At 32.7% G+C, this 72,089-nt stretch overlaps 1 protein-coding gene across 1 annotated transcript; it reads right to left on the bottom strand.

Moving 5' to 3' along the window:
- Window positions 1-35,892: 35,892 nt before the first annotated feature.
- CYLC2 (cylicin 2) lies at window positions 35,893-45,277 on the bottom strand. Its single transcript, XM_032479154.1, is given in 7 exon segments — window positions 35,893-36,058; window positions 36,061-36,459; window positions 36,532-36,787; window positions 36,947-37,111; window positions 38,583-38,704; window positions 40,306-40,346; window positions 45,261-45,277. Coding segments are annotated over 7 exon segments (1,071 nt in total). The 3' UTR covers window positions 35,893-35,987.
- Between the last annotated feature and the right edge of the window lie 26,812 nt (window positions 45,278-72,089).

Below are 72,089 nucleotides of genomic sequence, written 5' to 3'. Positions count from 1 at the left end.
GACATATTATAAGTGATATATTAAGGCTATTTATCAGCTGTAACCCCAAAGTTTATTAAAATCTGTGAAAATAAAAGCTTTCATTTATTTCTACAACTAAATGTATGTATTTAGTTATTTCCTTATTTTGCCACTTTAAAAATAAAATTTATTTGTAAGCAAATCAGTTTTGTGATTTATAGTTAAATAGTATTAGTAAAATTTGGTAAGTAATAATTTGAATCTTTATTCTCAGCCCTGCTTTACTAATCATGAAACAGAATTACCTGTCCTTTATGTCAAAAACCCACGTGCACTCTGACTTCTCTGGATGCAGCTATGCTAATCAAACAATGATGGTGCAAGTAATTTGGAATTAATGGCATTCAAAATAGTTTACACTAGTTTTACTTAGAAGTATATTTCCTTATATATTTCATTTTGTTTTGCAGTCATGTTTAATAGAGAAATGCTCAAACCACAGCATGTTATTTGTGGAGATGTTTTTGTTGATGAAGCAATAAAACTCTCAACTATTAAGCAGCAGCATTTATATATAAAATCTAAAGTTATAAATTAAAATAAAAATAATGCTTTGAAGCAAAGTATACTGTATTATAATGCCAATAAAAGCAGATGTTCAGAATTTAACATAGAAACAGAAATAATTTTGTGAGGTTCTTTTAAAGTATAACTTTTACTTGCTATGACTAAGAAAATTTTAAAAATAAGATTAAAATGGGACTTCGGATAACAAGTAAACCTAGATAAATGTCTGATAATTTGTTAGACTGAAGAAAAATATGAATATGCACTTTGAAATATTCCATCCAGTACTGAACAAAATAAATTTTGATGTCTTAAATTCCTTTGTTTACATATATTTAGAATTTAGGGTTTTTGACTTTTGGTAGGAATGAGAGGTGTTTTGGTTATGATGTATTAATTATTTAAGGATAAAGTAAGACCATATGGTTTAAAATTGTAGATAGTAAAGTACCATGTCTCAGTCCTTTAAACTTTTCTCCACCACTCCACCATAGTGGATACAGGAAGTTAAGGTGATATTAGAGTTTAAATTGATAGGCAATTATTTTTAAATTATTTTTAAAATTAATTTTATTTATTTAATTTATTGAAATGATAGCATGTTCACATAGTTCAAAACAGGCTATCATTTGAAACTTAAAGTTCTTCTAGTCTTAAAGACTTCTTGTGAAAGTCTTTCTTTATAGGTCAGGTATACCCACACCTCCCCCAAGATATTTCTTCTTTTTGTATACCAAATGAAATTCTCCTATTCTATTATATTCTGGGGATTATTTTGGACTTAGAAATCTTGGGTTGATTTCTGATATTTCTAAATGTCTATTAATCTCTTCTTTACTTATTGGATACACTAGCATATTATGGATGAAAACAAATTTTGCTACTTTGTTCATTAGTCAGAGTGTAAAAAAATAATATAAATAACTGTATTACCTTTTAATATATATATTATTCTCTTTAGAGTTTAATAATTACTGCTTTTGGATAAATTGATACAAATATTTTTATATTTACATACTTAAAGACCTGGCTGTGGTTACCTACATTATGATCTATTACCTAGCCTTTAAATCCCTGTCTGACTGTTAGCAGAGACGTTTTAAAATGTAACAGGTATATAACATAGTAATAGGAAAGTATACAGTTGATTTTATTGTAATCATTTATCCATAACCACATAAAAACATAGCTTAATTTTAAATACCTAGAAGCTGGATAAACATTTTTTTAAAGTCCTTATTATTCATAGAATAGAAAATCAGTTTTCTGTGATAGTCTCTCGTCCAATTCTCAGTGTTTCATCTTCTTTTCACTGCTTCCTGTGTATTTATCTTGAAATGTTATCTTGAAGAGGTTCTCAACTATGGAATTTTCAGGTGGAAGTGTGCACTGCCTATGTGATTGCTTCACTGTTATGAATATTTCTTTAGCTCTGCATTTCTCTATTTGAAAGACACGCATTTGAGAACAAACCTTTATGCTTATTAAAGTTTTTAGCTTCTACATATTAGTTAACAAGATAAAGTTTTATCCCATTTTGCTGCTAGTGAAAATATCACTATTTCAAGATAAGGGTCATTTATAGAATCTGTTAATATGCAAATGCCATATATCTTGTTTCAGAGGAAACATTAGGAACCACTTCCAAGAGAGTCTCAGAAACCCAAAGATACTGTGCAGTTTGTAACTGGCAGGGCATGAGAACTTAGCAGACTCAATCTTCTGGTTAAACATGATGATAGCTGCCTTGCCAAGTATACCCATGTCCATAACCAAAATACAGTAATCAGAGCTTTCTCTGATGCTATTAGAGTCCAAAATTTAATTGTATATAATATGGGGTTGGGTTATTTCTTGGTTGGTGACAATTTGTAGTCTTTGTTGTCACAAGAAGTTCAAAAGTATAAATTCTGGAACATAACTGAGAACTAGAACACTAAACTGAGAAATTCTGGAATGATGGGATGGTTATTTTGTGACTTCTCACCCAAGGAGAAGCAAAGTGTTTTTTAGCTCTCACTCTAGAGAACAGGACTGGGATAGAACCTGATCAAATTCTAACTTTGCTACAGAATTTTATTCTAGTATTCCATTGTGTCCATAAATATATGTGACAAATAAAATAGAAAAGCTGGCACTGGTGCTATAAACAACAGGTGAGAGAAAATTCTATTTTAAAGTTTAGGCTCACAAGTTGGAGGGTATGTGAATGGGGCAGCCACTATGAAAAACAGAATGAGGGATCCTCAAAAATTAAAAAAAAAAAAAAAAAAGAATTACCATGTTACCTAGAAATTCCTCTTCTGGCTATATATCCAAAAGAATTAAAAGCAGGGTCTCGAAAAGATATTTGTACACCAATGTTTATAGCAGCACTATTCACAATAGTCAAGAGGTGAAAGCAACTGAAGTGTTTCTCAGTGGATGACTAAATGAACAAAATGTAGTATTTACATATATGCAGTATCATTCAGACTCAAAAAGGAAGGACATTTTGACATGCCAAAACATGTATGAAACTTGAAGACATTATACTAAACGAAATAGTAAGCCAGTCACAAAAAGACAAATACTGTATGATTCCATTTATATGAGGTCTCAGTAGTAGTCAAGTTCATAGGGGAAAAAAAAAAGTAGAATGGTGGCTTCCAGGGGTCGTGGAGAAAGGAAAATGGGGAGTTGTTGTTTAAAGCATATAGACTTTGTTTTTCAAGATGAAAAAGTTCTGGAGATTAGTTGTGCAACAATGTGAATATACTTAACATTACTGAATATTACTGAAATATATTTTAAAATGGTTAGGATGATAAATATTATGTTATGTGTATTTTACCACAACTAAAAAAGTATAGACTCACTTCTACTAATCATATTTTGACAATAATAAACAAAGAAGCATATCCTTGAATTAAAAATATGTGCTGTATTTTCTGCAACAATATTTGAGTGGTAGCTTCAAATAAGTGTAAAAATACTTACTCATTCCCAATATGTAGGTAGAATTGTAGGATGTAAAGTCTGCAATGACAAGAAAAGCAGAAAGTCATTCCTCTGAAGTATGAAAACAATTTTCTGAACCAAACTCCTGACTCTAGATCATACTAGTCTCTCTTTCTCTATAACCATTCTGAGATTGCAATACCCAATATGTAATATAATAGTTAGCATTTAGAGGAAAAAAACTAAGTAGATCTCTACTTTTATAGCACACCGACGTAAGTAACAATTACACTGAATATTTTAATCTCAAACTAGGAACAAACATTTCTAGATGTTTTTGTATATTTAAATATTTCTTATAAAAAGAAGAGGGAGTGAGAAGTCAAAAGTTCAGTAGATCAGAACACCTAGAAAATAAATCCTCCTCTAAGCTAATAAATAAAAAAAAAGGAAAGGACAAACAATTGGAAAAAACATTTACACACAGTATATCAAAACTTCGAAATTTTAATACACTTAGGATGGAAAAATGAATAAGAAAACACTCTTCAATGAGGAAAATTAAAAACATAGATTATTTACAGAAGAAGTAGAAATTGTCAGTAATCAAATTATGAACAGTTCTTCTGCAGTACATTCTTTGCAAGCAAATGAAAATAGCAATGATTTTTTTTGCTTATCAAATATGCAGACATTTTAAAACAAATGATATTAAATGCTAATATTGTATGAGGAGAAAAATATTCTCCTACATTGTTGGAAAGATTTTAAGCTGTATTGAGAGCTTCAAAATCACTACATTACTTGATGGCGTATTTTTTATATTACATGGAATCTGTGTAAGGAAAAAAATCAGAATAGTGAGAATATATTTATATATAATAACATTTAACATATAATTTATAATTTCAAAACTTACCAAATAACTTAAAAGTGGAATAGTTACTTTCTACACCAGTGAAATGAAATTTCACATGTCTTAGTGCATAAGGTTTTTGAAGATCATTTTATTTAAGAAAAAAGTTATAATTATAAGAGTGTATATGTTAAAAACTGTATATAAATATAGAAAAATATTTTAATTTTTATAAAATGCTTTAATGATTTTAATATATGGTCAAATTATATATATATTAATTTTTTTCTCCTTTTGATACCTTTTGTATGTTTCAAATATATAATATTGTATACACAATAATTATCATAAAAATATTTTAAACATTATGAAGCAACTGTAGAACCCAGAATTAGAATATGCATTATATGCTGAAAAGTCTAAGTAAGCTTTTGTATTCTCATTGTATATAATACATGAATTCCAAAAAAATGTTGCATTTTCTATTTTGTCTAATGTTGACTGCTGTTTCCCAGGCCCCCAGAAGTCCTTGTTGGTACATTTAGTTTTCATGAAACTTTTTTTTTTCCTCATCTTTCAAGATGAGGAATTGAAAACTTAATAATTGATTTGAGAAAAGTAGAAAGGAATTAGGAGAATACTCTGCTTGGAGTTATAAGCAGTGCAATCAGCTGTCACTTATAAATATTTATGGTGCAGGGCCCCAGGTAGACCATGAATCAAGGAGATCAGATAGGCCTTGAAGAAGAAAGAGATACAGATTGTTGTTGTTGTTGTTGTTGAAAATTGGGTATTAAGCTAGATTCTAGGATTCCTGTCTCTAATTGAGACTGACCTAAAAACTGAAGACTGATACTTCAACTTGACATCAGTAGAAACTGATAAAGCATTCCAAGTTCTTTCATTTATCTGTCTCCTATATATTTCCATATAGGGACTTGTTCTCTTCCTCCAGTTTGCTATAGGATGTGTTATGCTTTCCTGTAATTACTGGTTTACATTTCTTTATCCTCCACTAGACTGTAGCCCTCTGTAAAACAGAATCAATATCTTTTAGTGTCTTCTGATTCTATCACTTAAGACAGTACTTAGGTCAAAATAGATGCCCAGTCAGTGTGTATTTCTTAATTTCCTTTTTCTCCTCCTCTTTGCCCTCATTCTCCTCCTAGTATTGCTGAGGAATTCTATGTGCTACCCCTTGTAATAGGCACTTACTGTAAAGTATCTTGTATAATCCTCATATTGAACCTATAAGGTAGTTACTGTCCCCCTCATCCCAGATTTGCAGAGAAGAAAACAAAAGATCAGCCTGGGTGAGAAACTTGCACAAACCCACACTTAGAAGCAGAACTATGAGTAGGGATTCAAATCTTGCTAAAGTGAACTGTGAAGGAATGGAGTGGATAAAATTTAGGGAGGTGGGTAAATGATGCATTGCAGTATTTTGAAGAATATTTTGACAAATTATCTAAATTGGTGGTTTTTATCTAAATTTACCTTGAAGATATTTTGGCATCTTATATAAACTAGGAGTCATTATTTAAATTTTGGCGAAATTTGGGATAAATTCTGGTAAACTCATCAGAAGGTAAAATGTCTCTACCAATATGGTTTACAATTTAAATGAAAAATGAGCAGACTCCCTCAGGGAATAACTCCAACTTTTTTTTTCTTTTGATGCTTTAGATTATTTTATAATTCACTTGAAACAATTTAGATGAAAATAACATGCAAATGATGCTACTGCATCTGATTTTCAAACAAAATTAATACTCAGATTTACTTAAAATTTTAAAACATTTTCTTTTGTGGCATCCAATAAATAAAAGAGCATCAAATCTTTTCTTTCCTCCAAATAATATGATTGGCTTCATTGATCTTAAACTCTAGAAACTAAAATTCACAGGGCATTGTTAAAATGCCGTAGCTTGTAATTTGATTCCATCAAAAAGTGCTTTCAAAGCTTTTTTTTTTTTTTTTTTTTTCCATAAATCAAAAACTGTGCTCTGAGGCACATTTGTAACTTTGGATCAACCTGCACAGCTCAGCAAACATACTATCTAATGAATTCCATTAAGAGTTCAAATCTGCATTAGAAATGAACTAAATGGAAAATGTAGCTCTTGAATAAACAGGATTAGAGAGTGCTCCTTCTCTTTTCACGTCTTTACAAAGCTTACTCAGAGTTACCTGGGTAAAATGCCTTCTGGCGTAAGGGTCAGTCCAGCTGTGCTCTACATTTATCCTACAGCACAAATTCGAAAAATGGTAACAGGTTTCTAAAAAGGAAAGCTAACTCAGAATTCAGAGACCTATGCGTGGCTTTTTGCTTATGGGACAAATGAGAAATAGAAGGTCTAAAATTATACCTGCTTTGACTGTAATTTTATCTTCCCATATTAGATCTGAATATAGCTCTCAAATGATATTGCATTTGTTAATCTAATAAGTAAAACCACTATCTTAGAATATTTTGCCTTGTCTTTGTTGTATGTTTATATGTAGCTTGTTCACATTTTCTAACAATTTTAGATTTACAAAATTACTACAAATATAGCACAGAATTCCTGTATAGTTCATACCTACTTTCCCCTATCATTAACACCTTACCTTAGAATTGGTCACAGTTAATGAAGTGATATTGATACATTATTATTAAGTACAGTTCATACTTTTTTCAGAGTTCCTGAGTTTTTCCTCAATGTCCTTTCTTGGTGTGAGAATTCCATTCAGGTCATCGCATTATGTTTGGTAGTCTTCTTAGGATCCTCATGGCTGTGACAGTTTCTCAGACATTCCTTGTTTTTAATGACCTTGATGGTTTTTTAGGAGGTTTGACCAGGTGTTTTGTAGACAAAACACTGTATAGATGGTCCTTGACTTAAAATGATTCAACTTATAATTTTTCAACTTTACAGTGGTGTGAAATGATATGAATTCAGGAGAATGTATACTTCAAATTTTGCTTTATACCTTTCCCAGGCTAGAATTTTGTGGTACTATATTTTCTCTTGATGCCGGGCAGCAGCATTAAGCTACAGCTCGCAGTCAACAGTGAGCTACGGCTACTTGACCACAAGGATAAACAAATGATACACTTATAAGCATTTTGTACCCATACAACAATTCTGTTTTTCACTTTTAGTACAGTGTTCAATAAATTATATGCAATATTCAACATTATATTATAAAACAGGCTTTGCATTAGGTGATTTTAAGGTTTTTTTGTTTTTGTTTTTAATCTTATACCTTTATTGGTCCACTCTCAATACTACCTTCTAGTGAAATGATGTGTAATAGTCTCCAGTAAATATACTAATATAGAGCCACAGTTTAATAGAATATGATCTGCCAAGTGATGGGGGGTTGGCGGATTGGAGACAGGGAGGAGAGACACAGTCCTAAAATGCTATATTTCATTTATTTGTAAAGGGAACAACATCACTGAGTTGAAATCAGTGAAGGTACCAGTAAAACTGACTTTCCTGAAAGCGTATATAAAGAAGAGCTTTCTAGCCAATAAGGAAATGAATAAAAACAAAGAATCAAATTTTAAGTAGGTAACATGATAGATACTGAGAAACAAAATTATTGAACATCAGAACTAAATGCAGATAAGTATCCTAATAGGATTCAAAATATTTATGTGTATTAGGTAATCCATATGAACTAATATAATAATAATTGCTATACAAAAATAAAAGAGAATAAATAAAAACTGCATCAAAACTTAGCCATTCCAAGCTTAACCAAAAACTTAATATAGGAGAAATTTTGGGATGGGAGTATACTATTGTGACAATTTTAAAATTTTACCCGAAAGAAGGCAATATGAAAAAATCCTTAATATGAGGAGTTAGAGGAGGAAAGATTCAAGTGTGAATGTATGGCTTTATTTAAGTGTAATGAACAAAGTAATGGAGTGACTGTATGGCTTCCAAATTAGAAGAAAATAATAAATAAAAATTATGATCCCTGTGAGCAAATATCTTATATTTTAAAAATGTAAAAACAAAATCTAGGAATTGTGCAAGAAAGAGGAAGTATACAAAGATGAGAGAGAGGAAGGAGAACAGAAGAAACAGTAAAAGGAAAACTTGGTAGAGGAAGAAGAGGGAAAGTGGAGGAGAAATATAAAAATACAGTCAGAAAAAAATGTGTTAGGACAATAAGTTTACAGGTGTTAAAACTATTCTTTTGAAATTTTATACTTATTTCAGAACTAAGGAAGACAGCAAATATAACCAATTATATGTTCTATACTATTGGAATATGTAAACCCGACAGCTACTTAGCAGTATTAGATGTACACTCATTCCTGGATACCAACATCCATGGATGCTCAAGTACCTTACAGAAAGTAGTACACTTGGCCTTCTATATGCAGATCCCCATCCGCAGATTCAACCAACCATGGATTGGTGCCTTGGGATCCATCCCCATGGAACCTTCTAATCTGGAGAGCTGGTTGTACAATGAATTCTGAAAAAAAAACAGCTAAATGCAAACAAAAGTACTTTGTGTTTCACATGTCAGTCTTAATTAAAATTCTAGACAATGAAGTAAAACTTCAGAATGACAGTAAGAATAAGAGAAGAATTACTACTTAACCAGTATAAAATTTAAGTTGACTATGTGGTGATTATACTATAATATTGGTACTAAAAATTCTGAAATGTATCTTAAATGTGGGAAATTCAAACAGTTACAAAGTAAAATATAATGATACTGTTTTTATTTTTAAGTAGTATTGAAATATACCATAACTTACCATACAATTTATTTATTTTAGTGAACAATTAAATCAATTTTCATACATTCATAAGTTGTGTAGCCATCACAACCGTTACAGTATTTTCATAACCCCTAAAAGGAACCCTATACACATTAGCAATCAATCCCCATTTTCCCCACTCCATTCCTGGTCCTAGGCAATTACTAATCTACTTTCTGTATGTATGGATTTACTTATACTGGACATTTACTTAAAAGTGATATCATACATATCCTTTGTGACGTGTTTGTTAACACTTAGCATAATGTTTTCAAGATTCATCCATGTTGTACAATGTATCAGCATTTCATTACTTTTTACTGTCAAATAATAATCCATTGTATGTGTACTATATTTTGTTTATCCATTCGTTGATTGATGGATATTTGAGTTGTTTTCACTTTTTGGCAATTATGAATGGTACTACTATGAACATACAGCTACTTTTTTTTTTTTGATATGGCTGTATATTTTCATTTCTCTTGGAGTAGAATTACAGGTTTATATAGTGAGTCTATGTTTACTTATTTGCAGAACTGCCAAGCAGTTTTTTTTTTTTTTAAGTGACTGTACCATTTCACATACCTACCCAACAATGCACAATTTTTGCCGTAGTGTTGTCAGTACTGGTTATCTGTCATTTATTTTAGCCATAATAGTGGGGAGGAAATGACATCTCATTGTTGTTTTGAATTGCATTTCTCTAGTAGCTATTGATGTTGGGCATCTTTTCATATGCTTGTTGGCCTCTTGTCTATCATTTTTGTAGAAATATCAATTCAGATTTTTGTCTGTTTTTAATTAGTTATGTTAAAGAGTAGTCAATCTTCTTTATATAGTCTTAAGGCAAATTCTTTATCATATATGTTATGCAAATATCCTTCTTCCTTTTTGAGAGGTTTTTTTTTTTTTTCATGATGGCATTCTTTGAAGCACAAAGGTGTTTTTGTTTCTTTTTTTTTTTAATAAGTCCAGTTTATCTATTTTTTGTTGTCATTGCTCCTGCTTTTGGTGTCATATCTAAGAAATCATTCCCTAACCCATGGTCACAAAGATCAACTCTTTGTTTTTGCCTAAGAATTTTACAGTTTTAGCTGTTATACTAAGCCAGTGATTCATTTTTTGTTTTATTTTTGTATATGTTATGAATATCCAGCTCCTTATAGATATCTTGCATATGGAAAGGAGCTATTTGTGGAGGAAGTGGGAACTGCTTAGTATGGACCTTCTGCGAACTAGAATCAGTAGAATGGAGTCTTCCATGTTCCCTGGCTGCCAAACTTAATTAGGGCTAATTTTTTCCACTTTAGGAAGCTGGAGTTGATTAGGGATAACACTCGACTCAAGCCCATGAAAGTAACTGTGCTGCATCACAGAGCTCTCAGGAAATGCTCTACTCTTCAGCGGCTTTCCCACCAGATCCTTACTAGGTATTAGCAGTTGGGACTAGGAGAATAGCACCATTGCACTACTGCCACCACGCACTTGATAGGCCATCTGCAGTAAGGAGCTCTGGAAAATAGGATCTACTGGTGTTCCCAGCCTAATCCATCCAGAATAGTTCCTCGACCCAGGGAGCTGGGGAAGATAAGAACCGCCCTTGGGTTACCAAGTCTAGTGGAATAGTTCTTGCATAAGGCAGACTGTGGGTGGATGGTAAGAGCCTCTAGCTCAAGTGACAACGCTGCCGCTATTAAGCTTTTTAGATTTTTGGTAAATTTTGTCACTTTTGTCAAGTTATTGCAAGTTTTTTGATAAATCTCCAGAGACTTTCAATAATATTCACTGCATTTGAACAGCTTAGTAGATATCTTACCAGGGAGAGAGGTTTCCTCAAGTTTCTCATACTATTATTCTGGAAGTTTCGTGTCTCCAATCCAAAATCAAAAGATTTTCAATTATTTGAAAAACATCGATATAAGTAGATAAATTGGCACACATATGCACAACAGTGAACTATGAACTGACTAGTTTTGGAAGAAATATTTGTGCAACACTGGAAGACCTACTTTTTTTATTCTAATATTAATATACTCTGAGGGAAAGAGTGGCAAATTTCCAAAATTTTGGAGCAGAATATAACTGCTAAGAATTTGGTACACTAAGATATTCTTTTTTTTTTTTCTTTTTTCTTTTTTTTAACATTTTTTATTGATTTATAATCATTTTACAATGTTGTGTCAAATTCCAGTGTTCAGCACAATTTGTCAGTTATTCATGGACATATACACACTCATTGTCACATTTTTTTCTCTGTGAGTTATCATAACATTTTGTGTATATTTCCCTGTGCTATACAGTGTAGTCTATTCTACAATTTGGAAATCCCAGTCTATCCCTTCCCACCCTCCACCCCCCTGGTAACCACAAGTCTGTATTCTCTGTCTGTGAGTCTATTTCTGGCCTGTATTTACGCTTTGTTTTTGTTTGTTTGTTTGTTTTTGTTTTTGTTTTTTAGATTCCACATATGAGCAATCTCATATGGTATTTTTCTTTCTCTTTCTGGCTTACTTCACTTAGAATGACATTCTCCAGGAGCATCCATGTTGCTGCAAATGGCATTATGTTGTCGGTTTTTATGGCTGAGTAGTATTCCATTGTAGAAATATACCACTTCTTCTTTATCCAGTCACCTGTTGATGGACATTTAGGCTGTTTCCATGTTTTGGCTATTGTAAATAGTGCTGCTATGAACATTGGAGTGCAGGTGTCATCCTGAAGTAGATTTCCTTCCGGATACAAGCCCAAGAGTGGGATTCCTGGGTCATATGGTAAGTCTATTCCTAGTCTTTTGAGGAATCTCCACACTGTTTTCCATAGTGGCTGCACCAAACTGCATTCCCACCAGCAGTGTAGGAGGGTTCCCCTTTCTCCACAGCCTCTCCAGCATTTGTCATTTGTGGATTTTTGAATGACGGCCATTCTGACTGGTGTGAGGTGATACCTCATTGTAGTTTTGATTTGCATTTCTCTGATACTTAGTGATATTGAGCATTGTTTCATGTGCCTATTGGTCATTCATATGTCTTCCTTGGAGAATTGCTTGTTTAGGTCTTCTGCCCATTTTTGGATTGGGTTGTTTATTTTTTTCTTATTGAGTCGTATGAGCTGCTTATATATTCTGGAGATCAAGCCTTTGTCGGTTTCACTTGCAAAAATTTTCTCCCATTCCGTAGGTTTTCTTCTTGTTTTACTTCTGGTTTCCTTTGCTGTGCAGAAGCTTGTAAGTTTCATTAGGTCCCATTTGTTTATTCTTGCTTTTATTTCTTCTAGGAGAAAATTTTTGAAATGTATGTCAGATAATGTTTTGCCTATGTTTTCCTCTAGGAGGTTTATTGTATCTTGTCTTATGTTTAAGTCTTTAATCCATTTTGAGTTGATTTTTGTATATGGTGTAAGGGAGTGTTCTAGCTTCATTGTTTTACATGCTGCTGTCCAGTTTTCCCAACACCATTTGCTGAAGAGACTGTCTTTATTCCAATGTATATTCTTGCCTCCTTTGTCGAAGATGAGTTGACCAAAAGTTTGTGGGTTCATTTCTGGGCTCTCTATTCTGTTCCATTGGTCTATATGTCTGTTTTGGTACCAATACCATGCTGTCTTGATGACTGTAGCTCTATAGTATTGTCTGAAGTCTGGGAGAGTTATTCCTCCAGCCTCTTTCTTTCTCTTCAGTAATGCTTTGGCAATTCTAGGTCTTTGATGGTTCCATATGAATTTTATTATGATTTTTTCTAGTTCTGTGAAATATGTCTAAAGATCAGAATGTGCCTTTTGAAATGTGAGATCTCTAGCACATCAACACTTCCCAAAGTGATGGATGCATCTCCAATTCTTATGAATTTGAAAATACAAGTAGCAGATGATGCCTGAAGTTCTGGCATTATCACAACTTTAATATGAATGAATAACAAATACCTACTGCTACTATTAGCAGATAAATTGGATATATCTTATAACATGAAATGATTCTAAAGACAAGAAAAGAGCCAAAAATATACCTCATAAAAAATTAAAGGAGAAGCAACAAAGGTGATCATTATGAGAAATAACATTGTGATGTTTACTACTTCCCTCTAACAAAAGAGTTAACACAGCTATTTTAAGTTGACTTGTTTAAACACAAGAAATAGTTCGCATTTTGCAAGGGATCATTTTATTTATAGTGATGGCTAGAACCCAGCTATTAATTTTGCCTAGATTATTGTAAAAACTGGTATAAGTTGTAAGAAACAAATGCAATATGATCTTAATATGGAAGTCCCGTGAAACTTTATAGGAGTGAGTGTCTGTGCATGTTTGTATTTGTAAGTATAATTATAAAAGTGTTTTTGAATAATGGAACACAACTGTAACTATAGTAAGTGTAAAATTAAGTAAAACGCTTAAAGCTGTAGTGGAATGAAGTCCAATTAGTGCCAAAGAGAAATATGAAAAAGCCAAGTATACCAAATGTTACAAAGATAAGGATAAAGGAAATTATGTGAGCATAAAATGCCACGGGAGTTCACCCTGATAAAATATTTTATCCTTGAGGGAGAATTTTGCATTCAGTAAACAAATAGTGGTCCACCATAATTTAATTGTAATTGATAATTGAAGAGTTTATTGAAAGATATGAGATATGGGTGCAAGAACTTGAGAGGTATAGAAAGCCATATTTTTTCAGCCTACAAAAATGAAAGCCATTAAGTAATTTAATCATGTGAATTACAATTAGGTTTGTATTAAAGTACCACTTCATTTCTGCCCACTACTGGGGAGAATAGCATAGAAAGAGACTAGAGTATAAGTGGGAAAATACAGGCTGTTTTGACAGTCCAAATGTAGTATGTGTTGGTGCATAGACTAGAGTGGTGACAGGAAGTCTATAAAGAAGTCAATAAATATGAGAGAGATTTGAGAGCAGATTGGGGATGTGAGTTTGAAGAAGAAATGAATAATAATATTCATATTGCTGCCTTACACAATTAATTGGAGAGTGGTTGTAATTTCTGATAGAGGATATTGAATAAAAGAACCAAGTATGGAAAGGAACATAGCACATTTATCTTAGTATATTTTTAATCTGGGTACTTATAAGGGCAACAAATTAAGGAAATTGAGGAACTAGAATTTTCACATCTGGACTTCAAGAGAGAAAGCTCAAAGCCCAAAGCATAATAATGATGACAGTTCAAACCATGAGAGTGGACAGAATCTCCTTATAGGAGTAGAAAGGGCGGGTGGGGTGGGAAGAGAGGGAAAAAATGTGGGGGATAAAAAAGGACCAGAAATGCTTCAACTTTTAAAGATCAGCTGAAGGAAAAGGAGATGGCAATGTAAATGCAAAGGAACAAGCTGCATAGCGCACATAAATTACAATGTTTTATAGCATTTAAGGATGGAGTGCTTTTAGGTTATGATCCTCTATATTGGTAATCTGATCAAGTAATACAGGAACTGAAAAACTTTTAGTGGTTTAGTGACTTGGGAATTACTAATACCTTGGATCAGCTATTTCATTGCAGTATCCAATTTATATTCCATTCACATTGTTAGCAATCCCCTATTAAAGTATCACTGAAAAAGACTGGAGGCTAGCAGTGTAAAAGTCAACACTTTCTATGTTTATCATGACTTGTTTGGCTTCTAAATACTTGGAATAAAATCAAAACCAAAGCAGATATCAAGTTACAGTTGTTGACTTTGACAGAGTCAAATTAGCATTAGACCAAAACCGGAATGGAAAAGAAGAAAGAGTTAGATACACAGTTGGACTTCTTTTATAATGGAGAGATTGTATGATGTCCCATGTATTTCATTCTTCCAGTCCTAGTATCTTCATAGGAAAAGGGATAACTAAGCAAAGCAGAAACTTTGAGAAGTCTGTTGATAAAATTATGTAAGTTTTATTTTTGCAGTTCACAGAACTGAACCATAGATGGCATAAGGAAAACAAAACAAATTAAGTAAGCATGTATTGACTTGGAACTATGGACTGTAAAGGTGTCCACATTAAAGTTTATACCAAAAATATTCCAAAGTGTCATCTTTCTTATTACTCTTATTTATGTGTTCTGTGAGTTCTAGGCACTGTAATTACAGGAAAATTACATAAAGTTTAAGTGTTAGACAATTTTTTTCACTCCACAGCTGATAGGGTTATTTATATAAAATATTGCATGATAATCTGCTGAACAAATATCAGAAATAATAAATGTTTCAATTAAGTGTTTTGTTGTAAAACAAACGCACAAATATCATAGGAAGTTTCTTTTGAACTAGAGTTATAGTAAGGAGAATGATGTGGAATAAAATATCTCATTCAGAGCTGTGAGAAAAAGTTAAAAAAATACTTAAAGAAAAACAACTATGCAGGAGCTATGCTTTTTAAGACTATAAACACTACAATCAAGAGACTTGCCATGTGCGTGGGCTCAGGAGGTTATATATTTTAAATCTACTAAATCTCTCTAAATTAAATTCAATACATGCATTTCCATTATAGAACCAGATGAAATTTACATACTACTTAACAAAATGATTTTGTAGTACTTCTGAAATAACATACTTGCAAATACTCAGGAAGATTTCAAATAGAAAGATGATAAAGGAATTTGCCCTTTAGATGTCAAGTGTATTTATTATAAAGCCACAATATTCAGATTATATAACATAAGGTTAAAGTAGGTTACAGACAAATGTGAAAATGATAATTTTTCCTGTGGATGCTTTACTTCTAAAATAATTTTTACAAGTGTGATTATTTTAAGTATCGGCCTAAAATGAAATATGAATTTTTTAAAAGCTATATAGTGAATTAGACAAATGCGAATATCTGTAGAAAAATTAAGTATTTATTTATTCACACTGAACTCAGATGTGCAAAGAAAATATTACTCTTTATTCTATTAGTTGTTTTAATCTGCCATTATATTTCTTTGTATAGTCAAAGTGTACTAAATGGGAGTTAATGTAGTCTGATAATATTGAAATAATCTAAAATGTTAATATTTACTAATTTCATTAACTTACAAAAATTAAAATCACTTTATAAAATTAACTACTTTATAAATTCTTAATTTTGGAATAACTGTAGGTATATAGAATGGCTGAAAGATAGTGCCAACTGTTCTGTTATACTTCCTATCCAGTTTTTTTCCTATTAAAATAGTTTTACATTGTGTTGACACTTCAAAACTAATAAACCAACATTGGTATAATACTATTAACTCATCCACTCTGTATTTATATTTCACTGATTTTTCTATTGATGGACTTTTTTTATTCCAGAATGCCACACTGAACTTAGTTGTTAAGTCTTCTCTGTTTGTTTCCACTGGTCTGTGACAGTTTCTCAGTCATTTCTTATTTTTTATGTCATTGAAAGTTTTGAGGACTACAGGTCAGTATTTTGTAGGTTTCTCAATTTGGGCTTGTCTGATGTTTTTAATGATTAGACTTGGTTGATGAGTCTTAGAAAAGAGTATCATAGAGGTAAAGTACCTTTTTCTTCATTTATATTTCTCATTATATAATTAGGGTTATTTGATATCCACATGATATCATTAGTAGTTTCCCTCACTTTCAGTCTGCCTGTTTGTCTAGCTCTGAAGTGGGTCTCTTGTAGACAGCATATATATGTATCTTGTTTTTGTATCCATTCAGCCAGTCTATGTCTTAGGGTTGGAACATTTAATCCATTTACATTTAAGGTAATTATTGACATATATGTTCTTATTGCCATTTTGTTAATTGTTTTCGGTTTGTTTCGTAGGTCTTCTTTTTTTTTTCCCTCTTATTTTTGTTCTCTTTTCTTATGGTTTGATGACCAGAGAAGTTTCTTTAACATTTGTTGTAAAGCTGGTTTGGTGGTGCTGAATTCTTTTAGATTTTGTTTATCTGTGAAGTGTTTTGATTTCTCCACCAAATCTGAACAAGAGCCTTGCTGGATAGAGTAGTCTTCATTGTAATTTTTTCCTTTCATCACTTTAAATATATCATGCCACTCCCTTCTGGCCTGTAGAGTTTCTGAAAAATTGGCTGATAACCTTATGGGAGTTCCCTTGTATGTTATTTGTTGCCTTTTTTTTTTTTTTCCTGATTTTAATACCTTCTCCTTATCCTTAATTTTTGTCAATTTGATTATGCCTCGGTGTGTTCCTCTTTGAATTAATCCTGTGTGGAATTCTCTGTGCTTCCTGGACTTGGTTGATTGTTTCCTTTCCCAAGTTAGGGAAGTTTTTGGGTATTATTTCTTTGGACATTTTCTCACGTCTTTTCTCTCTCTTCTCCTCTTTCTGGGAACCCTATAATGCAAATATTAGTGCACTTCATGTTGTCCCAGAATTCTCTTAAGCTATCCTCATTTCTTTTCATTCTTTTTTCCTTTTTTCTGTTCTGCAGTAGTGATTTCCACTATTGTGTCTTTTATCTCACTGTTCTGTTCTTCTGCCTCATTTAGCTTTAGGCTATTCATACCCCTCTCCAAAGAGAGGCAGAGCCTACCCTTATTGAACTGATAGTGATAGTCTAGAGGAAACTTAGCTGGGTACTCTCTAAGGCAGACTGACTCCTGAGAAGTAGGGGGAAAAGGGTGATTAACTACAGTAACAAATTTTTAATGAAAATATGAAGTCAATAAAAGAATATGATTATGTTAATAAAGTTAGAGAAGAGAGACAGAATGATTGAGTGTATTTTTAGGGTAGTTTAGGAACATATATGAAGACAAGTTAATGAGATAAAGAGTGCTATGATAGCACATATTTCCTGACATGTAATAGGTTTTTAACAAATTTTAGGGTTTTTTAAGTATATGCCAATATGAAAATCTATGTTTTTATATTTAGCCAAACATACAAAAATAACTTATACACATTCTGTGCAGTTTCCTACACCTTGTGTGACCCTATTGTGGCCTATCTTGGCTAAAAATATTAGTGACTCAGCGTCAGTGTAAATAAAATATATTTCTGAACAAACAAACAAAAAAAAGAATTTCAGCAGTGATAAAAGCCTGCCAAAATCACTGAAAACTAACTTCAACTCACAAGTGAAACACAATTCAGACATGTTTGCTATATCTGTCTCTGCATCTGTTTTTTCTGCCTTGTCTAATGACATCTATCAAATGAACATCATCTGTCAAATGGTATGTTGTGGAGTCCTCAGTAAGAGTTCCAGCAATGCAGTAGGAACTGCAGTCTAATCTAGATACCTTTACCCTTTCTTTAGACAATATACTGTGAAAATAGTATAAAAGCAAAAATAAGTGTCTAGTTGGAATATATTATATTGACCATTCCTGAACAAATAATGGCATTTACATATCACTTGAAAATATGCAAATCTCAGACTAAAATAAACATAAAATTGCTACATTATAGACTGTTACATAAATCTACAGTCTTATTGCTGCTGGGCCATAAGAAATGTACTATACTGTCCCAAGCAATTGAGAAAGAGGAAAAAGGTGTGACTCCTAATCTGTTGTGGGGGAGGGAGGAATACCTTACAGTGGTTTTGCGCTTCTGGCTCCCTATTTCCCCATGTCCATTGAGAAAAAGAAAAAATGGTCCAAGTTAGTATAAGTCAGATATTACTTGAGGAAAAGTTGAAATTGCTTTCATTTAGGATCAAAGACTTAAACATAAGACAAGATATAATAAACCTCCTAGAGGAAAATATACGCAAAACATTATCTGACATACATCTCAAAAATGTTCTCCTAGAACAGTCTACTCAAGCAATAGAAATAAAAGCAAGAATAAACAAATGGGACCTAATGAAACTTACAAGCTTCTGCACAGCAAAGGAAACCATAAGTAAAACAAAAAGACAACCTATGGAATGGGAGAAAATTTTTGCAAATGAAACCGACAAAGGCTTGATATCCAGAATATATAAGCAGCTCATACGACTTAATAAGAAAAAAACAAACAACCCAATCCAAAAATGGGCAGAAGACCTAAACAAGCAATTCTCCAAGGAAGACATATGAATGACCAATAGGCATATGAAAAAATGCTCAATATCACTAATTATCAGAGAAATGCAAATCAAAACTACAATGAGGTATCACCTCACACCAGTCAGAATGGCCGTCATTCAAAAATCCAAATGACAAATGCTGGAGAGAGTGTGGAGAAGAGGGAACCCTCCTACACTGCTGGTGGGAATGCAGTTTGGTGCAGCCACTGTGGAAAACAGTATGGAGAGTCCTCAAAAGACTAGGAATAGACTTACCATATGACCCAGGAATCCCGCTCCTGGGCATATATCCAGAAGGAACCCTACTTCAAAATGACACCTGCACCCCATTATTCATAGCAGCACTATTTACAATAGCCAAGACATGGAAACAGCCTAAATGTCCATCAGCAGGTGATTGAATAAAGATGTGGTATATTTATACAATGGAATACTACTCAGCCATAAAAACCGACAACATAACTCGATTTGCAGCAACATGGTTGCCCCTGGAGAATGTCATTCTAAGTGAAGTAAGCCAGAAAGAGAAAGAAAAATACCATATGAGATTGCTCATATGTGGAATCTAAAACAAAAACCACACACACAAACAAAGCATAAATACAAAACAGAAATAGACTCACAGACTAGAATACAACCTTGTGGTTGCCAAGGGGGTGGGGGGTGGGAAGGGATAGACAGGATTTAGATAAACAAGATTATACTGTATATCACAGGGAAATATACACAAGATCTTATGGTAGCTCACAGAGAAAAAAATGTGATAATGAATATATATATGTTCATGTATAACTGAAAAATTGTGCTTTACACTGGAATTTGACACAACATTGTAAAATGATTATAAATCAATAAAAAGTGTTTAAAAAAAAGAAATTGCATTCATTTATATTGGGAAACTAAGAATCAGTACAGATGAAGGGAGGTATGGGGAGAGGGGTAAAATAGGGGTAGGAAAGTTAGAGGTTCAAACTACTACATATAAAATAATTAGGCTGCCAGGATATATTATACAGCACAGAGAATATAGCTGATATTTTATGATGGAGTCACAATCTTTAAAAATTGTGAATCACTATGTTGTATACCTGAAACTCAAATAATATTATAAATCAACTATACCTCAATTTTAAAAAAAGGAAAAAAGAATCAGTACAGAGAGATCTTGTGATGTAGAAGTTAAGAGCAGAGGCTCTGGAAGTGGAGAGGCATAGTTCAAATCCTGACTATTCTATTTGTAATCTGTGTTAAAGTGTATAATCACCTCTGGGCCTGAGGTTCCTTATCTATATGTTAATGTTATCTGTTTCAGAGTAGTTTTTATGTTGTATAAAAAGTGTTTATTACCTATTTAATGCTATCTAAGTATTTGCTATTATTTTTAGTATAGTTCATTGTTATTCTTCCTTTCTCTAGCAAAGATGGAATAGGAATCTCACATATTTGGGTTGAGTTCTTATTTCTGGTAAATTAACACAGTAGTTGGACAGCTTTGTGCCTATTGATCACCACTGATTTCCACTTCTTCAGTAGATCCCCTTTACTTTGTCACTCTTCACAAAATTATTGCCTAAGGCTGTATGCAGTTTTGATTTTTATTGAGCATCAGGAGATATTTTATTGAAGAGATTTATATGCCATTATTATAAAATAGAGAGTTCATTCACATTCTTAAAAGATCTTTCAGTAATTCTAACCATCAGCACTTCTGGTGTGCCAGTTACATGATCTTTTTTCCCTCCAAGAGCCCCATCTTCCCTTTCCTTAGATCCTCTTGCATTTCTCTTTTAATTATGAAAATTAATTTTGTTCTTTTTGTGTCAATGCTTTTACTTCCAGACCATGCCCTATGTCATATATTTTAGGAGCTAATTAGCAGTTCAGTGTGATTTTCTGAGTTAATAATAGAAGGTAATTATTTTAGAGTAACAGGTAATTAAAATTTATTGAACATGTATTTTATTTCAGGCACATTTTAGCTTTAAACAAATGAAAATAAGAAAAAATAAAATATTTTTATTTTTTAAATGATGTTGCAAGAATACACATCTAGAAAGTGGAAGATCCAGAATCTGGACACATGTTCTGTGTATCACACTATGTTGAAATGCCCCTTTGTAATTTTTATATATATGTAACTTTATTTCTTCTCCAATTATACCTCTTTGTGCTTTCTAATTATTCAAATAAGTGCAAATCTTACCTTCAAAACTATGTTAATTCAAATTAACACAATAACAATTTGTATTGAAATCATTCAAGAGAAACAAATGTAATCAGTGGCTGTGGAGTGCCTTGTACCCCTCTGTGTTGCTCTTGTTTAATTTTAAATGTTGAAATATGTAAGTAGCTGGGGAGAAAAGGAGCTCCAGTTACCTTAGAATAATTGGTATGGAGTGGTTCTTTTCTGAGGAATTCATTAGAGGCACAATATGCTACATAACTTGAAGGGACCAGTGCAAATGAAAATTCAGAGCCCTGGCTGGGGGCAAGAAATCAATTTCCTTTCCCCAGAGCCCACCACCCTACTAAGCAGGCTCCTCAGGGATTATGACTCCCATGCTGGGGTGTACTCAGTATCTGGATGGGGAGTTTGTGAGAGGCCCTTCCTTATCAAGTTCCCCTCGAAGGAACCATATATAGAGCTGCCTAGCTGAGTCAGGGATGGCCACCACTTTGCCCAGCCCCAAATGCTTCAGGGCCTTCCCTTTAATCTGACCTTATCCATTCCCTGCATTGTTTGATAGGACTTGTCAACAAAACACAAATTCAAAGGTAAGAATTTCAAAATGAGGGCTGCAGAAGATTAAACCCCAAGTTCAGGACACTTTTGAGTGTGAGGCTCAATGCAATTTGACTGGTCAGTGAAGCCAGCTCTGATGAGAGCAAGTGATGGAGTTTAAACCCTATTCCTTTGGACAAATTATGTGACTGTCTGTACTTACCCTGATTTCTACTTATGAAAGTAAGGAGAGCTCAATATTTCTCTAATATATGCCCACTTGGGGCCTTAGGTTCATATTATAGAAGATGGACTGGAAACTTGCTGTGAAGCTAACTGCCTAAAAAGGGACTTTGGGGGATATAAAAGTTTGACAGGAACAATGAAAGAGAATGATATTTTTGGTCAAGTAAACAGTATGGTAAAAACACCAAAGAATGGAAGTATGAAATATATTTTGGAAATAAAGAAGCATTGAAATATACTGTTGAGTTAAAGAAGAAAGGTGGAATAATAATGGGAATGAGACTGAAAAATAAGTTAGGACCAGATTGTGATTTTACGTTAAGCTGAAAGAATATTTGAAACTCAAACATGATCCACTAAAGGGAAATTATATTGACTGATATTGATTGGCTGGTATGGATTTTAGTTTTATTGACAAGATTTTTTTTTTTTTAATTTTGTGCCTATCTTAACCTATTAATAACATTGTGGCTGAATCAGTCCATGTGGTTCTTATTATGATTGCAGGACACCCTTCATCAATACCATCAGGCAACTTTGAAAAAATAAAGGTTTACTTGCAGGATACAATTTATATAGCACAGCTGGAGCCACACAGCAAGGTAGCCGTGAGGGTAGGGAGAGTCGGGGAGAACCAGAGTGAGAGTAAGCTAGAGAGTGCACTGACCTGGGTTCTGCTTTTATTGGGCTTGAAGGTAGAAGCCTAGGGTTTTGTGGACCCATTCTTTTTTTGCTAAATTTAAAACAAAAGTGGGAATTTAAAGTATGAGAAAAGAAAAAACAAGTGGCTCAAATGGTCAGTTATGGAAATCAATCAAGATTTCAAAAACAAAGGAGCTTCAGTGTAAGGAAGTGGCCTGTCTCTATCTAGACCAGTTGGTGATGTGTTTATTCTAGATAGCCCTCTTTGGAGTGGATGCCTGTTGAAGTCATGTCTTGGCTATCAAAGCTTAAGTTAGGTACTTTCATTAAAAAAAGATGAAAATAAAAAACAAAACTGTCAGGGTTTTATACTGATAATGATTTTGAGTTAACTCCGAAGGGCTTCATGTCACAAAGTTCATTTGTCAGAGAAATATGTGTTAGAGGGGGAATCTATAAATTAGGAAGCTGAATACTAGTATTTTTAAGGGGGATCTTTAGAGCATCCAGGGAGAAATAAGCCTTATGAAGGTGGAATTTTGGAGAATAATAGCCTAACGTAAGTGTAAATTTTCAAACCTATACAAAAACCAACCCAAATTACAAAAGTAGGAAAATGTAAGATGAAAAATGTCAGTCTTGAAATTAGGAAATAAAGTCAAACACATAACTGCAAACTTTGAGGACATTCTGAAATTCCTGACAAAGGAATTGTATGGTAAAGGAGAGAAGGATCCCTCTATATCCCGATATTGAGGAGCAGAGACTGAAGGCAAAGTCAAAGAAAATCAGTAGGAAAAAAAAATAGATTTTAACTGACTGATTTAATAATTTGACAAGGAGAAGCCACAGACAGCTGTGTGAGTTAGGTCAGCACACTCAGGGAAATAGACACACATAGTATGGAGAGTAGATTTTTTTTAATTGATATTTTCACCATTGTGTTTAATGTGATCATTCAAAATTAGAGCTGGCAAGCAACTTCTGTGACAGGAAGATCAACTGAATGGGGCATTGCACTCTCCAGTGTGGTAGAATTTTCATTACATCTTCACAGTAGTCCTGAAATATAATCAGACCAGAGCCACGTAAGATGCTGAAGTTTTTCTCCAGATGCTACAATTTCTGCCAAAAAAATAAGTACAAATTCCCCCACTGAAGCTGTGAGTTCTAATCCTGCCAGCTTAGGACTCTGAATGATTAAAACTATACGATAAACTAGTCTCATATATCCCCTTTCATGGACCAAATTGTGTCTCCCAAAATTCATATGTTGACATCCTAATCCCCAGTACCTCAGAATGTTATTTGGAGATAGGGGACATTAAATAGGTGATTATGGTTAAATGATATCATTAAGGTGGCCCCAATCGCACATGACTGATGTTTCTAGAAGAAGAGGAACAGACACACAGAAGAAAGATCATGTGAAGAAAGAGGGAGAAGGACATATACAAGGCAAAGAGAGGTGGCATAGAAAAATTGACTCTGCAGACACCTTGTTCTTAGACTTCTAGCTTCCAGCACTGTGAGAAAATTCATGATGTCTAGGCTACCCATTCTGTGGTACTTTATGATGGAAGTACTAGAAAACAAATACACCCATCCTGCATAAATTCTAAGAAAGATTTATTAACTACATCTAGAAAAAGTCAAAGGGTATCCAACTGATACACAGTTATGCCAGGTTTTTTTAATATGTTTTGAATATGCTTACTTACATTCAAATATGTATAAATAGAGGGAAATACCATAAAAGAGAAGTTTCTGAAGAGAGAAGCAGAACATACAGTTGATGGCCTTTTTTTTTTTCAGATGAATGTATTTATTAAATTAGAGGCAACAAGTAAAATCTCGTTCTTTGAAAATTAAAGAGCCTTTATGAAATAAATATATTTCAGATGATTCCAAACCTTCAGCAATCTTTAGATATGTTTTATGTCTAATAAGAATACTTTAACTGTATTCAAATGAACTTTGAAATTTTCTAACTCTAATATTAGTTTGAATTTTAGGAGGATTCAGTATTAATAGGGTATATATTAATAGTCTATTTTTAAACTTGTTGTACAACTGCTGTCCAACTTAAATTCCATTTTAAAATTTCCTTCTCTGTCTTCTTTACTATGTTCCAATTAATTATTCATGTATTCTCCATATATAACATTAAAACAAGAATACTGGTGCAAATGATTAGCAATGCTGATAACAATAAATGTGGCAAGAAAAAAACTTACATACTAAACATAACTGTCTTAAAATTAGATGTCCATTACACATAAAGGGTAATTTTTCCAGGTTTTATCATGCCCTTCTTTCTATCTTACCCTTGCCACTCATAATAACTTTCTTTAGCACCAACTGCCAGTTTCCCTCCCTCTACCTCAAAAAAAGAAATTTTTGCTGTTTACCTCTTATGTAGAGAAATTTACTTTTTCTAATGTTAACATCTTCTAATGGGGTTATTTTAGAACGCCTCATCTTTCATGCTCTGTTATCTCATTATTCCCTTTTAAGGTACTTTACCTAAGACAGAGATAATTTCTCTTCAAGAGGAATTTTCTTTTCCTGCTAAGTCAACTGAAGCAATTAGCATGCACCTTTTTTTCCTTGGTCACATTTTATAAGCAATGATTAATGAGAAGCTAAGACAGCCATATGAAATTAATAGGGAACTGACAGAAATAGCAAAAGAATTTAAACCAAGAAAAATATCCTATACTACATTATAATGTCCTTAGAAGTAGTAAATAGCAGAAAGTGTAATAGAAATGTGATAACTGACTTGCACACACACAAATTCTAAGATAACATATTGCCCCAAAGATCAATTGAATAACCTCTTTTTCAGAAATGCTTTCATATTTTCCTTGAGCTATCACTTCTCAAAGAGGCCGATTATGGGTAAAAAAAAAATTCATAGCCACCAAAACTTTCATGTATGTTTTGAGCGTTTATAAACTTTAGGTTAATACCTCCTTTCCTGGAGGCAAACGTTTTTGTATACTTCATGAAATAACTGTAGAAAACTTTACTGTGTAAATCCACAGAGTAATGGTTTTGGGTTTTTGCCACCTCTTGTGAAACTAATCCCTACTTAGACCAGTGTTCATAATGCTTTATTCTCTTAGCCATCCTTTATTACCATACTTTTCAAAATCAGTTAGCATTGCATGGACCCTATTTTTTGTCACTTACGTGGTTTCATCAAGTTTCAAGTACCATTACAGAATGACAGTCACCTTTTCTACAGAAATAACTTAAATTCCCTTAACCTGAGGTATCAAAGTTCAATAATACGTGACTTTTCATCAAACTTTTGTGACAGTGTCAGACGTAAAAAATTTTTTGAGAAAAAGAATACAACTATTTCACATCTTGTAGTACTTGGAATACCTACATTATCAAAGTTACTAGAACCTTAAAACTAAAGAAAAATAACCCAAGCAACTTGAAACTTTATAAAAGCAGAAATGCACGTTCCCCTTATAATGCAAAAATGAAAAACCCAGTTTTTAGTTGCACATAGGGGTGTGAATGTGTGTGTATGGATAGTTTTGACGTTAACTCTCAATCCTTCAGTGCGTGTATACCAAGGAAGCCCTAATGTAGGAGGGGTTAGATAACATTCTTGATCATTAGCAGATCGTCTTATTGCTATCCTTTCATCTTATGTGATACTCTGTGACAAACACATCACTGATCTGTATTGTTTTCTGGTTCACTAAGAGCCGACCTATTTTTGACAGTCTTAGAGGCAATATTAACAAGGTTCCACTATCCAAGGCTGTAATTCCCCAAAGATTTGTCATTGTATTTTACACGGCATGATATAACAAGTGAATACCAACACTGCTGTTTTTCAGGCTTACACTTTGTTTTCCTAATTATTGTTGCATAGATCTGTTCAATAACTCCAGGAGGTTAAATTATCTTATGATGGCTTTAAATGGCTTTGGAAATTTTTGAAGACTTGTAAATACTTTCTACTTTTGTGTCACTTCCATATCCCTCCAACAGATACAGTTTATTGTCTCTAGCCTGTAATCTCAATGCATAGCTTTAGCTAATGTTCTTCATAAAAGAATATCACATAAAACATAAGATTTTTACAATGAGTTTTGCAGATATGTTTGATTTTTGGTCAGATAATAAATACCAATTTAAGTTCTGACTGGAGTATGTTACTCTTCTAACCGTCCTTTTCTAGTTATTCTTTTTGTTTTATATGTAGTCAAAAACAAAGTCCTCCCAAATTCAGTGAGTAAGGATTGAAAATATCTGTTTGACTGAATTGTTTATTTAGTAAATGACATAGTTAACATTTGTGTTGTAAATAATGGTAGAAAATACAGGCTTTGAGTATGACAGATTTTCAAAGTTAACTCTCTTTAAATCTAGCAAAATAATCTTCAGATAAAATTCAGTATCATCATCCACAAAATTGAGTAATAATAATTATTATTATGATTTAGTTGATGGATAATTATGAAGATCAAGTATTTGTATAAAATATTTTGAATAGTGGTTGATTCTAAGAAGTAAATAAATAATTGCTATTGTCACTGTCTTTTGTTTTATTGTTGCTAGTGTTATTTCTCTGTTCTTATCAGATTATCCCTTGATTTTAGCCATTGTAGAATTTAAAATTTTTACCTAATTTCTTCCACCAAATTAAATTACAGATAACCTTAATGTTAGAATTGTAAAATTGTAAAACTTTAAGTTAGGGAATGATATAAGTGAGTAATGATATAATTTCAGGTCTAAGGTAGTATATTGAAATTAACAATATACTTGTTCTGTTAATTTCCTCTCCTTTCCTATACTACATCTTTATAAATGTCTCAACAGACTATTTTATTATTGACGGCTGAAAGCACGGTGCAGTACCATACCCTGCATACACATACACACACACACACACACACACACACACACACACACACACTCCATTATGATTTATTAACCCTGTAGAACCAAATTCTGTCTCCCAGGAACTTAGTACTGAGGTTGAGAGACTCAAGATAGTCTATGTTGGTTACTTGTACAGGGAAATTATTCGAAATTAGAAAAGTTGTGTCATTTCAGTATACTCTCAGAAACAGACCAAACTCGTCTACTCCAAAGAAAAAAGTGAAAAAAAGGATAAGCTCAGAGACAAGTGGAAATGAAAGCCTGTATAGCTCTAGAATGAAGCATACCCTCAGTAACCAACATTATATTTCTTGATTCAGAGACTCATAGATTCCTGCTACATTTCTTTCCTTGGGTTCTGAGAGATCACTCTAAATCTTTCCAATAATTATTATTTTTTTTGACATAAACTAACTTGAATATATGTTCTATAAGCTGCTTATTTATTTAGTGTGAGATATAACATTTATATTAGCATATAGATATAATGTATCTGGGGTTTTTTTTTATTAGTTTTGGAATATTTATTTACATCAAACTACACTTGTTGATTGCAGGGAAAAACAATGTGCTACTAGGTTTCAGATGTGTTTCTCTTGTTTTCTGGAAATTCAAGGTCCTAATTTTGCTAGATAAAGCAAACTATACGAAGTTATCATCCTGTCTTTGCCAACCCGTAACTATTGTTATAAAATATAGAAAAAATACAATGGGGATTGGAGAGAGAGAGAGAGTGATATACTAGTTTTGTATCTTCTTACAGTGTTGTAATTATTTAATAGACTTTCTGTGTATTATGGCTCCCATTGTACTCTAAATCTGCCTATCTTAAATTTTATTTTATTTTACTGTTATACATTTTTAGAAGCATAATATTAAAATCTACAGTTTTTTATTCAAATCAAGCATATAGTTTTCTAGATTGAGATTTTAAGACTATCATTTAAATGTCTTACATTATTACTATTTCTCATTGTAAATGATTGGATTTACTACAGGAAATTTAGTTTATTTTTTTTTTTAATAACATAAAATTTGACTTCTAAAGTTCTTTCTGTTGTCTTCAAATGCACAACCTTCATAATGGGAAGACAATCACTTAATGCATTAAAAAACATTTATTTGATGAAGAGTAAAACCATCTGATTAGAGAATGTTAAAATTCATAATAATTTTATGAATAAAATATATTTCCCTATTTATGACTAAAATGGGGCAATCTTAGGGTTGTTGTAATTTAATTTTAACTGGTAATGATTTCCTTATGTTCTGCTTTAAAATGAGCTAAATTTCATTATTTGTTTTTTGAATGCATGTAACTGGATTCAGATAGTACATAAAGATAGTGATGAACAACATGCTGGCATTTACAGTTTATCAAAGATAAAATCTTGGGTATCAGTCTTCTAAAATATCAGAAGAGCAGCAGAGTATTTGGTATTTGAAATGTTTCTTTGTCAGAAATACTGTGTTTACTACATGTTTTTTTACTATTCCCAGTGGTTGACATGGGAATTATGAAAGATGATAAGAAATCACTTATCTGTCATAATTTTATATCCATGGCATTTTAAAATATGCATATTACTATGGGTTAAAATACTTCACAAAGTATAGGATTAACTTTGGTCTATATAATTTGCCATTTACTAAAAATATTTGTTTTCAATTTACTAATTAATGTTTAAACTATACAATTGAACTTGTTGGGGTATTAAAATTTATTTCAATGCCTTCATGCTACTGAGAAAATTGAAACCCAGTTATGGTTAAATTACCTGTCTAGACAAACCTTAGACTTAAACCCCACTCTCCTAATTACCAGTTAACTAAACTAAAGCCCCTCTAATTTAGACTAGGGTGTTTTAATAATGTATGAACAGGGTTTTATGTGGATTTATAAGTATATACCATTTGACGTCTAACCTCATTCATTGAACTCTCCTTTTATGGATATTAGTGTGACTGTTTAAAAAAGTAACAATGTCAAAGTAAAATATATAAAAACAATTTGTCAGTTATCAGTATTCTGTATTGAAAAAAATTTTTTTAAAGGAATCACAAGTGCTTCTTGATGACATATATAAAAACGGGTAAACATATGAGGTATTCTGGAAAATATCCTGTTAGCTAAACTGATTCCTTAATAATATCATGGGTAGATAAGTAAAAGAATCATAACCTGTTTATCAAGCCTAAGCCATTTTTTTCCAATGCTTTTTGGAATTAATGCTATTTGGGTGTGAGATGGAATTCTTCCATCCTGCTTTGAGTTCCTTGCTTTATATTCTCCTTCCTGTCCCTCTTTCATGACGTCATAATAGTTGAGTAAAATTTTTATTTTCAATTCCCATCATATTCCTGCAAATACAATTCATGAAAAGTACTAAGCAGAGTGCAATACTTACTGAGGAGACATACCAAAGGCTGTGGGGAATGAGAAGAGTGGCAGGAGATATTCCTTTGAGACTGATGGAGGCAAGCAATTACACATTGAGCAATTGCCTTTCTTACGAAACTCTGTATTAAGAGCTTTACATATATAATGTAATGTTACGTAATTTTAATGTAACTCTACATGTTTGCAGATAATGAAATGAGACTATGACAAAAGGGAGGCTGAGGAGTTGAAGAATAATTCCCCCAAACACCAGAACAATTAAGATACGAAACCATGGTCTAAATAGTAGTGTCATATGAGGATTCATGTTCAGACTCAAGTCCTGGTTTTACCACTAGCTGTGCAAATCATGTTACTTAACCTAAGATTCAGTTAAACGAAGATAACAGCTAGAATTGTTCTAAAGATTGGTGACAATACAAAAATGTGTTTAGCAAATAGTGATCAATAAATATTAGTTGATTTTGCTGCTGTTATTCAATTTTAAATGTTGTAGATTAAGCATTTTTGTTGTGACTTGAAATATGATTACAATATTGAAAAACTTTGGATTTTCCATTAGTTTTAAAAGTATTTTCTTGATTATACAGTGATATGATATCTAATTTTTCACTTAGTAGATGACTTCTAACTTTTCTTTCTCTTTTCAGTGGTTGCTGCCTGCTTTTTATATTAACAATACTCAATATTGCATGGAAATATAATTGAATAAGTAGATACCAAGTAGCGATATTATTTTAAATATATATAATAGTATTTTTTAATTTGAAAATTTTTATTTATTATTATTGAAGTTTCTGATATAGGATTTAGACCACAGATTCCTTAAATTTTTAATACTGTTCAGTTAATAGAGCAAATAAATGGGCTTTTCAACCAGCTATATTATCATATATCATATATCATATCACAGTTTCAAAATGTGAAATGACTTTTTCATATATAATGATAGACTTCTTAATGACTCACATTAAGTTCAACATTGAATATATGTAGAAGAAATATTTTGTTATTTTATCAACTGTAGTATTTTTGCAATTTAATACTTACTGCATAGTATAATAATATGAAATATAGAGATATTAAACTAAGGACTAACAATTCAAGTTTAAGTAATTTCTGTTTTTCTCTGCATGACCTAAGTCCTGCCAGAAAGCACAAATAAAATTTAATTAGTATTTGGGTAGATAAAAGGGAATTCATGCATATATTTTCTTTTAGGAAATATGATTATATACAATTCAAAATGGCAAAAAGTATGACTCAGTCTTTTTTCATTAGTGGAAGATAAATTCTGACAATAGCCTGGTAATAAAACCCAGATTCAGTAATATCCCTACTACTTCTAATTTCTCTAGAATATACAGAGGATAATTATAGGGAAAACGGTGTGAATATATCCTACTATAAATAGTTTCATAAATTAATTATAATCATAATGAAATATATGTAAAATTTTTCATGTAAATAAGTTCACTTTTTTTTATTAAAGTATATTCAGATTACAATGTGTCAATTTCTGGTGTAAAGCATAATGTTTCAGTCATATATATATATACATATATTCCTTCTCATATTCTTTTGCATTGTAAATTACTTCAAGATATTGAATATAGTTACCTGTGCTATACAGTATAATCTTGTTGTTTATCTGTTTTATACATGGTAAGTAGTATCTGCAAATCTCAAGCTCCCAATTTATCCCTTACAGCCGGTGATGTAAATAAGTTCATTTTTGTCTTTTTCTTCAGGTTCCACATATAAGAAGCTCACTATTTTAAATTTATTTTTGTACTGCCAGTAATAAGAAGTGTTCCTAAATCTACAAAACTGAACTAATGATCACTTAAAGATATTTTAACTCCTTACAAAAGTAAATGCATAGTCTACAAAGATTGGATAGAGGGACGTTTTGATCAGATTTGAATGCGCGGCAAACAAGTATCACATATGAACTAAGTGATAGTCTTTCATATACCATCCCTACATTAAACATTACTAAAATTCAGCAGAATTAAAATTTATTACATGCCATAAACCTTAAATAATAAAACCTCAAAAAGTCTTCATTGCCAAGGTTCTGCTGTACTTTCAGTAGGACCTTTATACATTTATTTATCTGTGTATCTTTGCTTCTTTGTTTTCCCATGCTTATGTTCTCAATTATTTCTATGCTGTTTAGTGACTTCTTTTCTTAAAACATTTTCTAAATGATAGATCAATGTAGAAATGTGGTTGATTTTTATCACTGAGGATAAGCTCATAGCCAGTGTCAGTGGAAGAAAAATTTACATTTCCAAACCATTAAACATACTTTGTTTTTAAATTAAGGGCTTTATCATAGATACCCATGAGTGGGAAATATTTTATAGGTATGTGCAAAAATTCACAAAAATACTAAAGAAAGGGTTAAGATATTTGATGACACACACACACATACACACACATATACACATATACATGTATACATACACATACACACTCATATTTATGTTATATATATTATACATATATCCTGAAATATTACTCATAAATCTGTAATTAAATTAAGGTCATCTTTTCCTCTAAAAATGGATTGTATTTTTCAAACTATGTGACCTGGTAACCATTCAATTTATCTAAGCTTCAAAGCACACTCTAATTGTTGAAAGTAATTTCAGTACATGTCCAGTTATTACACACTTGTTAACTCTGTTGTTAAAAATCTTGCTTTTGTTCCTACTTTTTTCTTCTTTGTTATCAATAAGTAGAAAGAAATATATGATCTTCCAAAGGGTAACATTTAATTTAGGCAAGACATTTTGTCATTTATTGATAGTTTATTCTAATTTATATAAACAGAAGCTGTTATCAGATGCACATTTGTTTATAACTTTTTACTTCCTGAAAAAATGGAATTTTAAAGATATTACTATGATTGTCTTTATAACTAATACAACTTTTTCCTTGACTCTATTTTGTTTAATATTTATATAGCTATTCCATCATTTAAATTTTGATGGGCATATATTTTTATATATTTTAATCTCATACTTTAAATAAAATTAAATTTAGTTTAGTTGTTTATTAAAATTAAGAAGAAAGTTTTGTTTTTATCCAATCTGAAAATCTCTGACTTTAAATTTTAAAATTAAATTGAAAGTTAAGGCATTAAAAGGTCTACAAGTAATAAATCTCAGAAAGGGTGTGGAGAAAAATGAACTCTCCTGCATTGTTAATGGGAATATAAATTGGTGCGGCCATTATGGAGAACAGTATGGAAGGTCCTTAAAAAACTAAAAGTAGAGTTGCTGTATTATCCAGCAATCCCTCTCTGGGCATATATCCAGAGAAAACTTTACAATAGCCAAGATACGCAAGCAACCTAACCTAAATGTCCATCAACAGATGATTGGATAAAGAAGTTGTAGCAAAACAAAACGACAACCTATGGAATGGAAGAAAATATTTGTAAAAGATGAAACTGACAAAGACTTGATTTCCGGAATATATAAACAGCTCATATGACTTAATAAGAAAAAAACAAACAACCCAATCCAAAAATGGGCAGAAGACCTAAACAAGCAATTCTCCAAGGAAGACATACGAATGACCAATAGGCACATGAAAACATGCTCAATATCACTAATTATCAGAGAAATGCAAATCAAAACTACAATGAGGTATCACCTCATGCCAGTCAGAATGGCCATCATTCAAAAATCCACAAATGACAAATGCTGGAGAGAGTGTGGAGAAGAGGGAACCCTCCTGTACTGTTTGTGGGAATACATTTTGGTACAGCCATTGTGGAAAACAGTATGAAGATCCTCAAAACACTGAAAATAGACTTACCATATGACCTAGAAATCCCACTTCTGGGTATATATCCAGAGGGAACCCTACTTCACAATGACACCTACACCCCAATGTTCATAGCAGCACTATTTACAATAGCCAAGACATGGGAAAAAACTGAATGTTCATCAACAAATGACTGGATAAAGAAGATGTGCCGTGTATATATACAGTGGAATACTACTTATCCATAAAAAATGAAACAATGCCATTTGCAGCAGCATGGTTGGACCTAGAGATTATCATACTAAGTGAAATAAGTCAGATAGAGAAAGACAAATATGATATATTACTTATATGTGGAATCTTAAAAAAATGATACAAATCTTATTTGCAAACCAAAAATAGACTCATGGACATAGAAAACAAACTATGTTTACCAAATGGAAAAGGGTTGAGGAGGGATACATCAGGAGTTTGGAATTAACAGATAATCATTACTATATATAAAATAAACAAACAATAAGGACCTACTGTATAGCACAGTCAGCTATATTCAATTTCTTGCAATAGAATAAAATAAAGAAGAATATGAAAAAATATATATGTATATTTGTATGTATAACTGAATTGCTTTGCTGTACACCTGAAACTAACACTGTAAATCAGCTACACTTCAATAAAAAAATTTTTTTTTAAATGAAAATAAAAAATAAAAAGCAGGCAAAACAATTATACTTCACTTTTAATAGCTGGCTCTTTAGAGCATCTGGTATAGGAGATCCTTCCTATAATATCAAAATAAAGTTTTATTTTGGATCCAGAGTTTATACTGGGAAGGATAAAGAGGGAAGAAAGTCATTTAGCAAGTTCTGCCACAATGCTGAGTTTATCTGAGAGAATGTTTTAAATCAGAAAAGATTTAATTGGCACTAATTGGTAAGTCTAAGATTTTGCATTTTGTTTTATATTGCTTTTTATTTTTTGTTACATTAATAGGATTCATGGGTCACAAGAGACTTTAATATAGTTTTAAAGGTATAAATTTAATTGTTTTCACATCTAAATAATATGGAGATAATTTTACTCTGCTAGACTCTGTTAAATTCTGGTTAATTTGGTTTTCTATACGTACATAATCAGGAATCACTTTAATATGTCTCATTTAAATTTACTCACATTTATAAATTGGACAATTTTGATTTTCATCCTTCCTTAAATGGAGAGAAGTTAGCCACTATTTTCTGTTAAAACAAACAAAAAACTCTTGATAAGTGATTATTTACATTGTATATCATAAGCCAGTCTTTTCTCCCTCACCATAAATAATTCTACTTCCCTTAACCTTTTCATTGACACTTTAACAATCTTCATTCATGTGTTATTCCCACCAGCTTCTTAAATATTTATTATAATGAAAAAGTCCAAACTTGATAGAAGTCTAGTAAAAACCTAATCAGCAGATTACAGAGATTTTATAAAAATGGTAAATTTCAATTCAAACCTTTAAATTTGTTCAATTATTTTTTAATCTTATCCGACTTAAAAGAAAATAAAACTAACTTACCAAGTATATTTATCTTGGCTTGGAAGCAGAACATTCTATATTCATCACCCTGGCTGTGGCTGTTTATACTTCAGAGATGATGATACAGGCTCACAAAAAAGTAGTAATGTTTTCTTTTTCCTTCTTTTTTTTTGAGAAGTGCTACCTTTAATTTATATTTATAGTTATTTGAAAGTAGACTCTATGAAATTTGTTTGACTTCTCGTGACTTCTCTAGTTCTTTATTTAAAACTATGAGTGTGACTTCAGATTGTTTAATACGGATTCAGCATCTGCATCCTTGGAGTTTTTTGATGCCTTTGTTGATTTTTTTTCCTTCTTTGTAGCCACAGATTCACCATCATTTAACTTCTACATCCTTATTTGAATATTCTTTTTGAATCTTTCTAGGGATATTTCATTGAATTCTTCATATCCCCAAATTTAGTATAAGTATCCTTCAAGTCCTTTAATGAGTTATCTCTTAATTTTTAACATCTTTCTTATATTTTTAATGAAGCTTTTCTGAGTCCACCTTTGTATTCTTCTTTCCCCCGTTTAAAAAATTTCATTAATTTTTTGAATCCCCCTTTTCACTCATAGATCCAGTTTCAGAGTACTAAAATTGTTTTTCAAATATGCTTTTGAATTATTATCCGAGGCCTACTTGCCCTTCTTGGCTTCCTTCTTAGCATCCTTCTTGGCATCCTTCTTGGCATCCTTCTTGGCATCTTCTTGGCATCCTTCTTTGATTCAGCAGATTCTGTTTCAGTGTCTTTTTTGGCATCTTTCTTGGCTTCTTTCTTGGCATCTTTCTTGGCATCTTTCTTGGAAGCATCCTTTGGTCCACTGTCTGCCTCACTGGGCTTCTTTTCATCTTTCTTATCTTTTTTATTCTCCTTCTTCTTTGAATCTTTCTTGTCCTTTGACTCATCACCTTTCTCATCAGGTTTCTTCGAATCCTTTTTCCCTTCCTTATCTTTTTTGCCATCTTTCTTTTCACCTTCTGATTCCGAAGCTGACTCTTTGCCCTTCTTTGCACCTTTCTTATCTTTCTTGGAATCTTTCTTTGCATCTCCTTTTTCACCTTCTGATTCTGTAGCTGACTCTTTGCCCTTCTTTGCACCTTTCTTATCTTTCTTTGCATCTCCTTTTTCACCTTCTGATTCTGTAGCTGACTCTTTGCCCTTCTTTGCACCTTTCTTACCTTTCTTGGAATCTTTCTTTGCATCTCCTTTTTCACCTTCTGATTCTGTAGCTGACTCTTTGCCCTTCTTTGCACCTTTCTTATCTTTCTTGGAATCTTTCTTTGCTTCTCCTTTTTCACTTTCTGATTCTGTAGCTGACTCTTTACCCTTCTTTGAACCTTTCTTGTCTTTTTTAGAATCTTTCTTTGCACCTGCTTTTTCATCTTCAGATTCTGTAGCTGACTCCTTGCCCTTCTTTGGATCTTTTTTCTTTGTCTTTGCATCTGCTTTCTTGTCTTTAGCTCCTGGTTCTTTCTTTGGACCTTTCTGATCTTTTTTTGCCTCCAGTGAAAATACAGATTCTGTTTCTGAATCAGATTTTTCCTTCTTGTCTTCTTTACTTTTCTTAATTATTGTTGGAGATAAAGGTTTCGCTACCTCTGTTGCTTTAGCATCCTCCCCAGGGCGACGAATTGATTTCTGTTGAGGCTGCCTTCTGGCAGCTAAATAAACAGATGGTCTCTCAGAAATTTTCATTAAAGAACGGTGCATCCATAATGGTCGTCTATGACCTTCCTTTAATTTCTCTTCATCATATTTCTGAAATATTGGTTAGATAATGGTGAATAACTTGTAAGTGTACACAGCCATCATTACCAGATACCAAATAAATGTTAACTTCAACCATGAAAAGATTTTAGATTTTTATAAATAGTGGCTAAATGGTAGATTTCATAGTTTGTTCTGCTTTTTCAATTTTGCTCCTTTTTGTTGCAATAAAGGATAGTCATGCCTCATTTTAGGCCTAAGTTCAATTTAGAGGATCTTCATAGTTCCTTCAAGATTTTATGTTCATAGTTCCCTCAAGATTTTATGTTAAAATTCTTAGAGACCTCCACTGACTAATGATGTATCAGAACCTCTCTTCACAAAAATGTGTTTTGTTTGTTTGTTTGTTTTTTGACTCTGTGCTCTTGAGAATTCTTGGACTATCTTACCCACCCTCGATTTCTATGCTAAATCAGAAACTAATTATTCTCTAGTATCTGATAGTTTCATGTTCAGGCATATCCTGCTCTCTCTTGTCACTTTCAAGGTCTCTGGAATTTAGTATGTGCTACCTGTGGTTAAAAGCAAAAGCCTGAAACGTCTCCTGTTTGGTAAGATATACTTTGAGTATCAGATGGGAAACTGCAATAATGAAAGCTGTAACATTCAGTGCACTTTAGTGTGAGCAGAATAGTACATTGTTTTCAAGTCCTAATCAAATATTTATAAAAACTTAATAGCAAAAATAGCAATGTTGGGGAAAATGTTAACAATGGAAAAATAAAGGGAAAAAAGAACAAATGAAGGAAAGGAAGAAAGGAAGAAAGGAAGGAAGGAAGGAAGAAAATGGATGAGAAGACAGAAGAAATCTAGATCACTACTGATTAGATTCATTCCTAAAATAAACAAGAGTTGATGGTACGTTATTTTGTGAAAACCTTTCTTGGAACATTTTCATATTCTGTGATGATTCCAGAAAGATTGGAAAATATTAGTTTTCTAATATTCTGAAGCCTAGATTCTGTATTACAGGAAATGAAAAAGCATAAAACTTCATCAGTGTATAATGTAACTCCATGATTTTAATGAAGGGGTTTCTCCAGCTGGGGAATATTTTCTGAATATTTATACTAACTGTAGCATTAGGATCTCTAGATTTCTGTGCTTCTGGGATATACATTTTCTATAATTCTTTGCTGAACAAATAGTTAATATGAGATAAAGGGACAATTTTTATATAGTGAAATGCAAGTAAAATATATCTACTTTTTCCATGTAGTAGAATTTGAATAACCTTTAACTGTGCTGTCCAATATGAATTGAATTATAAAATTTAATTCCTCAGTTGCAGTAGCCTCATTTCAAGTGTTCAGTAGCCACACTGGAATTGAAATTCAAAGATATAAAATATTTTCATCATCACGGAAATCCCATTGGTCAATTCTGATCTGTGACATATCTAACTACACATGATTTCACAAGATTTTTATGGGTAAAAGTATGTGATCTTTTCAATACTCACAGGAACTGTATTGTCACGTAGTTGGGAAGGTTTTGATCTCCTTTTTGTTCCTGGCCGTGGTGGCTTGGGAAATAGCAGGGTAAAGTGCTGCTGATTCCATGATTTTTTGCTTAATTCACTGACTAAGATAAAACATTAAACATACACTTAAGAGTAAATATAATTTCATCAGCTCTAAAATGGCAGTAACGTAATTTTATGTAAAGGAACAAATGATTCAATTATGGTGTCATTTATTTAGTAATGTTTGAAATATTTTACTATTAATATGAAAAAATAAAAATTAATTTAAAAAACTTGACTAGTTTCACAGTTAATTATATAGTCATTGTAAAACTAACATAGTCTGTAATGTAAATGGAAAGAAACAGTTTTACTGTTTCCTTTTAATCTTTCTATCTCTGCCAGCCTAGATTTTTGCTTAATATTCTTGGTTAGAATACAATTCTATTGAGAATAGAAAGTATGGCATCTACTTCTATAGCTTCCAAAGTGCTTAGCACAATGCTTCTTTAAAATATTCAGTAAATACATAATTAAATCTAAATGCTAATGTTTAAGATCCCCTTACTTAGTAATCATTTTCTAAGCCACAGGAGTAAATGTTATACACTCAAAAACTGCATTGTCATAGGTGGCATACTTTAATGAAGAAGATTGATAAGTAAAGAGTATCTACAGAATTTTGACTTAGAGGGTAGAGTCACCTGGAAACTATAATATAAATTTTTAAAAACTTTTAGTTTACCAGTCAGTGAGACCAGTGAGAAAGTTGTCCTCACTCAATATTTTTTGCCTTTTTCAGTTTTATTATTATGTAGAATTATTACAGTTCGACTGCACATACACATAATATTGCATGTGAATACATATATACAGTATACTGCACATTTTGTTTTAGTTTTCATATATGTACTAATTATTGCTTCTAAGAACAGATTAGATCTTTAGCTTTTAAACTTACATAGTTATCAAAGAAATAAGCCAACTACAAAATAAGAATCAACAGAATGCTGTAATCCAACCATAAAGGACAGTCAAATGTGCTTATACATATTCAAGAAATCAAAATAATAATTAGTTCATTTGTGTCCTTATTGTTATTGTTTTTTAGATTCATCATACAAATGATGTCATGGCATTTTTCTTTCTGAATTTAAATATGTACAAAAATGCTGTATGTATACAAGAGAAAATAAAATTGGCCTATGATTCTCTAAAGATAGAATCAGGGTCAGTGAAAAAATTTGCAGAATGAAAGGCATATTTAAGTTCAGTATATGAAGGAAAACGAATTACCTGACGTATGAAGTCCTTCAACATTAGATGGATGGGCCTTGATGAAGTAATGAATTTTTTTTGCCAGTTATAAGCCCAATACAGACTATCAGGAATGTAGTAGAAGACATTTCTGACACAGGTGAGAAGTTATTTATCCATTTTTTTTACACTGCCTTTCAACTCTAAGATGATCCGATTGTATGATTTCTAACATGTAAGTATGTCCACCTTTATGTTGCGGAACATACTCGCTTAATCTTTGGATTTGAAAACAAAATATCTTTGGAAGGTTTTCCCTGAGCCCATGAGAAATGTGTCTAGGAAAATTAAAAGCTGATTTTTAATAATATTTCATGATAACTATTGTTTTATGACTTTGGAGATACTAATCACTTATCCCTAAAATTAATCATACATGTTAAAAATTTGAGCTCTTTCTTACCTGGAATGTAATTATCATATGTCCCAAAGTTTATTTTTTGGCTATTAAAATAAGAGGGGAAAGTTTTAATTATACAAAATCACTCTACTTAATGATCATTATTGTACATAACCACTTGCTCCTACCAACTAGAGAAATATTTTACATTCTTGGATCTCTATTATTATGTAAGATTACTTCATCCCAGAAAAACAGAGATAAGCAAATATGTGTGTTTAGCACAAACTTTAACAGAACTAAAGGAAGGTGAATAAAAACATTTCAAAAACCTCACCAACTTGCCATATCTGAAATATAGACATTTATAGGTTTTTAAAATGTGAAATCATAATTGAATTTTTCCCCACCTCATACTCCAACTTCTCTTAAAACTGAACTATATAAGACATTGTATGAATTACAAGACATCATTTTAAAAACACTATGCTTAGGTAAAATCAGATCCTCAAAATACTCTCAGAACTTAACCAAATCCAAATCATTCAGTGGTATACATGTGTGTCTATGAATATGTGTGTGTGTTTGTCAGTGTACCACAAATATTGAAGTGGATTTTGACTTTTTCCTTTTCTAGGAAAACATGAGGAAAAAAACTATGTTGTAGAGTATTTTCTATCTGTAAGCTTCCATTTGTTTTAGTACTATATGTTTCTTCTTGCAAAAAGGAGTTTTATATCTAATTTTTATTTATTTGTAGTAGAGGCAAATATTAAGATCTTTCAGAGAAATATTATTATACATCATTCCATTATATTACAGAAATAAAGTCGTGATAATGAGTGAGATTTGAGCTTACACAAAGTACGCACAACAACACACAGTCACAGTGTTTTATTTATTTTGATATTGTATAAATATTGTATATATATATATTTTTTATTGAACTATCGTCAGTTTGCAATGTTGTATCAGCTTCTGGTGTACAGCATAATGCTTCAGTCATACATGAACATACCTATATTTGTTTTCATATCATTTTCCATAAATATTAAGAATATAGTATAGTAAAAAAGTATCTTGGTACTTAAAGCTCTAGTTCTCAGCAAAAAACCTGGCACATTTTTACCACTCTACAAAAATTTGAATGAATTAATTGAATAAAATTTAGGATATGTTGACTAATAAGTTATCTGGTCTAGTGATTTCTTAACTGAGGATGTGCATTAAAATTACTTGCCTTTCTATACCTAAATCTCTAGGTTTGGATCTAGTCAAGATATATTTATATACTATTGAAGAAATTTTTATTTTCAGTCATCATTATGAACTTCTCTGTTTTAAATGCTCTGAAAGAGAAAGTATTTCATAAAACAACATTATTAAATTTGAGCTATTGAAAGTGGTACATAGGCATGGCCCATTAATTTTTTGTGCAGCCTCTAGGACATATTCTTTGATCATCAAGCAGTTGAATTAAAAGTCAATAACAAAATTAAGAGTTGACCCTTGATAAACACAGGTCTGAACTTCATGGGTCCACTTACACATGGAATTTTTTCAGTGAATGCATACTATAGTAACACAAGACCCATAGTTGGTTGAATCCCTGGATGCAGTACCATGGATTTGGAGGGACGGCTGTTAAGTTCTACATAGATTTTTGATGTGTAGGGGTTGGCACCCCAGCTCCCATGTTATTCAAGGATCAACAGTATAGAGAAAATACACAGATATTTGAAAAATAAACATTTTCTTAATAACCAGTGCTCAAACAGAAATCACAATGTACACTTATAAAAAAAGAAGCACCCAGACAATATCTTATGTTAAAAATTGTAGAATACTGCAGACATTTCATAGAGGGAACTTTATAGCTTTAATGCCTTATATTAGAAAAAAGTTTAAAATCGATGTTGTAAATTTCTGCTTTATAATTAGGACAATATCAAACTAAAGTCAAAGTTAAAGGGAGAAAATAATAAAGCTTAAAGCCAAAATCAATGAAAGAGAAACAAAATTAGAGCAAGTATAAAAATCCAAAAATTGGTTTTTTTGAAAAGGTTATTAAAATTAACACCTAGGAAGACTGATGAAGAAAAAAAGAGAGAGAAAATACAAATTACTGATATCAGGACTGATGACTGTTTTCCAACTATGTAGATTTTAAAGGATAATGAGGAATATCTCTAACAATTTTATTGTAATGAATTCAGCAACTTAAGTGAAACAGATGAGCTCCTTGTAAAACTCAGTTTATTTACCAAAATTGACACATGATGAAATAATAAAAATGTGAATAATTATTAAATAAAATTAATTCACTATCAAAAACCTTCCCAGAAAGAAAAGCACAGGCCTAGACAGTTTTATTGATAAATTAAAAATTTAAGGAAAAATATTAAGTCTACACAAGATTTTCACCAGAGGAAGGGAGAAGGTATTTCAACTCATTTTTGAGACCAATATAAATAACAGTTACCAAAACATCTCAAAGACATTACCAGAAATAAATATTATTGACTGACATGCATTAACACAGACAAAAATTTCTTAACAATTTATTAATTATTCTTGCTGAACAACATATTAAAGGGCTAATACTTCATACTTCATCACCATTGAATTTTACTTTCTGGAATGTAAGGTTGGTTAAGCATATATGAATTAACCAATGCAGTCACTCCAAATAACATATAAGAAAATTCATCTGATCATCTCAAGATATGCAGAAGAAGTTTTGAAAAAGAGTAACATTCATTCAAAATTAAAAACTCTGAAAACTAGGAAAGAAGATATCTTCTTCAAATGGATAAAATAAGTCCAGACAATTCTTACTGTTAAAAATAAACTTAATAATAGATTATTGATTGTTTTTCCTCTGTAAACTATAAACAAAGCATAGATGCTCACTTTATTCAGTTTTGTAATCCATACATGGGGCCTGAATCATTCTTGTATATGCTAGAGGGGTCTCTGTGTAAAGGCAAAGGTCAAAAGCTTCATGGTCATTGTCTTGCTGAGGAATGGCTGTATGTGTGGTATCCTGAGATTTCCTGTCTTTTGCTAACATTTTCTAGAGCAGTGTTTCTCAACCAGGGTGTATTTTGAAAATCCTCCCCCAAGGGACATTTTGCAATGTCTGAGATATTTTTGGTATCATAATTGTGAGCGTGGGTTTGTGTGTGTGTGTGTATGTGTATGAATATGTGCACATACATATGCTGATATTGACATCTAGTGGGTAGGGAATCAGAGATACTGCTAAATATCTTAAAATGCACAGGACCTCCATTTGCCCCCTGCCCCTCCACCCAGTCCTTGACCCCAATAAAGAGTTATTCACCTCCCCTCTAAAATGTCAGTAGTGCCAAGGTCAATAAATTCAATTCTGTATCAAAATGAATCTCTATGCCAAAGTAGAAAGAGAGAATTTATTAATGCAATGCAAATGAGAGAAGGATAAAGTACACAGTGGATTTGAGATCTGGAAGCTAGTGCTGTAAGTTTTAAAAGCTAAAATTTTTAGATACCCTATCTGATGCCAAATCTTTATGAAAACCTCTTCCACTTTCTTCAGATGTCTTAGACCTATTTTGTATTAGAAATGGAAGGATTGAATTAACTGACACAATCTGAGTTGGAGGCAAAGGCAAGAAGAGATGAAACTCTTGAATTGTGCTGTTGAGTTTGGATGAATAAAGGTATTAAAAAGGAATAATTGGGGGGTACTGAGCTCAAAGATGAGAATTTTCTTTATCAATCACAAAAGTTGGTAGTCATGGCACAAAAATGTAAGTCTATTATTAAGTTCCTATGATTGTTAGAAGAGTTCAGAGGCTAACAATAAGGCCATTTGATTATGAATTCAGCGACATTTTTCTTCTATACTAGCACAGGAGTTTGGGGACTACATTAGAAAACAACATAAAGAAATAATCATAAAACCAAAAATAAAATTTGTAACCGTTGTGGTGAAGTTCTTTGATAGCTATGCAATTTTCATGATAATAATAATGACATCAATACTTTATTTTGCTTAAACATTTTAAAGTAATTACAGTAGAATGTAATTCTATCATGGTGTATGCACAAATAGCATTGTTGTGGAATAGTCAGCAAGTCACTCAGCCTCTAAATAATTGTGACAAATGCAAACCATTCACTATAGATTGTCCTTTACAATAATGATTGTATTATGATGATGCAGACACCAGTGCCTATGGAAAGCCTATTTTATTTTCAAGATTTGTTTCATCTTTACTTCAACAGTAATGTCCAAAAAACCCCCAGTGACACTTTCCTTTATATTTCAGAGTTACATGCCTTTGCCTTTGTTCCACATCTTTACAGTAAAAAGGTTGACATAATTGAAAAGTTTTATTTTCCTACCTCACTTTAACAAAGGATAAATTAAGCATAAGAACACTCCTATTATCAAACTTCCCATGTCTGGATAATCTGCTTTTCATTGCAAAGTACTTCTGCATACTTAATATTTCTCAAGGGGTATACAATTAGCATTTAGTTGTTTTTCTTTGTGTTGTGCTGTGCCACTTACTACCAAAGAAAGGTTTAGCATCTTTGACTCATGCCGTCTAAAAGTCAGCAGTACTCCTTACTCACTGTGACCAAAAAAAAAAAAAAAAAAAAAAGTTCCCATAAATTTCCAAATGGCCTGTAAGGAAATGATATTGCCCTGAATGCCAACCATGAATTCTTTTATTCTGTATGTTCCAAAATACAATATGATAAAAATGAAGTAAGAATCACACTGAAAAAGAATTACCCATAACAATGTATATATTTAACTCAAGTGAATGAACTAGTTAAGTGTTGAATCAAAACAATCTATGATGTTGCATGAGAATATATGTGTCTGCTATACACGTATTCTCGTTTGTCAGTGGCATAATAATAATGTAACCAACATCTCTTTACACTAAAGAGAATAAATGTAAAGCTAACTAGAGCATTTCCGTTATTTTGAAACTAAAAATTTGACTTAGAGGACTTACAATCTTGGTACAGACATTTCCCCCACCTACGATTTGCCAGGACTTAAGCAGTGTAAGTTCAAATCAGTGTTGTTAAGAGGTGACATCATAAAGAGGCCAAGAGCATTGGGAGTTAAAGGGGAAAAACAAGATGAGCCACTCTTACTTGTGTTTTATGATCTCTAATATTCAGTCTAAGATTGGTGTTTACTTCCATACATTATTACTAAATACAACTGGTATTTTGAAAATACAACCAATTGATTTTACATCTTAATAAAATAGTTGTTTCAATTTTTGCATAGTTTTAATTTATTGAATGATATGACAAAAGGATGATTAAACATTTATCTGTTAGAGTGATTGTAATCCCAACTTTCCTGACATTCATGTGTCTTTTGTTAAATTCTTTGCATAGCTTTACATTTCCTTTTCCCATCTTAACCCATGAGTTGCTCATAGATACAAGCTTTTAAATAAGGCTAGGTGCTTATTAAAATTATCTACATACTGATAGAGCTGAGTTAGATAACTTTAATCCGCCCCAACGACTCCAGCCCACTGATAGATGAATAAAAATACTGTATAGTGTAGTAGTTGAACATATTCCCATTATTTAGCTTCTTTTAGGGAATTTCAATTAATTTTTTTTCCTTAAGGAAAAGGTTTTTTTAAGTTCAGCCATCCAGATAAACTACAAAAATTGCAATGATTTTTCTCAATGAAAGTTTTTCTCTCATGTCTGAGACCATGGTAAATTCTAGAGCATTTGGGGTGGGGGAATTCCATAAGGTGATTTAGGAATTCAGATTTCTCTGATTTATTGCTATACTATCCACTAATTAACATTATTAATGCTGATATTTTCCCACAAAGTGGTGATTTAGTAAGCAAAGCATGATTTGTAAATCCACAGTAAGTGGTTTACAGGTTATAAAATAATTTGTTTACATTAATTCATTTATTTCTTATAGTAAAAAGGTAAGAGCAGTTGGTCTTTGATATTTAATGTCATTGCCTAAGAATCTGCAATGTGTTGACAATTTAAAAATATACTATATAATTTTTCCAATAAAATCAATGTATGTATATAACTAAAATAGGTTCTTCAAGCTTCTGATGGTTTCAGTGGTTCACATATTTATGTGTGTATATCTGTACATATGTGTGTATATATATATGATTTGTCTATCTATCAACTTATCTGTCCATCTGTGTATCATCAACTTATTTATTTCCCTCTGTTTCATGAGAGACTTAAGACACATAACAAGGGCATGTAAATATAAAAATGAAATTATTTTGTATAGTATAATAGTTTGTATAATTATTATAAAAATTAACCATGTAATTGTGTAAATATATAATTTTTATTATTTTTTTAAATGTAAGTAAAATCATAAGTGATTTAATGATAATCATGATGATCATAAAATGAACAAACCTTTTAACAACTATTTTTGTTACAAATAGATCATTACTAGTAGCCTGTTATCTATTCAGTTTGTTATTTATGCCTTCCCTGGTGACCACTCTTCTGTCTTATAACAGTATAAATTTTGTTTAGTTTTGAAATCTATATGGATAGTATCATACAACATATTTTATTATATGTGGCTTGTTTCAGTATACATTTTTATGTTCATCTATACTGTTGCATATATTTTCAGCTTGTTCCTAATTTATCTCTATGTAATTATTTGTAGTATTATAAGCATTATATGTATATGTGATAGTTTACTTACGTATTCCACAATTCAATTTATTTTACTTTCAATTTTTAACAAATAGAAATTATTTGTTCTGAACAATTTTGCATATGTATTTTGGTAGACATGATCATACATTCAGGTTGGCATATAATATTTATTAAGGTACTTGGCCATAGGGTTTAATGATACTACTCAACCTTAGATAACACCAAATAGTTTTCCAAAATGCTTATATCACTGTCAGTGTTTGAGAGTTCCTGTTCACGTACATCCTCACCATAATTAACATTATGAGTAATTTTAATTTTAGCTAGTTTGAAGGTATGTGATTATTATTGCTGTTACTTAATATTTCATTTCCTGATTATAAATGGTTGGAACACTGGTGAAAAGGATGACCTAGAGAGGAAAAAAAGAAAAAAGACATGTAACATACCAAAGAGCAAAAATAAGAATTACAGCAAATTTTTCATCAAAATTATGTAAGCCATAGATGTATTAAAAGTAAAAAAGAGAAATATATAATGTGAAAATACTAATTATAAGAAAACTGGAATGACTGTATTTACATTGGGGCACAAAGTAGGTGACAGAGCAAGAAATATAACCAGGGATAGAGAGAAACATTACAAAAACATAAAGGAGTCAACTTGTCGGGAAGACATAATATTCCTAAATGTTTTTGTGCCTAAAACCAGAATTTACACCAAGCAAAAGTTGATAGAGCTGAAAGGACAAATAGATCTGAAATTACAGATGGATGCTTTATCACTCTTTGCTTAGTAACCAATGGGGTAAGAAGACAGAAAACACTAAGAACATAGAAACTCTTCAAACTGTCAACCAAATTGTCCCTATTTACATTTAAAATATTCAGTTCAACTATGGGAGAATATGTATTCTTTTCAAGCTTTCAAATAAATATATAGCAAAATGTTGATTAACTTGAATCAGTGTAGGAAACATCTAACCATTTTTGCCCTCAAATTTTTATCCATAAATACAGACAAAATTAATTATCTCTAGGAACTTTAGATGTGAAAAACAGTGGCTTAGTGTGCCCCATTGAACTTGGATATTAACATAAATTAGCTCTTCATTCTATTTGGGTATCAAAATGCATCTTTTAATTTGGGAATATTTATTATGTCTCAAAATCACCTGGAGGACTTGTTAAATACTGATTGTTTGGACCTAACTCTAGAGTGTCTGATTTAATAGTTCTCTGATAGGTCTTGTGAATTTAATTTCTAACAAGTTCCCCGGTAAAAATAATGCTTCTGGCCAAGGAACTACACTTTGAAACTATTGCTTAAGGCATATTGTTATGATTTGATAAGTTTAAAAATACTTATTTAATCTTGTCATAAGAGATAGTTGGAGGAAAAGGAGTCATAATTGCTATATGTAACATTTATCAGTAATGACAAATTACATTGTCCTTTTAAAATTTTTTAAAAATCTATACAATTTTTAAAGGTTACACTCCATTTACAGTTACTACAAAATATTGGCTATATTCCCCATGCTGTATAATAATACATACCTACAGCTTGTCTTATACACAATGGTTTGTACCTTCCACTCCCCCATCCCATATTGCCCCTCATTGGTGATCACTAGTTTGTTCTCTATATCTGTGAGTCTATTTCTTTTTTGTTATATTCACTAGTTTGATGTATTTTTTAGATTCCACATATAGATGATATCATACAGTATTTATCTTTCTCTAGCTTACTTATTCTACTCAACATAATGCCCTCCCAGTCTTTTTTTGTGTATAGAAAATAGATAAATGTCCTTCTCCTGCATTAAAATAAAGTCCTACATTCAAAATTCACTCATATGTTGGAATGCTATTTCATAAGGAATAATCTGTAAGAATTAAAATACAGACAAGAATTTTTAGTTCATCCATAATATAGTTATACTATATTTTATGTTTCCATTGTAACCAAGAGAATGCAAATGCTATTGGATAAACAGTTTATCACAATGACATTTATTCGTAAATCATTTTTTAGCTTGAAAAATTATCTAAACTTCATTATTAAAAGTTTGCTTTTCTTCTTTTGTGCTTAGCTGCAATTTTAATTAGCTGCAATATCTTTTTTCCTTTACAACTTTTTTTTTTTTATTACTTAAATGACAGTAATTAAACTTTCAGTGAAAGGAACATTCAGAACACATAGAAGAATACGATGCATGTGGAAATTTTGGCTTTTATGCTATGCCAAGTGCAGGGGAACTATGAAATATGTGAGAATGATAGAACATAATACATTGCCTTGAGGATAATTGATTTTAGCTAGTGATTGCAAAATCTTTTTTTTCCAACTGCTCCATGTAACTCTGGTATTAATATATGTCTATTTTATTTGTTTGCAGATTATTCTCCAAATGTGAGTATCTGTCAAATCCAAGTATCTTTTTTACTACCAATGTCAAAACATTGTTATTTCTGAATATGGCATTCTAGAGAAACTACCTTTGGCTAGATCATTTATTATATAATTACAGGTGCCCAGTTTACTTATTCACTCATACAGTAAACACTTACTGCATTTCTATTCCTCATCAGGAATTGTACTATCTAGGATTTGCAAACACAAGAATTATGTTATAAATTTCCTTGAATATATTCATATAGAGAAACATAGAAGCAAGTAATTTCAAGACAATTTAAGGAAAATATTATGAAGATTAAAGTAAAAATGAAAATTATGAAAGATTTATCTTACTTTTTTTCTGTTAATTAAGTAGTTTCCATTGTTATCCCTGTTTTCATCTTAGTTCCCAAGGGCAACATCTGATCAAGCTGCAGATCAAGGAGTTGTACCTAGGCAGTTTGGCTCCAAACTTAGTTCTTTTAACCACTGCACATGTAGCTCATAATCTTTCTATTTGCATAAACAAGTCTGAAGGGTTATATGATCACAGAGAAACAACACTGACAAAGAATTCAGAGAGTAACATTTTATAGAAAGTTGATACTTAATCTCCTTTTTGAGGGGTGAGATGTAAATGCATATCAATAAACCATAGAAATATAAAAAATCAAGGTGTAAGGGAGAAAGAAAAGTAGTTTACTATGAAACAACTGAAAGAAAAAAAAGTGTTGGAAGATGACGTTGAGATTTAGATAAAAGTAAGTTTAGTATAATATCTGTATGCAAAGAAAAGATGTTTAGATGATGTAGAGGAGGAAGCAAGTGCACAGTTTAGACAAAACAGTGACGTGGAAAGAGTGTTGGCATGGAAGTCAGGACTTAGGTATAAATTTCCACGTAGTGTCTCTATCACGCTACATAAGGTCCAAATCTCATTTTCAGGATTCCTAACTGTAAACGAAAAGTATTGAGTTTGATGTTCTTTTCAGATCCTTTTCTATACAATCATCACATAATTTTATTATTAAAAATTCCCCTTATTACACATGAAACATACTTTCATTTTCTATTCTATTTTATTCTACTTTAATATATTCTATCTTATCATTTAAATTGAAGTACTGGCACAGATTTTTAAACAAATTCTGTAACCCAGAAGCAAGTTATATACTGCAGTTGTAAAAACTGATCCACTACAACCTTTTTATTTTAAAACTAAGGAAAGACATTCAGACAATTGAATTACTTAATAATGATGACTTATTCCTAATTTTAGCTAAAACTGACCTGAAATTCCTTTGTAAAGGAGTGATACTCAGCGTTAAAGAATGATTTTTATAATATAGGTATATAAATACATAGTTACTTTGTAATAACTTGGAAATAATCATTATATCTTGGTAATTCCCATAACAACATCAAGTACCATTCACACTTCTCTTACAAGATTTCCAAATGGTAGAAACAAGCTGTTCAACTTTAAATATACATATGAACAGTTATTTGCACTTATTTATTTATTTCTTCCAAGAGGATGGTCATAAATCCTCTGTCATTAGACACATAAATGTCTACAAAGTGGAAGATTTCCATCTTTTTATAGTATTTCAATAATACAGAGTGAGTAATTTATAAATTAAATGCAGGCTTTTGGTAGAATACACATGCATATAGATATCTGCAGCTGCTATTCTGAGTTTTCTTTAATTCCTGAGGGAATGAGATTCTAATTATGATGTGCCCAAGAGCTGATGTTTACAGGAGAATCTGTATTTTTCTTGTATATGTGTGAAATTATATGAAGCCAGAAATCTGTTTTATAACTGATTTCATGTCAGAGTTACTTATGCACAAGTATAAGTATATAATTTAAAACTGTATTATACCTGTGATTATAACTCTGAATAGTTGTTCATTACATTTACTGCATATAATTGTGGTGAGAATTATGTACAATTTTATATAAAGAGTACCCCTAGCCAGTACTTGGTATATAATAATTATTCAAGGGTTATTTCTTTCTTTCTCTTTTGTTTAGCAATTTGGAAGTAAATATGGTTCTTCAGAATTGTTTTCCAATGGGTATAAAGTTTCTGTTATGATGAATAAATTCTCGATCATATAAGATGAAGGAGTTCTAGGGATGAATAAGCTCTAGAGATCTGCTTACAACACAGCACCTATAGATTTCAGTGTATTTATCCTGAACTTTGTTTGCTTAAACAAAGCATTTAAGAACCATCCCTAGATCAATAGGAAGGATTACTACAAAAAGTAATATAAAATGGTAAAATTACAAAATAAAGTTAAGTTGCATGCTTGACATAACCTTAACATATGATATGAAAAGAGAAAGAAAGGGAAATGGGTTTATCACACCAATGTGGATTTATTCAACCATTATTTATAAACCATACTTTAGGTATTAGGGTCTTGCCAGTGTCTCAAATTCAAGGAAGAAAAAAATGTTATCCCTCTCCTCCATAGCTTATAGTCTAGTGGTGTTGAGGGTGATGTATAAGAGAACAGACAATGACAATATGGTGTAGTACTAGTGTAAAAAGTTTATTGAATGCTCTGAACAGGCAAGTTACAGCTTTGTTTTGCTCCCATCATTGGCTTCAGACAAGCTATTTCAAATCACCTGCTTCTAGTTTTTAGGGTGTCTCAGATGCATTCAGTAATTTAGAATTGTCCAATTGGAGAAGGAGGTGCCGTGCTCCCCTTCTTGCAGGCATTCTGAATATCTAGACTGGTTCTTTTAGAGACATTATCTTTGAAAATTGATCCTTTGAAGATGGATTAATGATAGGCCCAACTTAGACATCAGTAGTCAACAGAGAGTATCAGCAAAAGTGACAGAATGAATGAAGGTTTTTGTCACAATTCCTGCATGTCATCTTCAAAACTACAGAAACAGTTTGGCCCTTTTCAAAGAAGGAGTCTCCACAGGCCACCATAATATGCTTTATTCTCTGAGTTCACTCCAGCAGATAGGTGGAAACAGACACATTTGCTTCTTTGGATATAACTGGACAAAATACATTCATCAGGGGACTGTCAAGTATCAGTGTTCTACCATTTGGTTTTCTATAGAAAGATAGAAAATCATTGCTTGGATGACTGAAATGGGGCACTGAAGAGTTTAAGAAGAATGCTGAACGAGAACGAATTATTATTTTGTACCCCAAGTAAGTAAAGTGTAGAATGTAGGTTTTTACCTTAAAAGACTAGGAACTCATAGGCATAAAGTAAAAGGTTTAGGTATCTAGGAAATACTTCATTTCTTTATTCCTGGCATTGATTAAGAGAGGAGAAATCTGGCTGGTATGCTATGGAATGGTACTGATGAGTTGGTTTTAAATTTATGAACTATGGTCCAGGATGATTATTGAATGATGAATTGCTGACTGAGGATTTGTGCATATTTTGAGAAATAGAAAAGTGGTGTTTGCTTATAGCTTAGGTAACCACACTCATATAATGCTTTGATATTTCAGTAATGACCAGACCTCACAATAACATGTTCATCTCTGTTTTCTTTGTGCCAGACATAAACTTCTGATAATTTGTTTATTAATCAGATCTTCCTCAGCTTGTGGATAACTAGAAGTTAGCTCTGTGTAGGAATGATTTATTTCTGAGTTTAGGCTTGTACTAAATGGAAACAGTATCATCAAGACAGATGAGTTCCTGTTACTGAGTATATATGAACAGAAATTGCTTCAAAAACCTGGGTAAATCTTTGCAGCAAGCCGTTAAGTCACTTGCAAAAGGAGATGGTTTTGATAGAGCCAGAATACCTGGTACCACAAGGCCTATGCCATTCAATTTCCCTAGAGATCATTTATAAGTTATAAAAGAGAAAACTGGAAAACATGAGGCATTTGCCTGATACTCTTTTAATATCTTAATTTTTGTTATGAGAAGTTAAGCATCTGTTACTTTGTAAATACACACATAAATACATATACACACATATAGGGAGATTGTATACACAATACACAAAACACACACACATATGCATATATATATATATATATACACACACATACATACATATATCTTTATATATATGGAAAGAGAGGGAGACAGAGATAGACAGACAAAGAAAGGTAGAAATAGAGGTAGAGAGAGAGAATATATATTATTACTAAGGAAGAATTCCATCAAAAGGAAGTACTGTACCCATAAAAACATGATATGTGAAATATTATGTAAGTATTTTATCAGAGAATTATGTAATATGTTGAGTAAGGACAATACTATACTCACATAATAAGGTCATTCACTTACATAAATTAAAAATAAATAAATGGAGAGTCTAATCGCTATTAAACATTTTAACTGACTTATTTTAAGAATATATGTCCTACTCCTTCACTTCACTTTTATTAAAATACTTCCATCATGGTATTGAAATTGCTACATCTCAAAGGATCTTTTTAAGTATACTGTAGGTCAAAACATACACAGTTGGAGGAAATTTTAGAGTTAAATTGCATTTTTTTTAAAGACTGACCTTTGAAAATATTAGTTGTTAAAATTTCAAAAAGTGGTTCAATTCACAAGATGCTATATGGTCATTTATTTCATAAACCATGAAAAAATACCACTTTCAGCATGTAAAATATATGGGCTGAGTAAAAAAGTGAGGCAGAAATTGCATTAGAAAAAAAAGAAAAATTTAAAAAAATCAATTTCTCAGTCTCTGGACAGTACTAAATTTCTGAAGGATGTATTTGACTGGGCTGTCTGCAAACTGATCCATTGAGTTGCCAGTTGTAGGTCTAGATCAATCTATAACCAACTGTATGTTTATACATATACATGTGTGTGTGTGTGTGTGTGTATGCAATGTATGTAATATATACAGCATATTGTATAGCATACTGTACTTTCAGGAATATGTTTTTTGCCCTGAGAAAGCTTCCTCAGCTGTAAAACACAAACTCACTTTGTATGCAGCATCTATCTGGACTACTCCACATCACACTTGCGGGACTTGGGAGGTAAGAGGAACTGATACAGACATTGGAGCACATGCTACATGTTGTCCATGATAATAAGTCCTTCGTCTCTGACTAGGAGTATCCTGTCTTCTGCCTGAATCCATGGTGTTGCAAGCTCATTAAAATCTCAGAACCTTTACAGCATTAGGTTTTCTGTCATCTTACTTGTCAGTAATAAGGCTTTGTAGATTTTTTGTTTGTGTTTATTTGTTTTTGGTATTCTTTATGTCCTTAGAGATATTATAAAAAAAGGTTGGAGGAGATGAAACAATTCAATTTTAGATTAAAAGAGAGAAAAGCAATTCTATTTTAAATTAGAAGTTCTCCTAGCATTTAATTTAATTGGGATTGAGCTAAGCTTTTCTTCAAAGAGCTATAAGAGACCTTCATAAATCATTTAGTTCTGTCCCTTTGCCTTCAGACAATTGAATACCTCAAACTAATGTGGTAATATTCAATCTTGTTCTTTACTCAGTACTAAGATAAGCAAGGATCAATAGGCAAGTTCACTTAATTACAACTATTAACTATTTATAAGTCTGATTGTATTATCTCCAGTGGTTACTGACTCCATGTATATTTTCTTCACCATAGCACTGGCTGACAAACTTACTGTGACTGATTTGTAGAGTAACACAAGTATCATCCATGAGCCAGCCCCGCCCCCCCAATAAAAACAACAATAAAAACCACAGTAATTTTTAACAGAATTCACAGACATATGTTATCAGATCTTTGCACTATCTTGTGACTTATGTGTCACTTTGTAGAAAAATTGATTCATCAATTAATTCATTTAATGAAACAGACTATATAGTACTTTCTACTATATACCTGGTTTTATGATGATTGAGTGACCAGTATGTGTTAAACACTGTTCTAGGACTCAGTCTACCTTGGTGATCAAAACAAACACAAGCCCTGCTGTCAGACATGTTACCATTGCCGGTAACTGTTACCGTTCTTCTGGAGGACATGTGCTTCAGAGTTACCTCACCTGTGGGGCTGAGGAATTGAGTTACACATGCCTCAGTTCTCATGACACATCAATATGTATTGTTCCCAGAGGATGCTAACATTTTCAGTGTTTCTGGCTTCTGAGGACAAAGTTATAACAAGCTTAACTGGCACAGGGACTTTCAGGAAAACAGATGCATATGCTAGTAGTTGGAAATTGAACCAATCTTCTCTCATAGTGCTATATCCTGAGGGAAAATGGCTGGGAAGTGACAGCATATCTACAATCTACTTCTACACAGCCCAAAGCAATGCATGTTTATGTTCATGCCAGACTGTCACTGAATTTTCAAGGCAGTGTCTGGTCACAATTTCTTTTAAGTAAATGACAGCAGCAGAATTAGTGAGATGATACAGTTCCTGGTGCTATATATATTCTTGAGGATGGTTACTGAATGAATATCTGTGTCCCCCTCACACCAAATTCATGTTGAAAGCCTAATTTCCAAAGTTACAGTATGAGGAGGTGGGGACTTAGGAAAGTAAAGTCATGAGACTGGAGCCCTCATGAATGAAATGATTCTCCTTATAAAAAGGAATCCATAAAGCTCTCTTATTCTCTACCAAGTGAGGATACAAAGAGAAGGTGACCACCTGCAACCCAGCTCTTTTTATTAAACCAATGATATTAAACTAGTCTCATTTGCTAAAGATTTACCTAAATTATGTGTACTTGAAAAACATTTGGGATAATTTCTATATTTCTGGGAGTTTTAGGATTATTTAATTTATATAAGTAATTATTTTGTGTCTAAGCCAATTAGAAAAGGTCTCCTTTGTGAAATCCTTTAAGAGGTTTCATAAATTAGTATAACATCATCCAGAGGAAGGCTAATATCACATATGCATAACATACATATATACAAAAATATGTAAACATACAGTCATATACAAATAAGGATCATATAGCTTTCATTCAAAAATTTTAGCTATAAGTCACACATAAACAAAAATTCCAGGAGAGAAGCAAGATGGCAGAGTAGAAGGACGCTTGTAGCTCACACTCTCCCACAAATACACCAAAACTCACATCTACGGACCTACTCAGCCAACCAGAGCACCTGCCGAACTCCAACAAAACATCGCCCTCTTCGAAAGACGAAGACGCCAAAAATCTGGTAGGAGAAAAGGAAAAAAGAAAGAAGAAAAAGCAAAACAGTGCGGGACCAATCCCGCGGGAAGGGAGCGGCAAAGAAGGACTGGTGCTTGTTCGCTGGGTCTCCCCTCTCCAACGGAGAGGCCAGTGGGACAGAGGGGGAGCCTCTGAGGCTCAGATCTGCCCCAAGCACCCCTTGACTGACAGAACTGAGTTAAATGGGCACAAAGGGTCCTCGCGACACCCAGCCTGAGACATGAGCCAGCAGCTGGGGCCGGAGGACTGGGGAGGCTGCACTGAGTCAGCCCCAGGGGACTGCAGGGTGCTGTGTGCTGTGACTAGGAGGGGATATGGAGCAGAACAACCTTGGTCCCCCATAAATTGTGCAAAAAGCAAAGCAGCATGGCTGGTGTTCCCTGGGGGGAGGGGCGCCATAACCTTTGTCTCCTGAGACCTGCGCCGCCATTACTTGCGCTTCTCGTAAGAATAGAGGTGGGCGCAGCCACAGCTGCCATCTCCTCCTGTGCGCAGCACCCGGGCAGGGGTGGGGGTGGGGCTGAGACCTGAATCCGTACATGGGGGCTCTGCAACTTCCTACGCAGGACTGAGACTTGTTTATAGCCCGAGGCGCCTCAGAGAACTTACGCCACCAAGACAAATGAGGAGCTGAGATTTGGCACAGAGCAGGGCCGGGGCCGTTCCATGGTTTTCCCTGAGCCTGCCTTCAGAGCGCCTACTCGAGGCAGAGTGGGCAGCTGCAGAGAGCAGCAGAGCGGCAGCAACCTGCCTTCCTGGCAAGAATGCAGCACCTGACCACGGTGCTGGGAAGGGGCGCGATCCACCCACCTGCCTCGCCTGAGTGCAGCATCTGACTGCGGCATCAGGAGGGGAAGTGGTGTGCCCACCGGGTATGAGCTCAGCACCTGACCCAGTGTTGGGAGGGGGTGCAATCTGCTAGCCAACAGCCACTGGGAGCAGCACAGATGAGTGTGCCAACAGAGGGCCTCTGGAAACAGCAAGCTGAGTTCATGAAACAGGCTGAAGACACAAAGACCTCTCAATAAAATCATTAAGAGCACACCATCTCCAGGTGAACTAGATAACATACTCCTTAAGCCACAGTGCCAGAGAGATATGAGCAATATGAAGCAGAGGAACCACTCCCAATTAAAAGATCAAGAGAAATCCCCTGAAAGCACTATCAAGGAAATAGACATTGATGGCCTGCTAGATCAAGATTTCAAAAAAGGACTGATCAAAGTACTGAAGGAACTAAAAGAAATAGTGTTTAGAGATATAAAATATGTCAAAAATGAAATAGAAGCTATAAAGAAGAACCAAGTAGAATTAGTAAACTCATTTGCTGAGGTGAGAGCTAACCTAAAGGCTGTGCAAAGCAGGCTAGATAATCCAGAGGAACGAATAAGTGACCTAGAAGACAGGACAACAGAAAGCACCCAATCAGAACAGCTGAGAGAAAAACAGATAAAAAACAATGAAAACAATATAAGGGGCCTATGGTATAATATAAAGCATGCCAATCTACGCATAATGGGGGTTCCAGAAGGGGAAGAAAGAACAAACGGGATTGAAAAGGTATTTGAAGAAATCATGATGAAAACTTCCCAAACCTAAAGAAGAAATCAGATATCCAAGTACAGGAAGCACAGAGGGTTCCAAACAAGGTGAACCCAAACAGACCTACACCAAGACATATCATAATCAAGATGGCCAGAGTCAAGGATAAAGAAGTGATCCTAAAGGCAGCAAGAGGAAAAACAAAGAGTGAGTTACAAGGGAACCCCCATAAGGCTCTCAGCGGATTTCTCTACACAAACACTACAGGCTAGAAGGGAGTGGCAAGATATATTCCAAGTCCTGAATGAAAAAAAAGATGCAGCCTAGGATACTTTATCCAGCAAGGCTATCCTTTAGAATAGAAGGAGAGATAAAGAACTTCACAGACAAGCAAAAACTAAAAAAGTTTAGCAACGCTAAACCCATGCTAAAAGAAATATTGACAGATCTACTCTAAACAGAAAATAAGCAAGGTGCTACAAAAATGAGAAACTCATAACTGGAAAGGTGATAACTACCATGAATTACAAATAGAATAAACACAAAACTGTAAAAGAAGACATCTGTATCATTAACAGTGGGAGAGGGAAGCAAGGAAAGCCACTGGGGAAAACAGTATGGAGATTCCTCAAAAGACTAGGAATAGACTTACCATATGACCCAGGAATCCTGCTCCTGGGCATATATACAGAAGGAACCCTACTTCAAAATGACACTTGCACCACAGTGTTCATAGCAGCACTGTTTACAATAGCCAAGACATGGAAACAGCCTAAGTGTCCATCAACAGATGACTGAATAAAGAAGAAGTGGTATATTTATACGATGGAATACTATTCAGCCACAAAAACCGACAACATAACGCCATTTTCAGCAACATGGATGTTCCAGGAGAATGTCACTCTAAGTGAAGTAAGCCAGAAAGAGAAAGAAAAATACCATATGAGATCGCTCATATGAGGAATCTAAAAAAAAAAAAAACATAAATACAAAACAGAGATAGACTCATAGACATAGAATACAAACTTGTGGTTGCCAAGGGGGTGGGGGATGGGGTGGGAATGGACAGACTGGGATTTTAAAATGCAGAATAGATAAACAAGATTATACTGTATAGCACAGGGAAATATATACAAGATCTTGTGGTAGCTCATAGTGAAAAAAAATGTGACAATGAATATATATGTTCATGTATAACTGAAAAATTGTGCTCTGCACTAGAATTTGACACAACATTGTAAAATGACTATCACTCAATAAAAAAAGGTTAAAAAAAATAAATTCCATCCTTTATATAAAAGAGGTGGCTCTTTGCCTTGCTTTATATTTTTGTCTGACAGATGTTTCTGAAAGGTAGGACAAGTTGAGGTTACCTGTTTAATATGAGGGCTAAAGCTTCCCACCAATATTTATGAAGGAGATTAAGATTTTATTTGTCCCCATTATGTAATCTTATGGAGGTAGTAGACTAAATTTGGAGTGAGATACTGAGGAGAACCTAAGTGGGCGTATGGCTGTCTCCAAAGCTCTTGGAGTAGATCCAACTAGCCTTTTCAGCCTTAGTGGTTGCTTTTGGGATTCTTGAGTCCTTAGAGAGCTGCTGATGGGGATAAAGGGCCAAAATTTCACATACTATGGAAACCTGAGGTGCTGGAGTGGAAAGTGAAAGGTGTGTCAGGAGTGAACAGAGGGATGAGGGGGTAGAGGATTTGAAGGAGAACATATTTAAGGCATCTGAAGGGAAGATCAAAGATGATAAAAGGGAAAAGGAGCAGGGATGATGGGAAGAGAGAGGTTTAGGAAAAGCCAGTTGGGGGAGAACTTAAGTTCTCCCCAAAAGGACATTGGAATTCCAAATTATCTTTAGTCAAATCATACCAACAAGGAAGGAAGCAGGCAAAGTTAGCACCATAGTGATGGAGCAAATGTCATCAAGAGGATTCAGAGGTGGAGAATCAGAAGAGTGAAAATTTCCAGTGGAGAAAGGAGGCACCAAAATAATAGCAACAAAAAGACGAAAAATCCTAAAAAGATCTAAAAAGAAAAATAATCCAAACAGGATCTCTACAAAGACAATACTCTAAATGCCGAAGAACCAAAGTTTAGTCAAAGGCGATCTCAGCGGAAATCTCCTGTATTCTAAACCAGTGATAACGTTCAAACAAAGAAGGCGGGGTCTCCAGTGCAGCCTCAAATGTATACTTAGAATTCTAAGAATCACAAACTATCCTACTATGCTTCACTTGGCTTTCATCTAGAGCACTGAATCAGGAGTGCAACTTATAATTAATAAAGTTTCTAATAGTTCCTAATAGGTATAATAAATCACATACTTAAATTAAATTGGCAAACTTTAATTAACATATCCTTGTCTAGAATGTAGATTTATTTTATTGTTTTCTTGCATTGTCTTTACATCTTTATTATTATTACCATTTAATAAATTTGAGAGCTCATTACCAGCAGATATTATGCCTAAAAATAATGATTGATGCACATTTAGCTGTGCATTTTATTCTTTTTAGTTTTGACAGTTCTACCCTATTAAACATTTAAAGAAATATCTTGATTTAATGGTACACAATTTCCTAATTCTTAATATCTTTCTTACAGGTAATATTTCCCTAAAGAACTTAAACAGTGAGTAATCAATATATTCTCAAAAATTTATCTTCTCAATTGAAGCTGAATAGTTCAAATTATCTTTGGGAATATTAGATGGAAGAAATTTTTAAACAGAGTAATGTCCCTAAAAGGAGTAATTATATTCACAAGAAAATATTTTTCATTGCTGCTCAATATTATGAATTTTCTTTAACATATCTTTTTCTTTGAGGTGAGTCTATATATTAAGGTCTATTGTTAAGTGTTGTAAAAATGTCTTAATTTGTGTTGTGGTTGACATTAAGGGAAATAAGAAAATGTCTAAAGTATCTCAATAAATTGCTTAGACGTAAACTAGCTATTTTTAAAATATGTATAACATATAAAAGTTAATCCAAACTATAGGAGATTTATTAAACAATTCAAGCGCACCTCTTTAGATGCAAATCATTTTCTGCAGTTATTAAACAAGAATTTTAGTTTGCAGTATACCAAATCTTTTTTTCTTAATGATGCAACAAATACTATTCAAGGATAACTAGGATGAAACTACAAAATCTTTCTTTTTAAAGTGCTTCCAGCTATTTTGAGGTTATGCTGATGTTCTCTGTTCTCTTTTTCTTCTTTCTGGTCCAGGGGTTCATCTACTTTACTCCTCCTCTCTTTTGTCTGGTTGCACATATAGATTCTGTGCATTTCCACTATTTTAGGTTTGAACAGTCTTAGATAATAATTGTAGTGATCCGAAGATCAACACACAAACTGTTATACATAAAGAGCTTAGTTTTTCATTACTGCAATAATAAAGATAGAAAAACAGAAAAAGTTAAGTGTGTCCAGAGTATTAAAGGAGTATTTAGAAATCTTGAAATTTTTAAGTCTGGTCCTGGATACTTGCAAACACTATTAAAGTTATTAGTTTTAATTTATTTATTGTAAGTAAAATATTACTTTTAACTTATTTTATTATTTTACTACTTAATTGGATTGGTGACTATCGCTAATCTACCCTCTTTGCTGCAAACAGTTTGCCTTTTTCCGTGATTGTCTATCTTTTCAGTAAGACTATTGATCAAATCATGACAGAGTAATAGGTGCCATTTGTCTAAAGTTATTGGCAAATAAGTCACATCCATATAGGTCATCTCTGAACACTGTGATCTTCATTCACCTGAAATGCATCATGTCTTGGGTATTTCCTTACAAACTGTTTCTTCCCCTCTATAGTCTTCTTAATTGTGTTTGAGAGTTGAAGCAATAATTTTAATACTGCCCAATGTGGTTCTGAGTGTAGGGAAATTATATAATACATCGAGAGTATAAAAGGATGTAAAGAGAAGTAAGTTTTCTACACTTCACTCAGACTGGTAAAATGACACTAGTAGATTCTGATAAGTTTTACATGTATGTATATAATATTATATATAATCATACATTTATATATAATATGTATATAATGTATAATTATACAGTATATATACAATTATATAAATATATAATCATATATGTATAATATGTACAATTATATAAATATATAATTATACATATAATAGATACAATTATATAAATATATAATTATATATGTATAATATATGCATATATATATAAAAATTACCCAGATCAAATACTAAAAATGCTATGAAAATAGATACACTAAAAAATGAAACCAAACAAAAATAAAATTCTTGAAAAATGTAATCTACAAGTAGGTGGTAGGCAAAATAAAAAAGAGAAACAAAAATAAGGACAAATGGAAAACAAAAAATGAAAAGGCGGACTTCATCCTTACCATATCAATAATTATATTAAATGTAATGCTCAAAATATACCAATGAAAAGACAGAGATTGGAAGTATGGGTTAAACATTGCTCAACTGTATGCTATCTACTAGAAACTCACTACAAATATAATAATATAGTAATTTCAAATTAACAGGATAGAAAAATATTTATCATGCAAACAAATTAATAGAAAGAAAGTTGGAGTGTCTATGTTAATATCAGGAAAAGTAGATAAAATATTAATAAACTTACTAGTGACAGAGATAGACATTATATAATGAAGGGTCAACCTACCCAAAAAGTATAGCAGTAAAAGTGTATCCAGCAAAACATAGAAGTTCTTTGCTCACCTGTCTGCAAGCTGGAGGCCAGGAAAGATGGTATAATTCAGTTTGAGTCCAAAGGCCCGAGAGCCAAGAAGGCCAGGGTTGCTGATGGTTTAAATCCTACTCCTAAGACCAGAGAAGTTGAAATGAAATGTCCCAACTCAAGTGGGCAGGCAGGAAGCAAAAAGGAATGAATTCCTCCTTACTCCACCTTTTGTTCTGTTCAGGACCTCAAAGGATTGGATAATGCCCACCTATGTTGGGGAGAATAACCTTCTTTACTGAGTCAACTAAGTTAAACACTAGTATCATCTGGAAACACCCTCACAGACACACCCAGAAATGTTTAACCTGGCAACCCCATGGCTTGTCAAGTTGACACAAAATTCATCACCACAACACTTCTCTCAATACTTAATAGAAATAGGTTTTCTGAAAAGCCCTCCTTTATTACCCCCAGCATTATAACTATAAAGGAAATTGATTTCACAATTTAAAAATTTCTCAAACAAAATAATTTCCAGGGTCATATGATTTCACTGGAGAATTTATTAAATGATTAAAGGAGAATTAACACAAATTCTGTACAATTTCTTCCAAAAAATAAGGGTGAACCCTTCTCAATTCATTTTATGAAACTGATATGACCACATGCTACAAAAACCTGACAATTATACTACAGAAAATAAATTTAAAGAACAGTACCTTTCAAGAATATAAACACAAAAATCCTTAACATAGCATTAACAAAGAACTTTCAGCAATATATAAGATAAATTATACCTTATGTCCCCTAGATGGAGTTTATTCCAAGGATAAAAGTCTGGTTCAGTATTCAAGTATTAATTACTGTATTCCACCACATTAAAAAAAAATCTAAAGAAAAAATCATGTGATTATTTCAAATTATCCAGGAAGACATTTAATCAAATTCAATACCTGTTCATATAAAAACTCTCAGAAAAATAGAATTAGAGGTAAGCACACTAAATTTGGTTTAAAAAGTCTTCAGAAATCCTTTTGCTAACATTATACTTAATAGTGAAAAACCAAAATAGTCTCTTAATAACAGAAACAAGGACATTTGTGTACTTTCACCACTCTTTCACCATGGTGCTGGAAGTTCTAGCCAATGCAATAAGAAAAAAGGAAGGAAGGAAGGAAGGAAGGAAGGAAGGAAGGAAGCAAGCAAGCAAGGAAGGAAGAAAAGGTAAACAGACCAGAAAATAAGAAATGAAATAGTTTCTATTTGCAGATAACATAATTTTCCATTTAGAAAATTCCACAGATACGGAATAATCCTGGAATTTAATTAAGTTCATAAAGGATAATAAAAAATGAAAAGGCGTACTTAATCTGCCTTTATAAACTGACAAGTTTATAAGACTTGTGAAAGTTACAATTAGTGTACTTTCAAGGTGAAAGCTACAGTGAGGTAAGTCAGAGAAAGACAAAAGCTAAGGTGGTAATCACAATGCAGTATAAAATTGTATCAGATCAATACGTTGTACACCTTAAAATTATATAGTGTTATATATCAACTATATCTCAATAGAAATAAAGCAGGACATTTAGGAAAATAATTTTATTTTTTGTCATTTCATAGAACAGGTTTTAAAACAATTAGCAGGAAAACTTAGCTTCATTTAAGAAAGATTTTTAAAGATGACAATACTTATTCCACCCAAACAATTGATCATCATGCATATGTGAACTCTTGACGACTAATATTCTTCTAGAACAGGTAGGATGAACACGACTTAGTATAGTACAGAGATGAATGCTATATTAAATTGGAAATTTACTAGATATAATTTAAAGTTTCATATAACTGTTTTTCGCAAACAGGCCTTTCAGAGTTCCATGGTAAATAAAAGATCAGCATTAAAGTTTCCTAATTCTCATTTCAGGGCTTTAAATATTTAGAGTATAGTTTTTCCCAAGGCGAATAGTGTAGAACCAGAGACAATAATATTCCATGTATTTTCCCAAGAGAATTTTTCAAATCAATTTATACTTTAATTTCAGTAATAGAATGACTTATCCTGAAAATATTCTTACTAAAAATTTCTTAGTAATACTAGGGAGAAAATGTAAGAAATACAATTACCTTAACGGTAGAATAGACTTGTAAAAAACTAAGGATAATTCCAAGGCCAAATGTTGAAAAATTATAAATAATGCTACACTAGGTCTGATACGACATTTTACAATTTTTTTTCTGAACTAGAGGATTAGATTTTAAAAGCTACAGGAGTTTAGATGATAAGACCTCAGGCCATACTAAGTGACAGTTAGAAAATGAAATATCTACATGAAGGCAGCAGACTCAAATGGACATATCATAAGTGAGAATTTCTCATATTTTTTTAAATCTAGTATTTAATGATTTTGCTTTTTTACAGTCCATAGGGCTTATTCATATTTCACCGATGTACATGGACACACATACATACACATATATTTCTCCCTTGGTACTGTTTCAGATACAGTCCACATATTTTGATATGCTGTGTTTTCATTTTCATTCAAAATACTTTCTAAGTTTTCTTTTGATTTCTTCTCTGGCCACAGGATATTTATAAGTGTGATATTTAATTTCCAAATGAGGATTTTCCACACATCATTCTGTTCTTGATTTCTAATTTAATTCTGTTATAGTCAGGGTCGATACCTTGTATTATTTCAGTTCTTTTAATTTATCTAGCCTTGTTTTATGGCCCAGAATATGCTCCATCTTGGTAAATGTTCTATGTGCCTGTGAAAAAAATGCATATTCTACCTATATTAGATAGAATGTTTTATAAATATCAATTAGGTCAAGTTGATTGGCAGTGCTGTTTGTCTTCTATATCCTTACTGGTTATCTAAGATGGATATGGAGTATAATTGTGGATTTGTCTGTTTCTCCTTGTAGTTCTGTCAGTTTTTGCTTCATGCACCTTAAAGCACTGTTAAGTACGTTAACATTTAAGACTGTCATATGTCTTGATTAATTAATCTCTTTATTAGTATGAAATGACCTTTTTTTTTTTACCTTTCAACAGTTATTTTTTTTAACATTTTTTATTGATTTATAATCATTTTACAATGTTGTGTCAAATTCCAGTGTTCAGCACAATTTGTCAGTTATTCATGGACATATACACACTCATTGTCACATTTTTTTCTCTGTGAGTTATCATAACATTTTGTGTATATTTCCCTGTGCTATACAGTGTAATCTATTCTACAATTTGGAAATCCCAGTCTATCCCTTCCCACCCTCCACCCCCCTGGTAACCACAAGTCTGTATTCTCTGTCTGCGAGTCTATTTCTGTCCTGTATTTACGCTTTGTTTTTGTTTGTTTGTTTGTTTTTGTTTTTGTTTTTTAGATACCACGTATGAGCGATCTCATATGGTATTTTTCTTTCTCTTACTTCACTTAGAATGACATTCTCCAGGAGCATCCATGTTGCTGCAAATGACATTATGTTGTCGGTTTTTATGGCTGAGTAGTATTCCATTGTAGAAATATACCACCTCTTCTTTATCCAGTCACCTGTTGATGGACATTTAGGCTGTTTCCATGTTTTGGCTATTGTAAATAGTGCTGCTATGAACATTGGGGTGCAGGTGTCATCCTGAAGTAGATTTCCTTCCGGATACAAGCCCAAGAGTGGGATTCCTGGGTCATATGGTAAGACTGTTCCTAGTCTTTTGAGGAATCTCCACACTGTTTTCCATAGTGGCTGCACCAAACTGCATTCCCACCAGCAGTGTAGGAGGGTTCCCCTTTCTCCACAGCCTCTCCAGCATTTGTCATTTGTGGATTTTTGAATGACGGCCATTCTGACTGGTGTGAGGTGATACCTCATTGTAGTTTTGATTTGCATTTCTCTGATACTTAGTGATATTGAGCATTGTTTCATGTGCCTATTGGTCATTCATATGTCTTCCTTGGAGAATTGCTTGTTTAGGTCTTCTGCCCATTTTTGGATTGGGTTGTTTATTTTTTTCTTATTGAGTCGTATGAGCTGCTTATATATTCTGGAGATCAAGCCTTTGTCGGTTTCACTTGCAAAAATTTTCTCCCATTCCGTAGGTTTTCTTCTTGTTTTACTTCTGGTTTCCTTTGCTGTGCAGAAGCTTGTAAGTTTCATTAGGTCCCATTTGTTTATTCTTGCTTTTATTTCTTCTAGGAGAAAATTTTTTAAATGTATGTCAGATAATGTTTTGCCTATGTTTTCCTCTAGGAGGTTTATTGTATCTTGTCTTATGTTTAAGTCTTTAATCCATTTTGAGTTGATTTTTGTATATGGTGTAAGGGAGTGTTCTAGCTTCATTGTTTTACATGCTGCTGTCCAGTTTTCCCAACACCATTTGCTGAAGAGACTGTCTTTATTCCAATGTATATTCTTGCCTCCTTTGTCGAAGATGAGTTGACCAAAAGTTTGTGGGTTCATTTCTGGGCTCTCTATTCTGTTCCATTGGTCTATATGTCTGTTTTGGTACCAATACCATGCTGTCTTGATGACTGTAGCTCTATAGTATTGTCTGAAGTCTGGGAGAGTTATTCCTCCAGCCTCTTTCTTTCTCTTCAGTAATGCTTTGGCAATTCTAGGTCTTTGATGGTTCCATATGAATTTTATTATGATTTTTTCTAGTTCTGTGAAATATGTCCTGGGTAATTGGATAGGGATTGCATTAAATCTGTAGATTGCCTTGGGCAGTGTGACCATTTTGACAATATTGATTCTTCCAATCCAAGAGCATGGAATATCTTTCCATTTTTTAAAGTCTTCTTTAATTTCCTTCATCAATGGTTTATAGTTTTCTGTGTATAATTCTTTCACCTCCTTGGTTAGATTTATTCCCAGATATTTTATTACTTTGGGTGCTATTTTAAAGGGGATTGTTTCTTTACTTTCTTCTTCTGTTGATTTATCGTTAGTGTAAAGAAATGCAACTGATTTTTGAACGTTAATTTTGTAACCTGCTACCTTGCTGAATTCTTCAATCAGCTCTAGTAGCTTTTGTGTGGACCTTTTAGGGTTTTCTATATATAGTAGCATGTCATCAGCATATAATGACACTTTTACCTCTTCTTTTCCAATTTGGATCCCTTTTATTTCTTTCTCTTGCCTGACTGCTGTGGCTAGGACTTCCAGGACTGTTTTGAATAGGAGTGGTGATAGTGGGCATCCTTGTCTTGTCCCAGATTTTAGTGGGAAGCTTTTGAGTTTTTCACCGTTGAGTACTATGCTGGCTGTAGGTTTGTCATATATAGCTTTTATTATGTTGAGATATGTTCCCTCTATACCCATATACAAAAATCAACTCAAAATGGATTAAAGACTTAAACATAAGACAAGATACAATAAACCTCCTAGAGGAAAACATAGGCAAAACATTATCTGACATACATTTAAAAAATTTTCTCCTAGAAGAAATAAAAGCAAGAATAAACAAATGGGACCTAATGAAACTTACAAGCTTCTGCACAGCAAAGGAAACCAGAAGTAAAACAAGAAGAAAACCTATGGAATGGGAGAAAATTTTTGCAAGTGAAACCGACAAAGGCTTGATCTCCAGAATATATAAGTAGCTCATACGACTCAATAAGAAAAAAATAAACAACCCAATCCAAAAATGGGCAGAAGACCTAAACAAGCAATTCTCCAAGGAAGACATACAAATGAAATGACCTTTTTTGTCCCTGGTAAGACAGGGGAAAACTTGCTTTAATAGGAGGGAGCAGAGAAGACCTATTGGCAAAATTGTTATTTGTCTGTTCTAATCTGCCTGGAATCTCTCTGAAGGATTCACATGTGGCTCTTGTCTTTGACCCTGACACAGTTGACAATCTGCAGATAACTTTACAGTCAATCCTCCATATCTAACTTTGGGCATTCTCAGAATCAGTCAAGCACAGATCATGTAGTAATGCAGTATCTGTTAAAGAAAATTCTTTGTCTAAGTGAACCTGTGCAGCTCAAACCTGTGTTGTTCAAGGATCAACTGTATAAGCTATTGATTCTCTTTTTCCAAAGAACCCTAACTAATACAACTATGGTTTATTAAATAAAGCAGTATCCTTGTAAGCCAGAAACACAAGACTCTAGCTAACCCTCCCCACCCCACCCCCAAGTTGAGCACAGCCCTTCTACTAAGAGGTAGTATAGTAGTACTTAAGGATGTGGGGTTTGGTGCCAGAATGTATGGGTTCACAGCCTGGCTCTAGTAATAACTTGTCATAAAATCTTGGGTTATGTAACCACTTTAGTTTGTTCATCTGTAAAATAGGAATAATGTAATACTAGTACCTGTATCATTAGTGTTGATAGGAGACTTAAATGATTTAATTCATATAGAACAGTTAGAATAGTGTTAAACCTTTTAAAAACTCTCAATAGTTATTAGCTGTTACTATCCCCTGGTTACACGTTAGATCTCATAGGGGTATTTTAATGGAAATTTAAAGTATTCATTACAAAATTATTTTAAATGTTTTGTATAAAAATCCCTAAATTCTAAAAACATTATCTATAGCTTTACCTTTCTAATTCTCGTTCATTACTCATTGACTGATAAGTCAAGATTCCAGAGAAAGAAAACCAATAGGATATATGTATATGTATGTATGTGATGTGTTTCTGTATATGTATGTGCATGTGTATGTGTTTGTAATACCTACACTATAACATCATTATCATTAAATAGGTTAAAATCTGTTTATGGATTCCCTTTTCCCATGAAGCTCTCTACTAGAACCTTATCAGCCCCAACTCCCCATCCCCTTTTGATAAGAGACATCTTTAAAGAATTATCTTACTAGTAGACCTCATTCTTTAGTTCATTTTATCCTCAATACATATCATTTGATATGTTTCATACTGTCTGCAATTGTTCCTGCTTGAGGCATCAAAAAGTTCTTCATTATCTTGTCTCTTAGTATAATTTTAATTTTATCTTTCTATATCTTTCTTTATCTTGAGTTCTCTCAGAATGATACTTTAAATTAGTCCCATTTCTCAGAAATAAAAGATGAAAAAATGACTACAAATTAGAAATGCCTTAACCAAAATAACTCATTATGGAATTTGTAGTGGATTGAATGGTAGTCTCCAAAAATTTGTGTCTATACAGAAACTCCAAATATGATGTTACCTGGAAATAGAGTCTTTGCAGAGGTAATAAATGGAAAGATTAAGGTGAGATCATGCTGGACTAGGATTGGTCCTAAATCTAATGAGAGTGTCCTTATAAGAGACAGAATAAGACATACGGAGACACAAGGGAGAAGATGATGTGAAGATTGTGACAGTGACTGGAGTGATGTGTCTATAAGCCAAAAAAATGCCAACAATTGCTGGGAAACCAAGAAAGCTAGGACAAAGGCATAAAGCGAATTCTCCCTCAGAGTCTGCAGAAGAAACAAATCCTTATACCCCCTTGACTTCAGACTTCTGGCTGTCAGAACTGAGAGAAAAACATTTCTGTTATTATAAACCACCAGGTCTATGGTAAATTTTTATGGCAGCCCTAGCAAACTAATACAGAATTCATTACATAAACATTTACAGAATAAGTGTTACTTTTCAAGCACTGGTATGTACACTGAGTGTGTTACATTCAGTAAGACCAGGCCTACCCATCAATTTGTTAAGTTTAATTACAATAAACTTGAGGAATGACAGCAATATAGATAGATACAAATTGCTAAGTAACTGGGTTCAAGCAATGGAGTAGTAAAAAAGCTGCTTTCTTTTTTTTAACATGTTGCTACAAGTTGCTTTGTTACATTTACATTTATTGGCACTTCACTGACACTTCAGAATTTTAAAATATTGTCAGCTTCCTCTACATGTCGTTAAAACCTAATGCTCGCCTTACTGAAGAATGAATAATATCTTGTGGGTATACATCTATAGCTTTAAATAAAATTAAGTGATATCCTCTATTTCATCAGAAAAGATAATGGTATGTGAACAGTTATGAGCAGAATAGAATAAAATAATCTGAGTTGGAAGGAAAAATGTAATATGTCTTTCCCTGTTAATTCAGTGTCAGCCAAGTAGAGGAAAAATTATATATAAACAAACAAGTTGCTGGAAATCAAAGATTTAGCAGTGCTTCACAGCCTTGTAAGTTCAAGTGACATATGAAAATTCAAACAAGGTTTTAAAGTTCTGGGGATATCAGATTCAGACAGAAAATTTATTATCTCATGTTTCATATATATCATGTGTATTATATACTTATGTATACATGTGTTTGTATGCAAATATCAACTTTTTCAAGAAGACAACAATGTAAAAAACTGTATTAAGAGTAGGTAGTATATGATTTATTTGCTTTCCTACTTTCAGGCTAAAATGCAAATGTGTTTAACACAACCTATATGCATATTCCAAAGTTTGGATTTCAAGTCTTGTTTTGTTTTCATCTCTTGTGTTCTGAGCATAAAATTAGGTAAATCAATGTATTTTCTCCACAATGTCCTCTCACTATATTTTTCAGTGTCTGTATATCTATACAAAAGACATAAAATAAATCCTGGAAATAAAATTTGGATGTAAGCAGACTAGAGTTGCTCCTTATTATTGGAATAAAAAAGGTGAGACTGAGAAGAAATGTGCTTAAGAGCTAAAGGGAGGACTAAAGCAATTGTGAATTTTGGAGTATATAGCTTTCTCTAAAGAGGTAGATTGGACATTTTAAAAGAGGTTTGTATTTTAGAAGATTCTTCTTGTAGTTTCAGAGTGAACAATTAGGACATTGCAGCAAAAATCTAGGAGAAGAGTACTATGGAATGGATGAAGAGATTGGTAGCAGGGATGGACTGGACAGAACCCTTTCAAAAAGAAGGAGGGAGGGAAAAACTTGCTGGATACAAAAGAGGAAAGCCTCTTTTGTTCTTTTTTCACTTAGTATTGTAACATTATGAATAACATTTATTTTGATAAAAGTGACCTCAGGAGAGTCATAGGAGTAACATCAATGAATTTTGCTAACTGTTTAGGCACTGCAAAAAGGATATTCGTTCATCACTGAATTATTCAGGGGATGATTATCAGTGATGGGCTTTTTCAGAATTTTTTTCGTTTTCCATCTGTTGCTTACAATTGGTCATTTCATTGCTCATTGGTCTCCTTACCAGAAGGGTGGGAACTATTTTGAAACTCCAGTGTTTTTAAATACTGCGTTTTGTTTGCATCATAATTAACACTGTATTTGTTTTGTCTCTATGATTCCAGTAATCCATTTCCTGGCATCAAAGAGTATTTTAGAGCAGGAATAGCTCTTGAAAATAATTTAATCTGATGCTACCAGAAAATGTTATGAGTTG

Source organism: Camelus ferus, chromosome 4 (assembly GCF_009834535.1).
Source record: "Camelus ferus isolate YT-003-E chromosome 4, BCGSAC_Cfer_1.0, whole genome shotgun sequence".
NCBI classification, from domain to species: domain Eukaryota; kingdom Metazoa; phylum Chordata; class Mammalia; order Artiodactyla; family Camelidae; genus Camelus; species Camelus ferus.
The sequence above is the reverse complement of the archived record's forward strand: the minus strand, read 5'-3'. Positions and strand labels throughout refer to the sequence as shown.